At 30.0% G+C, this 63,258-nt stretch overlaps 8 protein-coding genes and 2 long non-coding RNA genes across 12 annotated transcripts; 5 read left to right on the top strand and 5 right to left on the bottom strand.

Moving 5' to 3' along the window:
* Window positions 1-12,712: 12,712 nt before the first annotated feature.
* On the bottom strand, window positions 12,713-13,459 carry LOC113366777. Its single transcript, XR_003366300.1, has 3 exons — window positions 13,351-13,459; window positions 13,186-13,290; window positions 12,713-13,117 (listed from the first exon to the last, which is right to left on the bottom strand). It is a non-coding gene; the product is annotated as an uncharacterized LOC113366777 (long non-coding RNA).
* Window positions 13,460-18,892: 5,433 nt separating this feature from the next.
* Window positions 18,893-20,852, bottom strand: LOC113366111. The gene is made up of 3 exons (XR_003366255.1): window positions 20,276-20,852; window positions 20,093-20,214; window positions 18,893-20,039 (listed from the first exon to the last, which is right to left on the bottom strand). It is a non-coding gene; the product is annotated as an uncharacterized LOC113366111 (long non-coding RNA).
* A 2,748-nt stretch (window positions 20,853-23,600) lies between these two features.
* Window positions 23,601-31,480, bottom strand: LOC113366773 (PR domain zinc finger protein 10-like). Of its 3 annotated transcripts, none has more exons than XM_026608428.1 (16): window positions 31,337-31,480; window positions 31,203-31,273; window positions 29,879-31,043; window positions 29,176-29,628; window positions 28,675-28,767; window positions 28,440-28,601; window positions 27,934-28,134; window positions 27,551-27,695; window positions 26,959-27,253; window positions 26,354-26,491; window positions 26,196-26,279; window positions 26,009-26,133; window positions 25,698-25,948; window positions 25,401-25,586; window positions 25,080-25,276; window positions 23,601-24,331 (listed from the first exon to the last, which is right to left on the bottom strand). In XM_026608428.1, the coding sequence occupies exons 1-16, from the start codon at window positions 31,374-31,376 to the stop codon at window positions 23,840-23,842; spliced, it is 4,098 nt and encodes a 1,365-aa protein (XP_026464213.1). In that variant the 5' UTR covers window positions 31,377-31,480; the 3' UTR covers window positions 23,601-23,839. The 3 variants fall into 3 exon arrangements, with proteins under 3 accessions (XP_026464213.1, XP_026464214.1, XP_026464215.1); XM_026608429.1 differs by having other exon boundaries at window positions 27,551-27,692; XM_026608430.1 differs by having other exon boundaries at window positions 31,203-31,270.
* Window positions 31,481-32,015: 535 nt separating this feature from the next.
* LOC113365879 lies at window positions 32,016-32,972 on the top strand. The gene is made up of 2 exons (XM_026607419.1): window positions 32,016-32,154; window positions 32,214-32,972. The coding sequence occupies exons 1-2, from the start codon at window positions 32,050-32,052 to the stop codon at window positions 32,970-32,972; spliced, it is 864 nt and encodes a 287-aa protein (XP_026463204.1). The 5' UTR covers window positions 32,016-32,049.
* Window positions 32,973-33,290: 318 nt separating this feature from the next.
* LOC113368240 (palmitoyltransferase ZDHHC3) lies at window positions 33,291-34,863 on the bottom strand. Its single transcript, XM_026609804.1, has 4 exons — window positions 34,593-34,863; window positions 34,250-34,492; window positions 34,004-34,186; window positions 33,291-33,727 (listed from the first exon to the last, which is right to left on the bottom strand). Exons 1-4 carry the CDS (start codon window positions 34,703-34,705, stop codon window positions 33,466-33,468), a joined length of 801 nt encoding a protein of 266 aa, XP_026465589.1. The 5' UTR covers window positions 34,706-34,863; the 3' UTR covers window positions 33,291-33,465.
* A 370-nt stretch (window positions 34,864-35,233) lies between these two features.
* LOC113368242 (ADP-ribosylation factor-like protein 8) lies at window positions 35,234-36,031 on the top strand. The gene has a single exon (XM_026609806.1). It carries the CDS (start codon window positions 35,395-35,397, stop codon window positions 35,923-35,925), a length of 531 nt encoding a protein of 176 aa, XP_026465591.1. The 5' UTR covers window positions 35,234-35,394; the 3' UTR covers window positions 35,926-36,031.
* Window positions 36,032-39,628: 3,597 nt separating this feature from the next.
* LOC113368244 (ATP synthase subunit g, mitochondrial) lies at window positions 39,629-40,168 on the top strand. The gene is made up of 2 exons (XM_026609807.1): window positions 39,629-39,788; window positions 39,861-40,168. Exons 1-2 carry the CDS (start codon window positions 39,749-39,751, stop codon window positions 40,118-40,120), a joined length of 300 nt encoding a protein of 99 aa, XP_026465592.1. The 5' UTR covers window positions 39,629-39,748; the 3' UTR covers window positions 40,121-40,168.
* Window positions 40,169-40,743: 575 nt separating this feature from the next.
* LOC113368239 (mitochondrial import receptor subunit TOM70) lies at window positions 40,744-43,008 on the bottom strand. The gene is given in 3 exon segments (XM_026609803.1): window positions 40,744-41,409; window positions 41,667-41,981; window positions 41,983-43,008. Coding segments are annotated over 3 exon segments (1,692 nt in total). The 5' UTR covers window positions 42,748-43,008; the 3' UTR covers window positions 40,744-40,797.
* A 431-nt stretch (window positions 43,009-43,439) lies between these two features.
* LOC113368238 (TBC1 domain family member 23) lies at window positions 43,440-45,736 on the top strand. The gene is made up of 2 exons (XM_026609802.1): window positions 43,440-43,641; window positions 43,712-45,736. The coding sequence occupies exons 1-2, from the start codon at window positions 43,613-43,615 to the stop codon at window positions 45,717-45,719; spliced, it is 2,037 nt and encodes a 678-aa protein (XP_026465587.1). The 5' UTR covers window positions 43,440-43,612; the 3' UTR covers window positions 45,720-45,736.
* A 3,447-nt stretch (window positions 45,737-49,183) lies between these two features.
* Window positions 49,184-50,419, top strand: LOC113368241 (dnaJ homolog subfamily C member 5-like). The gene is made up of 2 exons (XM_026609805.1): window positions 49,184-49,461; window positions 49,551-50,419. The coding sequence occupies exon 2, from the start codon at window positions 49,563-49,565 to the stop codon at window positions 50,217-50,219; it is 657 nt and encodes a 218-aa protein (XP_026465590.1). The 5' UTR covers window positions 49,184-49,461; window positions 49,551-49,562; the 3' UTR covers window positions 50,220-50,419.
* The last annotated feature ends 12,839 nt before the right edge of the window (window positions 50,420-63,258 follow it).

The following is a 63,258-nucleotide window of genomic DNA, read 5'->3' as shown; positions in this document are numbered from 1 at the left end:
TTGTTAATAAATAAATTTTTTAGTAAAAAAACCTTTGTTTTAAGGGGGTACTTTAGTGTAGAGTGATGAATTTTAGGTAATTTTTAAATCGTCGTAAAAGAAAGCAATGTTTTCACTATCCATTTTTTTTTACCATTTGTTTATTAATATTATTAAGATAGAAAACAATAATAAAAAAATGAAAAAGTATCGACAATGAATATATATTTTGTTTAAAATTTAATACACTTTGAATTTGAAATAAAGAAATTGTTTAATTGAATTTACGTCTTGTTTATTAAAATTGTAAAAACTGGCAACTGATGAAGTGTATGGTCTCAAAAAATTGGCATGTCAGTCTTGACATGATTTCAGCCTTCCTAGCCATCGAAAATGTAAAGAATGAAAAGATTATTAATTTACAATGATGTCGCAATTGGTTGAACTAACAATAAGTAAAAAAAAAATATGTTTTCACAAATTGGCGACTGTTTGAAAAAAAAAGTTGTTTTTTTGAGTTTCTCGAATGTTTTAAAAATATTAAAAATAGGAATTTCGGGATGATTCTAGCTCAGACTATAGATAGATCTATAAAGAAGACTATCTGAAAATTTCAAATAAATTGGTCGAGTAGAACTTCAGAAATCGTGACAAGAGTATTAAAAAAGTAAGTTCTGAGAAACTTATAGATAGTTAGTCTTAGAAGACTATCTGAAAAAATGTTAAAGTTTTGTGTGAAGCCAAACCAGTATAGAGACCGAGTCAGTAAAATGCCTATATCTCCAAAAATAATTCATATATTCAAAAACCGATTTTTTTGAATTTCTACACTAGAATACCCCCTTAAATTGATTTGAAATGACTTGTTTGAATTTAATAGACTTTGTTTAGAATTTAATAGTCGTAGTTTATAATAGATTATTTTTTTAATAATATCTGTTGTTATTAATTGAAATAAAAAAAAATATAAATATACTGTATTATAAATTCATAGTTAATGACTTTTAAATGCTTTTAAATGAGACGAAAACTTCTTCCAGACTTTGTTCCTAATGAGTTCCTTCCAGACTTTGCCGCTTTAAAGAATTTGGAGTTTACTTCAATCATTTTATAATAGAATGTACGTTGATAAAAATCAGGCGTTTATATTTATTTATTTATGTAATTCATTTGACTTATATTGTTGTTTCTTTATTTACAGACTTTGATGCCTTGCCAAACGAAGCTTTGCTTCCCCAAAAAAATTTTTCCATTTTTTTCCCCAATTTTTTTACCCAAAATTTTCTTCTACCCCAAAAAGTTTTTCCCCAATTTTTTTTTCAAAATTTTTGTCCCCAAAATTTTTTACAAAAAAATTTCTTTCTCAAAATTTTTTTTCTAAAATTTTCTACCATAAAATTTTTAATAAAAAAAAAAATAATTTCCCCTGTTTTTTTCCCCCAAAGTTTTTTCCACAAAATTTTCTACCCTAAATTTTTTTCCAAAAAAAATTTTTTTCCCAAAATTTTTTTCCAAGATAAGATTTGAATATATACAGTGAAAAGTATAGTGTATAGTATTTGGATATGCGATAAATAAATTTTTATAAAAAAATTGTAGATTTGAATATTTGCAGGGGCTGTCAGTTTTGTGTGTTGTGTTAATTAATTAGTTAAGTTTATTTCAAAATGTAATCCACATTGTATGTGGGTGTCACATGAAAATACATGTTATTAAATTAATTAATTTACGAATATATTTACTTGTTCGAACTGCACCTTATTTCCGAAAGTTTACTAAATATGCGACAGATGTCGCATCCCTAATTCGTATGCATTTTTCAATAGCACATCCTCTAAAATATAGAATGCATGTACCTAAGCAAACCGTCCTTCATACATTTCGGGTATTAAACTTCCCTTTTTTTTTTTCCCAATTTTTTTTCAAAAAAAATTTTTTCCCAATTTTTTTTCACAAAATTTTCTACCCCAAGAAGTTTTTTCCCAAAATTTTTTCCTAAAATTTTCTACCATAAAATTTTTTTTCAAAAAAAAAAATAATTTTCCCTGTTTTTTCCCCCAAAGTTTTTTCCACAAAATTTTCTACCCTAAATTTTTTTTTCAAAACAAAATATTTTTCCCTGTTTTTCCCTCAAAGTTTTTTCCACAAAATTTTCTACCCACCCCAAATTTTTTTTTCCAAAAAAGGCAACGAAAAACGCAAAATAATTCTACTGAAAATTTTATGCTAGAGGTTAACGGTTCCAAAATATTTTTGTCCAAATTGTTTTGTTCAAAATTTTTTGTCCGATTTTTTTTGACCAAATTTTTTGTCCAAATTTTTTTGACCAAAATTTTTTTCACCAATCGGTGAATTCTGCTAGTTATTATTAAACATAACTAGATGGCGCCACACAAATGCATACATTTTTTTTTTAAATTTTTTTTTTCCCAAAAATTTTTTCTCTCAAAATTTTTTTTTCCAAACATTTTTTCAAAAAATTTTTTTTCCAAAAATTTTTTTTCCTAAAAACTTTTTTCCGCAAAATTTTTTTTCTCCAAAATTTTTTGACCAAAAATTTTTGTCCCAATTTTTTTTCCCAACTTTTTTTCGCATTATCAGGACTTCGGTTTATCCGGACTTCGGAAAATCGACCAAAATTTTTTTGCCCAATTTTTTTTTCTCCAAAATTTTTTTGACCAAAAATTTTTTTCCCAAAATTTCTTTCCCCAAAAATTTTTTTCCCCATTTTTTTTTTACCAAAATTTTTTTTTTTTTTTTTTTTCCAATTTTTTTTTTGACCAAAATTCTTTTTTCCAAATTTTTTTGACCAAATATTTTTTTTCCCGAAATTTTTTTTTCAAAATTTTTTTTCCCGAAATTTTTTTTTCCAAAATTTTTTTGACCAAAAATTTTTTTCCCAAAAAGATTTTCCAACAGATATGGCCAAAAAAAGTTGAATTGGTATGGCCTGTTTTGGCGTAATTGGTAGAGTAATGGCTTCGTACCAACAGGGTAGCGAGTTCGAATCGTATCTCCAGCTAAAAAACGGAATTCAGCAGTGTACGATTAACAATGTGGTATTTATTTATTGTTGAATAACATAGTTAATATTTAGATATAATAACAAACTAACAAGTTATGAGGCCGAAAAAAAGCATAATCCATGCGGCCTGTGTTGGCGTAATTGGTAGAGTTATGGCTTCGTATCAACAAGGTACCGAGTTCGAATCTTATCTCCTGCTATTAAACAGAATATCACGTTGTGGTATTTATTTATTGTTGAATAACACAAAGTTAATATTTAGATATAACAAACTAACAAGTTATGAGGCCGAAAAAAGCATAATCCATGCGGCCTGTGTTGGCGTAATTGGTAGAGTTATGGCTTCGTATCAACAACGTACCGAGTTCGAATCTTACCTCCAGTTATTAAACAGAATATCACGTTGTGGTATTTATTTATTGTTGAATAACACAAAGTTAATATTTAGATATAACAAACTAACAAGTTATGAGGCCGAAAAAAGCATAATCCATGCGGTCTGTGTTGGCGTAATTGGTAGAGTTATGGCTTCGTGTCAACAAGGTACCGAGTTCGAATCTTACCTCCAGCTCTTAAACGAAATATCACGTTGTGGTATTTATTTATTGTTGAATAACATAAAGTTAATATTTAGATATAACAAACTAACAAGTTATGAGGCCGAAAAAAGCATAATCCATGCGGCCTGTGTTGGCGTAATTGGTAGAGTTATGGCTTCGTATCAACAAGGTACCGAGTTCGAATCTTACCTCCAGCTATTAAACGAAATATCACGTTGTGGTATTTATTTATTGTTGAATAAGACAAAGTTAATATTTAGATATAACAAACTAACAAGTTATGAGGCCGAAAAAAAGCATAGTCCATGCGGCCTGTGTTGGCGTAATTGGTAGAGTTATGGCTTCGTATCAACGAGGTACCGAGTTCGAATCTTACCTCCAGCTATTAAACGAAATATCACGTTGTGGTATTTATTTATTGTTGAATAAGACAAAGTTAATACAACAACAATAATTCAAAGTTAGATATAACAAACTAACAAGTTATGAGGCCGAAAAAAAGCATAATCCATGCGGCCTGTGTTGGCGTAATTGGTAGAGTTATGGCTTCGTATCAACGAGGTACCGAGTTCGAATCTTACCTCCAGCTATTAAACGAAATATCACGTTGTGGTATTTATTTATTGTTGAATAACACGAAGTTAATATTTAGATATAACAAACTAACAGGTTATGAGGCCGAAAAAAAGGATAATCCGTGCGGCCTGTGTTGGCGTAATTGGTAGAGTTATGGCTTCGTATGAACAAGGTACCGAGTTCGATTCATACCTCCGGACACAAAATTGTGACGAGGCATGCGCGGAATCACATCCGGTCGAATTTAGGATACCAGGTATGCTTCCGATAATCCGGACCTCCAATTATCCGGACTTCCGATTATCCGGACTTCTGATAATCTGGACCTCCGATTGTCCAGACTTTCGATAATCCGGACCTTTGATGTTCCGGACTACCGATTATCCGGACTTCCTATAAACTGGACTTTCTATAAACCTTTCATGTTGCGGACTTCCCATAATCAGGACCTCGGATAATCCGGACTTTCGATAATCCGGACTTCCGGTAATCCGGAATTCCAATAATCCAGACTACCGATAATCCGGACTTCTAACAATCCGGACCTCCGATGTGCCGGACTTCCGATTATCCGGTTACATAGCAACGGTATGGTATGGTTGGTCGAAAAATGGTAATGGTTGGTCGAAAAAATTAGCGGTTAACGGTTGCTAGGCAACTGTTTTTAAATTTTGTTGTTAACGGTTAACGGTTGCTAGGCAACGTTGCTAGGCAACGGTTTTTAAATTTTGTTGTCAACGGTTAACGGTTGCTAGGCAACGGTTTTTAAATTTTGTTGTTAACGGTTAACGGTTGCTAGGCAACGGTTTTTAAATTTTGTTGTCAACGGTTAACGGTTGCTAGGCAACGGTTTTTAAATTTTGTTATTAACGGTTAACGGTTGCTAGGCAACGGTTTTTAATTTTGTTGTTAACGGTTAACGGTTGCTAGGCAACGGTTTTTAAATTTTGCTGTTAACAAATTTAAAAACCGTTGCCTAGCAACCGTTAACAACAAAATTAAAAACCGTTGCCTAGCAACCGTTAACCGTTAACAACAAAATTTTAAAACCGTTGCCTAGCAACCGCTAACCGTTAACAACAAAATTTAAAAACCGTTGCCTAGCAACCGCTAACCGTTAACAACAAAATTTAAAAACCGTTGCCTAGCAACCGTTAACCGTTAACAACAAAATTTAAAAACCGTTGCCTAGCAACCGTTAACCGTTAACAACGAAATTTAAAACGGTTAACGGTTGCTAGGCAACGGTTTTTAAATTTTGTTGTTAACGGTTAGCGGTTGCTAGGCAACGGTTTTAAAATTTTGTTGTTAACGGTTAACGGTTGCTAGGCAACGGTTTTTAAATTTTGCTGTTAACAAAATTTAAAAACCGTTAACGGTTGCTAGGCAACGGTTTTTAAATTTTGTTGTTAACGGTTAACGGTTGCTAGGCAACGGTTTTAAATTTTGCTGTTAACAAAATTTAAAAACCGTTGCCTAGCAACCGTTAACCGTTAACAACAAAATTAAAAACCGTTGCCTAGCAACCGTTAACCGTTAACAACAAAATTAAAAACCGTTGCCTAGCAACCGTTAACCGTTAACAACAAAATTTAAAAACCGTTGCCTAGCAACCGTTAACCGTTGACAACAAAATTTAAAACCGTTGCCTAGCAACCGTTAACCGTTAACAACAAAATTAAAAACCGTTGCCTAGCAACCGTTAACCGTTAACAACAATTTAAAAACCGTTGCCTAGCAACCGTTAACCGTTGACAACAAAATTTAAAAACCGTTGCCTAGCAACCGTTAACAACAAAATTAAAAACCGTTGCCTAGCAACCGTTAACCGTTGACAACAAAATTTAAAAACCGTTGCCTAGCAACCGTTAACCGTTGCCTAGCAACCGTTAACCGCTAATTTTTTCGACCAACCATTACCATTTTTTCGACCAACCATACCATACCGTTGCTATGTAACCGGATAATCGGAAGTCCGGCACATCGGAGGTCCGGATTATTAGAAGTCCGTATTATCGATAGTCTGGATTATTGGAATTCCGGATTACCGGAAGTCCGGATTATCGAAAGTCCGGATTATCGGAGGTCCGGATTATGGGAAGTCCGCAACATGAAAGGTTTATAGAAAGTCCAGTTTATAGGAAGTCCGGATAATCGGTAGTCCGGAACATCAAAGGTCCGGATTATCGAAAGTCTGGACAATCGGAGGTCCAGATTATCAGAAGTCCGGATAATCGGAAGTCCGGATAATTGGAGGTCCGGATTATCGGAAGCATACCTGGTATCCTAAATTCGACCGGATGTGATTCCGTGCATGCCTCGTCCACAATTTTGTGTCCGGAGGTATGAATCGAACTCGGTACCTTGTTCATACGAAGCCATAACTCTACCAATTAGGCCAACACAGGCCGCACGGATTATCCTTTTTTTCGGCCTCATAACTTGTTAGTTGTTATATCTAAATATTAACTTCGTGTTATTCAACAATAAATAAATACCACAACGTGATATTTCGTTTAATAGCTGGAGGTAAGATTCGAACTCGGTACCTCGTTGATACGAAGCCATAACTCTACCAATTACGCCAACACAGGCCGCATGGATTATGCTTTTTTTCGGCCCCATAACTTGTTAGTTTGTTATATCTAACTTTGAATTATTGTTGTTGTATTAACTTTGTCTTATTCAACAATAAATAAATCCACAACGTGATATTTCGTTTAATAGCTGGAGGTAAGATTCGAACTCGGTACCTCGTTGATACGAAGCCATAACTCTACCAATTACGCCAACACAGGCCGCATGGATTATGCTTTTTTTCGGCCTCATAACTTGTTAGTTTGTTATATCTAAATATTAACTTGTGTTATTCAACAATAAATAAATACCACAACGTGATATTTGTTTAATAGCTGGAGGTAAGATTCGAACTCGGTACCTCGTTGATACGAAGCCATAACTCTACCAATTACGCCAACACAGACCGCATGGATTATGCTTTTTTCGGCCTCATAACTTGTTAGTTTGTTATATCTAAATATTAAACTTTGTGTTATTCAACAATAAATAAATACCACAACGTGATTCTGTTTAATAACTGGAGGTAAGATTCGAACTCGGTACGTTGTTGATACGAAGCCATAAAACTCTCAATTACGCCAACACAGACCGCATGGATTATGCTTTTTTTCGGACTCATAACTTGTTAGTTTGTTATATCTAAATATTAACTTTGTGTTATTCAACAATAAATAAATACCACAACGTGATATTCTGTTTAATAACTGGAGGTAAGATTCGAACTCGGTACGTTGTTGATACGAAGCCATAACTCTACCAATTACGCCAACACAGGCCGCATGGATTATGCTTTTTTTCGGCCTCATAACTTGTTAGTTTGTTATATCTAAATATTAACATTGTGTTATTCAACAATAAATAAATACCACAACGTGATATTCTGTTTAATAGCAGGAGATAAGATTCGAACTCGGTACCTTGTTGATACGAAGCCATAACTCTACCAATTACGCCAACACAGGCCGCATGGATTATGCTTTTTTCGGCCTCATAACTTGTTAGTTTGTTATATCTAAATATTAACTATGTTATTCAACAATAAATGAATACCACATTGTTAATCGTACACTGCTGAATTCCGTTTTTTAACTGGAGATACGATTCGAACTCGCTACCCTGTTGGTACGAAGCCATTACTCTACCAATTACGCCAAAACAGGCCATACCAATTCGGCCTAGCGGCCAAAGTCCGGATAATCGGAAGTCCGGAACATCGAAGGTCCGGATTATCGGAAGTCCGGATGGTCCGAAGTCCGAATAATTCGATATTCCGATAATCCGATATTCGATAATCCGAAGTCCGGATAAAGCGAAGTCCTGATAATGCAAAAAAATTGGGAAAAAAATTTTGGGAAAATAATTTTTGGAAAAAAAAATTTGGTCAAAAAAATTCTGGAAAAAAAAATTTTTGGAAAAAAAATTTTGGTCAAAAAAATTTTGAAAAAAAAAATTTTGGGAAAAAAAATTTTGGGAAAAAAAATTTTCGGGAAAAAAAAAAATTTTGGTCGAAAAAAATTTTTGGAAAAAAAAATTTTTGGAAAAAAAATTTTTTGGAAAAAAAATATGGCAAAAAAAATTTTTGGTCAAAAAAATTTTGGAGGAAAAATTTTTTTGGGAAAAAATTTTTAGGAAAAAAATTTAGAAAAAAAATATTGGTCAAAAAAAATTTAGGAAAAAAATTTTTGGTCAAAAAAATTTTGGAAATTTTTGGTCAAAAAAAAATTTTGGAAAAAAAAATTTTTGGTCAAAAAAAAATGTGAAAAAAAATTTTGGTCAAAAAAAATTTGGAAAAAAAAAATTTCGGGAAAAAAATTTTTGGTCAAAAAAATTTTGGAAAAAAAATTTTCGGGAAAAAAATTTTTTGGGAAAAAAATTTTGGGAAAAAAAATTTTGGTCAAAAAAAAATTTGGTCTAAAAAATTTTGGAAAAAAAAATTTTTGGTCAAAAAAAAATTGGGAAGAAAAATTTTGGTCAAAAATAATTTGGAAAAAAAAATTTTGGGAAAAAAATTTTTGGTCAAAAAAATTTTGGAAAAAAAATTTTTTGGGAAAAAAATTTTGGGAAAAAAATTTTTGGTCAAACAAATTTTGGAAAAAAAAAATTTGGGAAAAAAATTTTTTGGTCAAAAAGATTTTGGTCAAAAAAAAATTTGGAAAAAAAAATTTTTCGGAAAAAACTTTTGGAGAAAAAAAAAAATTTGGGAAAAAAATTTTTGGTCAAAAAAAAATTGGGGAAAAAAAATTTGGTCAAAAAAAATTTGGAAAAAAAAAATTGGGAAAAAACTATTGTAAGAAAATTCAGTAAAATTTTATAGATTTTCAAATCCATCACAAAACGTTTCTAATTATTTAATTTGTTTACATAGACTATGCACCTATATATTATATCCCATATATCAATGAAATAACTTAAATAACATGATCAAATAAAACTATTAGATGCTTATTTTCATATATTATTTACAAATAGCTCATAAACTTAGCTGCACAATGCATTTATGTTCTTAACATCGATTTTTTTTCATATATCTCTAATAAATATTTACAAAACTTTTATTTATTAAATTATACTATATATATATATATATATATATATATGCATAAAAATCTCTAATATAGTTAATAGTTGCAATTAATTTCATAACTTCATTCATAAATACTACAAACAGCTAGAAAAAATAATTGATATTAAAGAAACAATTACCAGAGATTAACTTATCATGTTTATAACTTCTTATTTGGGTAATGGTTGCATGAATTGAAGAAGGGCTATATTCTTCATCACAACTTTCTAAAAAAATATTTGGATTGACAGAAATGAAGAAATTAGCGATTTCATTTTATTGTTGGCAGTGAAGGTTATTTCGTAATTATAAAAAATGCAATATGCATGTTACTTTTTTATGCAAGGTTTTATTAATATCATAGATACCTTTATTAGTTACAAAAGTAACCATAATATTCATATAATTTGATCACACGGAACATACCAAAAGCAGTGGCGCATTAAGCTTTCTGCCGCCCTAGGCCCTATCCGTTCTGGCGCCCTTTTTAATAGACAAAATTTTACTTTTTTAAATAAACAATTTATTTTGAATTATTTAGATATAATTTTTAACTTTGCGTTGGGTAAGTTGTAGTAATTTTAAATAGTAATTTCGGAGTTACGGAGCAAAAAGTGCAGAAAATAGAAATCGAGTTTTTGAGAAAACGGAGCATCCAATTTGAATGATCTAAAAAACATTCAATTTGTAATGATGGGAAGAAGTGGTAATTAGCTTCTGGCAAAGGCAGGTCTAGCCGTTACGGAGACACCTAGCTAAATGTGCAAAAATGGCAGTTTTTGAGAGAACTAAGCGTCCGATTTGAATGATTCAAAAAACTTTCTACTTATTTCAACAAAATAAGTAATTTTGAAAAAAAAAATTTGCTTCAAATTTTTTTCAAAAAATTCTTTTTGTTTATATCGAAAATAATTCAAATTTTATTTTTAATTCTGACTAAAGTTTTAAATCTCACATATTCTGAAGAATTATTAGATGCTTTTAAAAAGAATAATAGTAATTGATTTTGAATTAGAGGTTGAAAAAATACTACAATGCAAAGAGATAAAATATATTTTATCAAAAACCATATACCTCTTCGCATTGTAGTATTTATAGTATTTATAGTATTTTTTCAACTAATTCAAAATTAATAATTATTGACAATATTCTTTCTGAAAGCATCTAATAATTCTTTATGAAGTTCTGAAAAAAAATTTAAAAATAACATTAACCATATATTAAAAAGCAAAGATTATTTTGCAAAAATTTTATTTTAAGATATTTTGACACATATATTGTCACATTTATGTTTATTAATTAACATAATTATTTAAATATTTTAATTTTGATAATTATATGTACTTAATTAGGATGCAACTCTTTTCCTCACCACCCATGGGGTAGAGTTGCCAGGCGCGTTTTTTTTAATGTGGTGTCGCCACAGAAATAGATACTTCTATTCATATTTACGTTTCTAACATTTCAGATGGAAATGGATATAGTGTAAATACTACTAAGTATCGATTTGTGCAGCCCTAATCCACTTAAACTAACTTACAAACTAATTATGCCTAACTGACCCGAATATATCGCGAATAGAAGAACCCCCGCGAAATGACCTAATGTACCCAAAAATTTCGGTTTTTAAAAATGAAAGAACCTCTCGTGGTAAAGAAAAAAATCAATATAAAATGTGTAACTTTAGTATTTTAGCGGTGATTGTAAATTTATAAAAAAAGAGCATTTACATGATGTACCCCCCAGATCCACCATGTAAACACTTGAAAAAAAACTTCATAGGTTCCCAGCCTATGAAGTTTAAGGACAAATGATAATTAATTAATTAATGTAAAGAAGAGCGCGAAAAATATAAGAGAGGTTCTTTCATGACGCCACCCTTTTGAGCTCTGAATAAAAGTACGCGAACAACCCCAAAAAAAGTACGGCCAAAGATTTTAATGTCGAAACGTCCCCTAACCTGATATTAACTAAATACTACTATGATAATAGTAAGTCTTATCTCACAGTTAATTTTCCTTTCGATTATGTCATATCATCCGATTCAGTTGTAGGCGGTAGTTCAGGTAGTAGTGGTGCTAGTTGGTTTCGAGTTGATGATATTTTCTGCCAAATCTCGTGCAAGACCTAAAAAGAGGTAAACATAGAATTTCATTACATTTATTCGTATGGGTTGCAGAAGTAATTGTTGGTACCCACTTGCACATATCCTTTAAATCGGTAGTGGTCTCTTGGTGGTTCGTGTATATCTTGGTAAAACATATAGACATACAATACAATGTGTTCTTTGAAAGACATCTGGAATGAAAGTTAGCAGTATGCCAATAATTTTAGTATCTTGATACATCAATTAGTCTGATCAATTTCTCCTATGGGTTGTGGAAGTAGTTCTTGGTACTCATTTGGTAAGCAATTTTCTTGGAAAGACATCTGAAATGACATAAAAAAAAACACAAGTGCCCCTAAAAATAGGGGCAAACATACAAACGGGGCCCCGGTAACAAAAATAAAAATATTATATACTTATATCTAACCAAGGTCTAATTACTTAATATTAACTTATGAATACGAGAAAACCTGTAGGTATCCATTTTGAGGTGAACTGAAAGGGTTAAGGGTACTCTTGTTAGAGTGTAAAGATTGCTATTTGGTATGTTTAGCATCTCACTCCCCAATATGAAGGGTTTACCTTAGCGCCGTAATTCGACTCAACAAAACCTGCAGTTACCAGTGGAGATTTTAACTAACTACACAATTAAAACAGAATCTACTTACCAACTTATTGATTGTTACCGAGTTATGTTTACAGATCCGAGAGCTTGACCGCACTTATGTATAGTGATGCATTAAGCCTAAATTCGAATGTACTAACGATGGGCTAATGATAAAGCTAGAAATGATTAAAAATGTATAGAACGGCGTAATTACGCAGGGGAATGCTTAAAATCGGAAAACTCGATCGGATTTTTCTAGATCGTGTTCTTTTTGCCGGGCACAACATCACAACCATCACTAATGCACTAACTTGTGTCCTCCGTATTGGATTGACCACCTGAGATGACTGATACTGAAAAACGATCGCGACTCCGGACCTCATACGATAGGAGCCTTATAGGCAGGTGGGGATTTAGTTTAGGAGTTTAGAAACTCCTTGGAAATGATGTGTGTAGTCTTTATCGCGACTCTGGACCACATACGACAGGAACCATATAGGCGGGCGGCGGCGGATGTAGTTTGCACTAAAGGTTGTGCAACACTTTGGAAACATTGCATGCTGTCGTTACAAAGACGCAATCACTTTTTAAGTATCAGTCCTCAGAGGTAGTCAATCGAGTCGTAAGTGCACAATTAGTGTATAGTGGTGCGTGTGTTGTTCCATGGGCGAAGAACACACAACCCAGAAAAAGTGAGGCTTCTCCGATTGTATGCGATCCCCTTTGTCATCACGCCGTATCATACACATCTATAATTTCAAGCTTTTTGATCAACCAAAACAATAGTATATCAGAATTTAGACTTAAGACATGACTACAAAATACGGTCATATCTTCGCACCTACGACGAACACAACTAGGTAACATTAAATAAGTTAATAAGTATAGATTCTGTTTCATTCGTGTAGTTAGTTACGCACTCTACAGATAATTACCGGTTTTTATTAAAAGTCAGATTGGGGCTCCAAGGTAAACCCTGTATATTGGTAAACGCAATGCTAAGATGTACCAAGTAGCAGTCATTGCACCCCAAAAAGGGTACCTTCAACCTTTTTAATCCACCACAATCTCCTAGCAGTCGTGGTGCTTGCCGTCGCGGTGAGAAATTAATTCTGCAACCCTGAAATAAAAAGTGACTTGAAAGAAATTAAATAGACAATGACTTATAAATACTACGTGGTAGCCTACTCGTATTTATTCCAGTGCTCTGGTACATCATATAGGTACACATGTTCTCCTGTTCGTTGTTGTAGTATTCAACCTCGTGGTATATTTAGTCGAGGCCCATTTACACTAAAATAAATGTCAATTTTGTTATTTTTTCACATAATTTAGGGTTTTGTATCATCTTACCTTTTTTTTTTAACTTCAAACAGTACGTCTTCAACATTTCTCCGTTTAGGAGACTTATTGTGCAATCACAAAAAATTTAAATTATTTAATTAAAACAGATTCATTGCATTGGAGCAGAAAAATCAGTCAAAATAAAAACAAGTAATTTATTTAACAAAGTTTTTAGATTTTTAAACTAGTTATTTACATCCATGCTACTAATAAAATAATTCTAAAAAATTAAGCATTGTACATATAATACTAATTAGAAATTAAAGTGTATGGGGTTGCGTTGCTTCTGGGAAAAACATCGCAAGGATCCACACACCGATTGAAAAAAATTAATTTATTAACGAAACGCGAATTACTAGAACCTGCCGTGGGGGGTAGGCGACAGGAACACATTTAAACGCGGATATCGTTTCAAACGATATTAAAATTACGAGTGACTTACTCGCACGAACAGAAAAAATTTAAATGTGGACGCAAATAACTCAAAATTATAAAAAATAATTAAAAATTGTAAATGTGATTGAATAAAAAAAAATTCATGCACAATAAATCCCTAAAGCAATCCGCCACTGCGCAAAACACTGTATGAAATCTGAAACAAAACAAATGTAGTCAATCGTAAATATCTGAAACATAACATTTATATTAAAATTTAATATTATTTAATTATAGTTAAATTTAATAATCTAAAGATTGCATTAAATTATTTATGTTAACTCAAAGGCTAAAATTAAATATTTTCACAACAATAAACACTAAGGCGACACTTCAGCACAAATATATTGAATTAGAAAATGTAACGCAAATGGTTTAATATTAAAGAAACGAATTTTTACTTCAATTTATTTACATTCTTATAATTATAATTCAACAGAAAATTAAGTCAAATCGAATGAACCAAAACACAAGTTCCATGACACATATTTGAAACTGAATACACGAAATGATTACATAATACATAAATATTTTTTAAAAGACTTACCACTGACCGTAGTGTCGACCGAGAGGTCCAAATACAGAATGATTTTAGTTGTTATTGCGAACCTCTTTTATTGGGGTCAGAAAGAGACAAAACTATGAATTGTTACCAGATGATACTAAAATTCAAAAATTGTTATCTAATTGAATAGTTTCGGGTTCGGAACCATAGAGGGTGCAATACGAAAAGTTTATTGTACCTCACAATCAGTAATAATTGAACCTTCGTGGCGAGATGGTCGAAATTATTACTGCTAATATTTGCATCTAGTTCTGTTTGATTCATATATTTGATTTGATTGTGAAGTATTATTTGTATTAAATACGTTTTTATTTGTATTTGCGTCTTATTAATTTGTGCGTTTTTATATATAATTGTAAAATAAAACTAGTGGTGTATGGCATCGTGCCTTAAGGCAAATTGCTGGAACTTTCCGTACCGTAATGGAATATTCGAGAAATTTTAAACGGTTTTCAAATATATTATTACAGATACTGTAACTTTCATTATTTTTGCTATCTTGTTATATCTGAGCAAATCAAATGTAAATCATAAATCAATTTATCTGCAGAACATTAACAATCGTCATTTCTTTTCGAATTCATTTTCAAAAAAATAGTTGCCTAAATTTGCACAAAATTGAAAAAGTGCTCCCGTATAGTCACAGTCTAAACGCATTTACTAATAATTCTGTGCTACATTTTCACTTATACTGTGCTTAGCTTTGGCAGCATTTTCACATTTTTCAAAAGTTTTTTCACAAAATTGGAAAAGTGCACTTGGGTAAACACTTTGGGTAAACATTTATATCAGATTGGCGCTTAGACTGTGCTTAGCCTGGGTAATTTTTTGATTTTTTAATCCAAAATTACAAAAATATTTTTGAAAAAAAAAGATAGAAATTTTTTTTTCAAAAGCAATTATTTTGTTGAAACAAGCAGAAAGTTCTTTGAATCATTTAAATCGCACGCTTAGTTCTCTTAAAAACTGCACTTTTTTTAACATTTAGCTCTGTATCTCCGAAACCGCTGGGCCTACCTTTGCGTCCAGCGTCCGATTTAAATGATTTAAAAAAACTTTCTGCTTCTTTTAACAAAATAATTGATTTTGGAAAAAAAATCTGTTTCAATTTTTTTTTTGTATATCGAAAATAATTCAGATTTTATTTTTGATTCTGACTAAAGTTTTAAAGCTCACTTATATACTTTATAAAATAGTTTCAACTTTGCAATTCAGTTTATATAATTCTTATAAATATTAGACAATGTTACAGTATTTATTTGTAATAATCTATTTGAAAACATTTAATATTCTTCGAACATTTCGTTACGGTACGAGAAGTTCCAGCAATTTGCCTTAAGGCACAATGCCATACACCCCACTAGTTTCATTTTATTTTATTTCTCACAAAAAGCTTATTAATTTGATAATTTTTATTTTAAACATGATACATCACTAAAAATATTAATGAGGCGCTCTTGAATAAGTTTGATTAGAAAACGAATAACATTCTATTTCATAGAGAATTATCTAGATCAAGATCAATCCTTAAAATAAATTGCCGTGACAAAAAAAAAAAAAAAAATCGGAAAAATTTGCCGCCCCCCAAATTGTGCCGCCCTAGGCCCGGGCCGATGGGGTAATCCAGCACTGTTTATAGATCATTTACTCTAAATACATATATGCAAACTTATTTATAGATTTGATACAATTCTACATTTATATCCACACAATATTATTCCACAAGTTCAATTGTTTGCTCGAAGCTTTTCGACAAACATCATATAGTAGTAAAATAAAAAATAATTGACTGTAAAAGAGCTAATATGTATGAAAAATCCATTAAGTTATGTAAGTGCAAGTTATAATTGTACTTGTTCTTTACATATTCATAAATAAAATAATTAACAGACTTTCATAATTATTTATTGTAGTACATATTAGAATAAATATGGAATAAATTTGTTATAATAATTTAAATTAAAAAAAATTTCATCAGGTAAATTAAACACTTATTAATTGCCAAATCAGGCATTTTCTCTCAAATTGCGTGCATGCTTACCATGATATTTGCATTTATAATTATTCATAAACTTAAAGGCACAGTTATCTGCAGTTAGTTTCTCATGTACCGAATATCGTTTATATAATTTTCCAGTTCTACGTTTACGAAAATTAGACAGCTTATCAATCGTAGGTGAATCTTTCCTTTCTGTTGCCTTTTTCAACTGAGCTACCATTATTGCTGATTGGCAATTCATTTGTTCTTGCAATCGTTTTAGGTAAATCATGAAAATGTTTCTTGTAGTTTCATCTGCCGCTTCGGCGCAAGTTATCATCTAAATTAAATTAAAATGGCATGTCTTAAAGGAAGTAGCAAAAACTTCTTGATATGTGTAAATGCTCAGGTTTGGCTCTATAATGTGAAAAACTATTGCAGATTATTCAATTTTGTACAAATATACCAAACATATAAAGTTATTTCAGCAAATTGTAGTTAATTACATTATTTGTCAACGTTAGCGAGCTCTTAACAATCACACTCGTTTTTCCTTAAATTATTTTTAATAATTCAAACGTTATAGATCATTCAATGTAAAACAAATTCTTTATGAAGTTCTGAAAAAAAACAACTAAAAATAACATTAACCACATATTGAAAAGCAAAGATTATTTTGCAAAAATTTTATTTTAAGATATTTCGATATTAGGTAATTTTCAGTGATGCACACACATATATTGACACATTTATGTTTATTAATTAACATAATTATTTAAATATTTTAATATTGATAATTATATGTACTTAATTAGGATGCAACTCTTTTCCTCACCACCCATGGGGTAGAGTTGCCAGGCGCGTTTTTTTTAATGTGGTGTCGCCACAGAAATAAATACTTGTATTCATATTTACGTTTCTAACATTTCAGATGGAAATGGATATAGTGTAAATACTACTAAGTATCGATTTGTGCAGCCCTAATCCACTTAAACTAACTTACAAACTAATTATACCTAACTGACCTGAATATATCGCGAAAAGAAGAACCTCCGCGAAATGACCTAATGTACCCAAAAATTTCGGTTTTTAAAAATGAAAGAACCTCTCGTGGTAAAGAAAAAAATCCAAATAAAATGTGTACTTTAGTATTTTAGCGGTGATTGTAAATTTATAAAAAAAAAAGAGCATTTACATGATTAGGATGCAACTCTTTTCCTCACCACCCATGGGGTAGAGTTGCCAGGCGCGTTTTTTTAATGTGGTGTCGCCACAGAAATAGATACTTGTATTCATATTTACGTTTCTAACATTTCAGATGGAAATGGATATAGTGTAAATACTACTAAGTATCGATTTGTGCAGCCCTAATCCACTTAAACTAACTTACAAACTAATTATACCTAACTGACCTGAATATATCGCGAAAAGAAGAACCTCCGCGAAATGACCTAATGTACCCAAAAATTTCGGTTTTTAAAAATGAAAGAACCTCTCGTGGTAAAGAAAAAAATCCAAATAAAATGTGTACTTTAGTATTTTAGCGGTGATTGTAAATTTATAAAAAAAAAAAGAGCATTTACATGATGTACCCCCCAGATCCACCATGTAAACACTTGGAAAAAACTTCATAGGTTCCCAGCCTATGAAGTTTAAGAACAAATCACTTTGTGATTTATAATTATTAATTAATGTAAAGAAAAGCGCGAAAAATGTAAGAAAGGTTCTTTCACAACGCCATCCCTTTGAGCTCTGAATAAAAGCACGCGAACAACCCCAAAAAAGGTAAGACCGAAGATTTTAATGTCAAAACGCCCCCTAATCTGATATTAACTAAATACTACTATAATACGATAATATAATACAACTAACTATACAATAAAAATAGAAAGTCTCATCTCACAGTTAATTTTCCTTTCGATTATGTCGTATCATCCAATTCAGTTGTATGTGGTAGTTCAGGTAGTAGTGGTGCTAGTTGGTTTTGAGTCGATATTTTCTGCCAAATCTTGTGCAAGACCTAAAAAGAGGTGAACAAGAATTTCATTGCATTTATTCGTATAGGTTGCAGAAGTAATTGTTGGTACCCACTTGTTCATATCCTTTAATTTGGTAGTGGTCTCTTGGTGGTTCGTGTATATCTTGGTAAATCTTCGTGTATATCTTGGTAAAGTCTTGGTACATCAATTACTTACAATTCTTGGTACATTAATTACAATTACAATTACGTCTGACCAATTTTCTCCTACGGGTTGTGGAAGTAGTTCTTGGTACTCACTTGGTAAGCAATTTTCTTGGAAAGACATCTGAAATGACATAAAAAAACACAAGTGCCCCTAAAAATAGGGGCAAACATACAAACGGGGCCCCGGTAACAAAAATAAAAATATTATATACTTATATCTAACCAAGGTCTAATTACTTAATATTAACTTATGAATACGAGAAAACCTGTAGGTATCCATATTGAGGTGAACTGAAAGGGTCAAGGGTACTCTTGTTAGAGTGTAAGGATTGCTATTTGGTATGTTTAGCATCTCACTTCCCAATATGAAGGGTTTACCTTAGCGCCCTAATTCGACTCAACAAAACTTGCAGTTACCAGTGGAGATTTTAACTAACTACACAATTAAAACAGAATCTACTTACCAACTTATTGATTGTTACCGAGTTATGTTTACAGATCCGAGAGCTTGACCGCACTTATGTATAGTGATGCATTAAGCCTAAATTCGAATGTACTAACGATGGGTAATGATAAAGCTAGAAATGATTAAAAATGTATAGAACGGCGTAATTACGCAGGGGAAAGCTTAAAATCGGAAAACTCGATCGGATTTTTCTAGATCGTGTTTTTTTTCCCTGGCACAACATCACAACCATCACTAATGCACTAACTTGTGTCCTCCGTATTGGATTGACCACCTGAGAGGACTGATACTAAAAAACGATCGCGACTTCGGACCTCATACGATAGGAGCCTTATAGGCAGGTGAGGATTTAGTTTAGGAGTTTAGAAACTCCTTGGAAATGATGTATGTAGTCTTTATCGCGAATCTGGACCACATACGACAGGAACCATATAGGCGGGCGGCGGATGTAGTTTGCACTAAAGGTTGTGCAACCCTTTGGAAACATTGCATGCTGTCGTTACAAAGACGCAATCACTTTTTAAGTATCAGTCTTCTGAGGTAGTCAATAGAGTCGGAAGTACACAAGCCCTTGAGGCAGTTAGTGTATAGTGGTGCGTGTGTTGTTCCATGGGCAAAGAACACACAATCCAGAAAAAGTGAGAGCTCTCCGATTGTATGCGATCCCCATTATCATCACGCCGTATCATACACATCTATAATTTCAAGCTTTTTCACCAACCAAAACAATAGTATATCAGAATTTAGACTTAAGACATGACTACAAAAATACAGTCATATCTTCGCACCTACGACGAACACAACTAGGTAACATTGAATAAGTTAATAAGTATAGATTCTGTTTCATTCGTGTAGTTAGTTACGCACTCTACAGATAATTACCGGGTTTTATTAAGTCAGATTGGGGCGCCAAGGTAAACCCTGTATATTGGTAAACGCAATGCCAAGATGTACCAAGTAGCAGTCATTGCGCCCCAAAAAGGGTACCTTCAACCTTTTTAATCCACCACAATCTCCTAGCAAGCAGTCCTGGTGCTTGTCGTCGTGGTGAGAAATTAATTCTGCAACCCTGAAATGAAAAGTGACTTGAAAGAAATGAAATAGACAATGACTTATAAATACTATGTGGTAGCCTGCTCGTATTTATCCGCTGCCAGTGCTCTGGTACATCATATCGGTACACATGTTCTCCTGTTCGTTGTAGTACTCAACCCCCTGGTATCTTTAGTCGAGGCCCATTTACACTAAAATAAATGTCAATTTTGTTATTTTTTTTACATAATTTAGGGTTTTGTATCATCTTACCTTTTTTTTTTTAACTTCAAACAGTACGTCTTCAGCATTTCTCCGTTTAGGAGACTTATTGTGCAAGCACAAAAAATTAAAATTATTTTATTAAAACATATTCATTGCATTGCAGCAGAAAAATCAGTCAAAATAAAAACAAATAATTTATTTAACAAAGTTTTTAGATTTTTAAACGAGTTATTTACATCCATGCTACTAATAAAATAATTCAAAAAAATTAAATATTGTACAAATAATACTAATTATAAATTAAAGTGTATGGGGTTGCGTTGCTTCTGGGAAAAACATCGCAAGGATCCACACACCAAATGAAAAAAATAATTATTAACGAAACGCGAATTACTAGAACCTGCCGTGGGGGGTAGGCGACAGGAACACATTTAAACGCGGAAATCGTTTCAAACGATATTAAAATTACGAATAAGTCCTCGCACGAACAAAAAAAAAAATTAAAATGTGGACGCAAATAACCCAAAATTATAATTTAACAAAATTATAAAAAATAATTAAAAATTGTCAATGTGATTGAATAAAAAAGAATTCATGCACAATAAATCCCTAAAGCAATCCGCCACTGCGCAAAACACTGTATGAAATCTGAAACAAAACAAATGTAGTCAATCGTAAATATTTGAAACATAAGATTTATATTAAAATTTATTATTATTTAATTATATTTAAATTTAATAATCTAAAGATTGCATTAAATTATTTATGTTAACTCAAATAGCTAAAATCAAATATTTTCACAACAATTAACACTAAGGCGACACTTCAGCACAAATATATTGGATTAGAAAATGTAACGCAAATCGTTTAATATTAAAGAGACAAATTTTTACTTCAATTTATTTGCATTCTTATAATAATAATTCAACAGAAAATCAAGTCAAATCGAATTAACCAAAACACAAGTTCCATGCGCGAAATGCACGAAATGATTACATAATACATAAATATTTTTTAAAAGACTTACCACTGACCGTAGTGTCGACCGAGAGGTCCAAATACAGAATGATTTTAGTTGTTATTGCGAACCTCTTTTATTGGGGTCAGAAAGAGACAAAACTATGAATTGTTACCAGATGATACTAAAATGCAAAAATTCAAAAATTGTTATCTAATTGAATAGTTTCGGGTTCGGAACCATAGAGGGTGCAATACGAAAAGTTTATTGTATTGTACCTCACAATCAGTAATAATTGAACCTTCGTGGCGAGATGGTCGAAATTATTACTGCTAATATTTGCATCTAGTTCTGTTTGATTCATATATTTGTTTTGATTGTGAAGTATTATTTGTATTAAGTACGTTTTTATTTATATTTGCGTCTTATTAATTTGTGCGTTTTTATATATAATTGTAAAATAAAACTAGTGGTGTATGGCATCGTGCCTTAAGGCAAATTGCTGGAACTTTCCGTACCGTAATGGAATATTCGAGAAATTTTAAACAGTTTTCAAATATATTATTACAGATACTGTAACTTTCATTATTTTTGCTATCTTTGTTATATCTGAGCAAATCAAATGTAAATCATAAATCAATTTATCTGCAGAACATTAACAAGTAGTGAGTGTAGTAGTTAGTAGTCTTACTCCTTTCAGGTGTTGTAAGTAAAATATATAGGAAGTAATAAAGTGTTTGTATGTATAAAGAAATAATAATAAAGTGTTTGTAATAAAATAAACATATAGTCTTTCAATTAATAGTGACTATAGTTAGTTAAGTTATTAAGTTATTATTTCTTTCAGATGTAGTAATAGGTAGAGTTAGTAGTTGTATTAAACTTACTTAGTTATTAAAGTATTTAATGGGTGATTAAAGGTGTACAGTAATGGGGTACTCTTACTGTAATATATAGAAGTAATAATAAAGTGTTTGTATAAAAGAGAGCATAGTCTTTCTCATTAATAAGTGTTGTAGTTTAGTTACTTATTATTATCTTAGTTAGTTTAGTTAGTTATTATTATACTGTAATATATAGAAGTAATAAGTACTTTGTATGTATAAAGGATAATACATTGTATAAAATTAACTCAGCTTTTTATTTAGTTAGAATAGTAGGTAGTAAGTACTTTTATTCCTTTCAGGTGTTGTAGTAAAAGTGGTACTTGATTTGGATTTGGAATAAAGTGTTTGTAATAAAATAAACATATAGTCTTTCAATTAATAGTGACTATAGTTAGTTAAGTTATTATTTTTTTCAGATGTAGTAATAGGTAGTTCGGAATGAATTGAACAAATTACGGTTTATAATCACTCGAGAGAGTAGATATTGTTTCGGCGCCTGTCGATTGATAATGCGAGAATGTATAAACGAAGACATTTGAATTTGTTAAACTTTAGGCAGGTAGCCTATTAAACAGCGGGCAAGCTCTCCTCTAGCGTAATTCATATTTCTTACATTTTCTCTTCATTTATATTTTATTATGTTACAATAACAGAGGTAAAAATAATAAAACTCAAAACTTAAATTTTGTTTGCTATAATTAATATGCTTTATATTTACGCTCAGAATGGATTCAATCAAAAACATATGAGACGGGTTTAGAAAATTAATTATTTCTTATAACTTGGTGTAAATCGTACTGCAGTTGATGCTTTCTGCACAACGAAGAACTTACATCAGTTTAAAATTTTATTTTGAACCTAGTAAAAATGTATGACATAATAAATTCCTAATATTTTCTGTTATTTTATTTTTTTTTTATTCATTTACTGTCAAGTTAAAACGCTATGACAGTATTGATTGTGAGTAAAATGCAATATATTTGTATATAATTGCTGTTGATTATTGAATTGATGCTTACATTGCTGTGCTGTTGATTATCGAATAAAAAATATTTGATACTTTTATTTTGATTTATTTTAAATGCATTACTCAATTATTTATGAGTAAATATATTCTAATATCAAGAATAGATCAAGTAGTTGATCGTAGTTCAACAAGTAATATCACATTTCCATATCAGGATAATATTAAAATTATTTTTTTAACACTTTTGCATACATGCAGAGTTGATATTTCAGGCTTTATTTGGTAATAGTCAATAGAATTAGATCAACAAAATATGTTTTAAGAATGATAATAATCATTCAACATTTTCTCTTACAGATTTTTTTTGGCAGACATTTTCAATTTGTAATATTGAGATTAAAAAAATCTAACTGCAAAATTATAATTAACTTTTATATATTATAGTATAATAAAATTTAAAACAATTAAGTTTATAACTAAAACCTGTTTGCTTAGAAAGTATGACTAGAAATATATAACTTATCTTACAATCGATTGGTATATCTTATATGACTTCCACCGTTAAAACGTTTGAGCAAATGTTTAAATAGATTCAAAATAATATAAATTAGTAATATAATGATTGCTCAACTATAAAATAATTAAAATTACTATTAAAATTATTTACAATTATTTTTAGATTAAATACCAAAAACAGTAAATAACATTTTACCATGACAATTTAACGTGTACATACCGTAATGAAAATCAATTAGAGCTTGAAAGCATCAATAAAATTCAACTATACCTTAAACCTTTGTTCAATGTGCAGGATGTGAAATTAAAGAGAAATTATTTGACCATTTTTTTGGAGGCCTATTCAAGCTATCAGCTAATACACAATTAGAAATCAAACTTCTTGCTTTTTCATCCTGTTGTTTTGCTCGTAAAGACTTTCTATATTCATCAAGTTGAGAAACATCTATTACAATAGGTGTTTTCTCCAGCTTCATTGCAATTGGAATAATAGTTTCTTCTACATGTTCAAGCTGTTCTTCATCAATCAACTGAAAGTTTTGGTAATTGTAATTATTAACAACATTCACACCAGTCACCTCATCGGTGTAACATGATGGATCATCCAAGTCCACAGTCTCAAAATGTAGATGAACGTTTGCCTTTTGATTCCCCGCTATATGTGACTCGTGCTCTTGCAATAAGGTTTTCGAATAAAGAACAGAATTCTTCTGAACTATATCATTAGCAGTCCCATCAGTAAACAGATTTTGAATTTGGTCATTGGGTTCACTTAGCTGAAATTACATTACAGTACTGTTACAAAGAGTTTCCGCTAACAGATCATAAAGAACAATTTTAAGTGCAAAATACCACTTACAACTAGTAGTAATTGCATAACTTTCCAATACATCAATAAGATGCTGATAATATTTTCAACCGGTTTATGTAATTGTATTAATTGTAGTGCATAAACACGTTCTTGCATGTCCTGAGCAAGTCCCATTATTCCAAACTTAAATAAACTTTTACAATTTAATCACTTTTCATAGAACTATAATATTTTATGAACTTTTATATCATAAACCCCATTGGCATGTTATCTTTCATTAAAAACGCCAAGATTTTTTTTTATTTTCAGCCGATCTTTCCTAAATACTAATTAGCACAATCGCCAACTGATATTTTTCGAAGGATTTTTAAATTTTCAAAATCGCTTCAGGATTTTTTACGAAAACGTGCACAATATTTTCTCCCTTTCTGAGCATCAACAAAACCCAAATTTCAAACATAGTTTGAAACATAAAAAAACATACAATTAACAAGATGGATTTTGTGTTAAACATTATTTTCAAAATAAAAATATTAACGTTTTATCTAAATAGCGTAATCTTAATTCTTGTTGATTAAATAAACTATTTATGCGCGGCGTGGGAAGATTGAAAACCACTGATTTATACATGTCAGGAACCGCTTACACTAAGTAAATTAACTAGTGGCGTATGGCCATTACTATATTTACCCTACGAGAAGTTAATAAATTACCTGAGTAGTTTTATCAATGTGCTTTTTACGATGATGCTGCAATAATTTTGCTTTGCTGGCATATTGTTTGTGGCACCATTGGCAAGGATGAGGGTGAGATGTCACACTTCCTACAGTTTGAGAATATGTCAGATTAGGCATACCAGGGATATCAGGCAAACTCCCTCGATACCGATTTGATAAAGGTAATGATAAACCTGTATAAAAAAAAATGAATTAAAAATTGAATATCAAACAAATGTAGAAAAATGTTTACTCGACATTTTATTTAGTTATGTATAAAGGTAAAATTAAATTCAAATCAAAAATATTATATTTCACCTGGATGTAACTTTAATATGTGAGCTTTCCTTTTTGAACTACTTTTATAAACTTTACAACAATACTGACAATAATAATTGCGAGTGGTCCTTAAAATCGGCAGATTTAATTCTGGAACAGTTTCCGGTTTAACATCAGGGTGTCTCTTTGCCAAATGATTTACTAGCATACCTCGTCTTTTAAAACCTAAAATATATTTGTTTGTTTAAATTGATTTTAGATATACATTTTATTATATCATAAAATATGCCTAAATTCAAGAGGTTACTATTTTTATAAATAAAATTTATTTAATACCTAGCAAACAGCTGTGACATTTATAAATAAACCGATGATAGTCATTTGGAGAAACTCTGGGCATAAACTTTTTAGGTTTATTATTATTACCAGCAAAAATAGCAAGATTCTCATCAACCGATCTTTCTTGCTTATCAATCTGTAGAGTATTTAGTTTTTCATGAATGCATTTCATATGTTCTGTTAGCTTATCTTTCCTTTTGAATTGTTTACCACAATGAGCACAAAGGAATTCTCGATGGTCAGAATGCCTTAATAAAAATTTAATATTAGTCTTTATAGAAATGTATAAAAAATAAGCAGATTAATACCTCAATAAGTGCATCTTCAATTTATCCTGAGCAGGAAACATTTTATTACAATGAGGACAGGAAAATTTTTTCTCAGAATGAAAGGCTCGGATGTGTTTTCGAATAAGGCGATATTGCGTAAAATTCTACAATAATAAAAGAATAAGTGAATTTTTATTTTTATGATATCATTTCTTAGTTAAAATACCTTATTACAGTGTTTGCATGTGAAAACTCCATTTATACAATGTACTTTGACATGCTCACGTAACTCTCCAACCACAGTAAAATTCTAAAATGGAATAAAAAATAAATGGAATCAGAATCTTTTAAATATCGGCTTTAAATGGTACCTTCAGAACATACCATTTCACACATTGGGCACTTCAACCATGGATGTGTTTTCAAATGGGCAGTTAGAGCTGGTAATGAATTAAATATTTTTGGGCATTGACTACAATTATATGATTGATTATCATTATTGATGTGCATTGCCATATGGTGCTGAAATTCAATTTCATAATTGTTTAACATAATGCAACAGGCAAACTACAAAACAAAAGGTGCAATAGTAATGAACTTAATCAATTGAGGTTCAACTTTAGGTAAAATTTTCAATTGTTATTTCAAAAATAAAATTTTCGATTTAACTAAAAATTAATCAATGCAATTTCCGATTTATGTTTTTCAAACATATTTATAATATATCTGCAATGGTGTAAATTAAAATAATCGGTTTATTATCCATGCGAGTTCTAAAAATTTATTTTATTTAGGTGTGGACATAAAATGTAATCAGTAGCTACAACACATATGCATATGCTTTGACATAGATGATCTGATTAGAATCGATTAAACACGCGGCAAAATTCTAAACTAATGAACTTTTAAAATTCAACTTCTTATCATATCATCTCAGGCAGAGATGGATTCTCATATTATACCAAAGTTTCATTCGTCAAATGATTTACCTCGAATTTATCTTTAAAAAGTGAGAAAACCTTTGGACATAATGCACATTTGATTGATTTTTCTTGGCCATCATATTTCTCAATATCATCACTGTACTTTTTATTCTCTTTATTCTGAGCAATTTCTAATACACCAATTCCTTCTTTAATGCTATCTATTCCACTTTTTGTAATTAAATTTGAACTTTCTTGAATATTATTTGATTGGTTTTGTTTCAATTGTTTATCATTCAAGCACACTTTTATTCCAGAGTCAACATCCTTTAATTGGTGTGTCAGCATATGTCGCCGTAAACTAAGAAAGATAAAAGGATTATACAATTTCTATAAAAATCTTAGAAAATATTAATATTTGAAATATTAATCTTTTAGTTTGTAATGAAAATGTTATTTGCTTATTATGTGATGTCCATAAAGCATATTATTATTCGGAAGGTTTGTCGGAAGGTAGTTGTAATAAAACACAAGAAACTGATCAATTATCGATTTGTAAAAAACAAAATTATTAAATCTTATTATTAAAACAATATTTAATATAAATTAATTGCAACAAAAGTATTTTTTAAATTGATTATATTACATAATACCAAACCTGTATCTTCTAGGGAATTTTTTAAAACAAATGTTGCATTCATTTTTATCTTGGCTTAGTATTTTTGAAGATGCTGTCGATCTACCAACTTTACTTTTCCTATCATCCTTGATTTTATGATTTTGAGCTATGTTTTCAGTATCTGCTAGAAAGTTGCAATTCAGAAATTGACCTTGTAATAACAGCTAGAGCATTTTTCCTTTCAAAAACTAATTTACAATTAATCAAATAATTTATAACTAATGGTTGTAAAAGAGCCACAATTTGGAGAATAGAACTATTAAAACCAATTGAAATAAACTATTCTAATTATTTTAGATCATTGTTATATATAATTTAAACTTATATTAAAGATATTGTGCATAAATACACAAACATTTTACCTTGAATTTGTTCTGTTGATTTCAACAAATCAAAGCCATAAATATTTGCATATTCTTCACTATACCAAACTCTGAGTTCAGATTTAGCATCGATTTGTTGTATCGTAGTAAAATATAGTTTTCCGCCATCTTCAGAAACAACTAAGTTTTGTGTAGATCTACTGCATGCTGGCCTTACAAATCGCATCCAGTTGGAAGTATCTATGACAGATATTATTAAATAGAATTATCTAAATCTTTTACATTTATTTTATTATGTAATTTATTGATTATTTGTCAAAATTTGCATGCATAAAATGAATTTAAAGAATTTAAGATCTTAAGTATTGATGTACAGTTATAACATCGTGTACTAATGAAAAAAAAAAAAATTATTTCACTCATGTTTCTACATAAACTGACTTAAATCCATTCAAACAAGTGTATTGTCCGAGAGAAGCACAACACATTTTATAGTCAGTAGCAAAATGTAAATTCTGAGTCATGAATGTATTATATAAACATACTTTCATCAGATAAATCCATAATAGCTATAGTACTATCATTAAGTTTAACACAGTACTGAATTTGTTTCGTATCATTTGATACATTTGAAATAATTTTAATGCCTTCTAATGGACCAAATTGAGTTCTTTCTGGAATTGACCTTCTGGCAAAAACTCCATATTCTAGAATTAGTTTTTAATAATCAGTTTTGTTTGGTTCATTAGTTTAATTGATTTATTTTCAAAATACCCAGACCATTGTCAGATGCATTGATCTTATTTATGTTTAAATATGTAGCTGGAAGGCTTGCTCGAGCTCGAGATAAAACAGTTTTATCCATTATTGCAACTGAAATTTTAAAATTATGTAAAATATAGTATTTTATTACTTATCACAAGTAGCTCTAAATCAAAATAAATTTTATTATATAAATATCATTAAAATTAAAATATTATATAAATAACATTAAAATAGTAAAACAAATTATTTGTGATTCTTCAAAATTGCTAGTTAAAACATATTTACAAGCCATAAACTTTCTGATACTATATTGAGAACTAATTCACATTCACTTAAATCAAGTTAACAGATATAATATAATTATTATTAAGGTAAATTTAAATACGATGCTACTACTGAACCAATGAACATTAGTTATATTATATCTGCTTTGATACTCAACAAAAAAGTTAAAGAAACTAATAAAAAAGACAATAATAGAATAAAATAGAATTAAAATTATCTAATAACACTTACAAACTTCATTAATTTGAGATGTATTGAGACATTTTGATCCTTTTTTAGACTTTTGTACTGCCTCCATTTCCATTTTCATATCTTTACAGTCTGCAATAAGTTTAGAGTCTATATTGACTCCTCCAATATCATTTATTATATTCATTTTCATATCAATGTCATCAATTACATCCTGATCCATATCTTCTTCTGGCATATTAAGACTATTGAAAACCACGTCAGTGGAGAGAATTGAATTTTTTTCTAAATCATCAGACATTTCAGTTTTTAATGAAATTTTTTCATTTTGATCAAGAACTATATGATCGTCATAATTAAGAGACAAATTTATATCCTGATTCACGTTTAGCATTTGATTTAGCTTGAAGTCAAGAAATGATTGATCAATGGCTAGCTGTCCGTCAAGCTGTTGACATACCATGAAATCCCCAGAAGATTGTTCTATTAGAAAGCCTTTACAAAATTTAAAAAGTTATAAAAATTGCAATAAGGCATAAAGATGACAATAAATTTGAAATATAATATCAAATAACATATAATATACTTAATATTCTAATTTACTTCATTAGAAATACAAATTAAACACACATTTATCATGATTAGTTAGAACTAAATGCTAATTTTTGCGCTTTAAATAATTTTTAAATATATTTGAAACTTACAAATGAACAATATACAATAATAAAAACACTCAATAATATACCTTGTGTTTTAAATCCATTTAAAGTATAGAGCCCTCCATCCACAACCAAAAAGTCTTCTCTTGGAGTCAGATCTCTATTCACATAGGTAATGCCGTTTTCACCTAATCTATCACCACATTGCTGGGGACCATAGTCGAAACTTGAAGAATTTTCATATAATTCAATTGGACTTACTGTCAAGTTATCTGAATTATTATCTGCAATGCTACCTTGCATTTGTTTATCTAATCTAGAATTTGTTTCATAATTCTTTAATTTTCTAATTGTATGTTTTTTATTAGCCATTTGAGAGCTAGGTTTCATATATTTTCGTTTGTTCTCAACAACAATTGGAGTCTGGGTAATTACATATTTTTTAAATGTTTTATTTAACGATGACACCTTGGGAAATGATTTGGCATTGACAAATTGTTGATTATTGTGCAAACATTTGTACATATTCCCATTTCCGTTTGATACATCATCACTCACTTGCAATTCTGGCAATAGATTTTCTGTAATTCTGCCCAATAAGGCACCATTTAAAGGACCAAATTCGCCTGAAACATTTGATTCAGGCATACGATTCAGACTTAAATTTGAAATATTATTCAAAGAATTCATCACTGGATGCAAATAACGTCCATTAACGTTTGATTTTGCAATTATTTGCCCATTGCTTAATTGTGTCATGTAATGGGAGTCAGAATCTGCATCAATGTTCATATATTCCAAAGTTTCATTGTGTGTTGGTATTTGCTGCGTACCATCTACTAAATTGGGATTAGAAATATTTGAAAAAGTCGTATTTGTTAAATTTATTGACAAATTGTTCTCTAATGTATTTAATGCAGACAGTTGAACATAACCATCAAAATGATTTTGTGATATGTTTTGTTCTTCATTTACTAAGCTTCTGCCATTCGTTTCATAATGTGTTGTATCTGAAGTATTCATTACTAAATTAGTATTTGTTAGTTCAGCTTTGTCTAGTTCTTTGTGTGAATTTCCTAGCAAGTGAGGAGGTGAAAAGTGTTGCGCAGCTTCTGTGTATCGAATTATATCAGTTTCATGAGTAACAGCAGAATCGTCATCGGTTGGCAAATACTGAACGGTGTTCAAATTAGGATCTAATGGAGATACACAAGATGATGAAAAAGAATAAGTATCTTCATTATGTTCAACCTAAAATGGATAAATCATAATATTTTTATATAAATAACATGACGATAAGATGCTTATATATATATATATATATATATATATATATTATTGATAAAACAAATAATATTTTGATTATTTAAATTTAAGCATAAAATCTATTAATAATTGTATGTCACATACCCCAACATACTGCATTTTTGATGACATTACAGATTCGTCCTGGGAAATAGTTTTATCATGTTTTTCAACTGCTGAAATATTTACTTGATTAATATGTTATTTAAATAAATTATATATTTTTTTATTGGATTTACCTCCTCTTTTACTTTTAGCTAAAAGTGGCAACGTATCCATTTCATATCAGCAATGGGTTAATGGCTAAATTCTATTTTATAGTTCTTTTTGGAAATGTTAAATGTATTTCCTTTTTTTAAAACAGTACTTTTACAGACATACTATTTGTAAAATACATTAGTAAAACTTTGAAAATAAAAAAGATTAGCTTTTGATGAGAAAAATTGATCAAACATGCAATTAAATCATGATGTTCAATAAAATATAAAATATTTACCAATTAATATTAACTCTTAAAATACAATTTGTCAAATTTTATTATAAATATACTGTAAGAGATAAAATAACACACGCTCTTTAAGAGAAATGTCAGATGTCAAAATAAATACAAACTCACAAAGCAGCCATGTTAAAATGTACAAAAACACTTTAAGGTGAGGTCTAAGTTACACCGTCTAACTCGTAAGAGTAAATAATTATTTGTAACATGAGCTAAATAAATCATTTTTAAAATCCTTTTTTTTATAAATTCCCTATTAATTAATTATTCGTTTTTTAACTACAAGACACAACACGAACCCAAAATCTGCTAATTTGACATACCCAAAACCCCATCCATGTATTATATTGTCTAGGACTCCATCTATGTACTAGGCTGACAGGTGACAGTAGTTACGTCAATTTTAGGTTACTTGAACTATGAGCGTTTATAATAATACACGAATTTAGAATCATGTTTGCTTTTAGATATATAAGTTTTCCACGTTTTCATTATAAAATCATTGCGTATACAACAGTCAGCAATCAGTTATCAACGAGATCGGTCGACATAGATTTTGTGAGACATAATGTTCAACAAGTATTATAAATTTTACATTAAATTTATTTCTATTTTAGGTCAATAATTTCCTACCTGCAACAAATGATTTTGAAACTGCAGAAATTTTGCGCAATGTCTTAGAAAATACACCTGATTTGCAAGATCATCCTCCTCGTTTATGGAAGAACACTTTTCAGATATTTCAGGATCAAGGTTTTGAAGTGAAAAAAATAATTTCTGCGATTGTTGCACATCCTAAATTATTATATTGTAAAGAAACACAAATCAATAATGCATTAACATTATGGAGAAAGTGTGATTTTGGAGAATCTCAACTCCATACAATGATAGAAAATGCTCCACAATTAATAGAAGCTTCTGAATACAATATACTTAATGGTATCCCAAGACTAGAATCAATAATAGGAAATAAAAAAAGAGTTTCTATGTTATTAATGAGATCTCCTAATGCAATACTTGAGAACTGGGATAATATAGAACAAAAACTAAATTATCTATTAAATGAAATGAAAATTGGCATTTCTGAAATAGTAAAATCATCAGCATTACGTCGTACTTTGTTTGAAATAAAATGTCGTCATTTATTTCTGGAGCGATTAGGAATTTTTGAAGTTCGGAAATTAAAAAATAACAAGGCAGAAATTTCCAGAAGCAATCCACATTTAAGTTTGATTAGTGATACAACAGATCATATATTTGCAAAAGAAATTGCAAAAACTAGCTATGAAGAATTTATAGTCTTCAAAAATATGTGCGACAAAGAATTTGAAGAATTTGATAAAGAAGAAGAAGAGTTTAATGTTGATAGTAATTAATCACAAATTTGTATTTAACTTTTGTAGCAAAATAAATTTTTATAAGTTCAAAACTATTGGTTCTGAAGCATAATCAAATAACGTCCAGTATCAGTTTGACTAGCATATATTTTTAAACCTTAGTATCACATATTAATACAAAATATATAAATGCTCTTTATATTGTAATGTACAAGCTGGATATATTCAAAACACGTTAAACTTTACATGCAATTTAATAATAAAATGATTATAGAAAATTTCAGTGCGATTTTCACATTATTAATGTCTCAATTCTCATTTCTTAAAACCTATTAATTCAAAATATGGTATAAATATTGTAATCTTTCGAAATTTGGGTATATGAATTAAAATGTACCAAGTTATAATGAATAGAATTATATAGTCCTTAGAATAAAAAAGTACTGATACTTAATATTTTACTGTGATTGATGTAAGAATTAACCTCAAAAAGTAATATATAAACCAAATCAAAAAAAAAAAAAAAAAAAATTCAAACATCATGGGTTAATAGAGGTTCCCCTTGCTTCCGATGAATACTTTGGCATGGAAGAAGCCACAGTATTGGATGTCCACGACCACAAACATCTCTTAATAAAGTTAATTTCGGCTTATGAGATCTCCAAACACCTGTTTGCTGTTTAGCATCAATAGCAGTTTCATCAGTGAATATAGCTTGCAGTTGATCCACAAGAATTGCACAAACAAAGAGTCCAAATAAAACAGATTCCAACAAGAGAAGTATGCTGTGCATCCTGTAAATAAATAACTATGAAGGAATATACTGTTTATTAAAATTAGTCACAAAAATTTAGTTCGTCAATATCTTATTATGATTTCCATTTTTAATGAATTTTATAAGCTGTTTATGAACTTTAAAATATCCTAAATTTTCTCATTCTTTATCTTTAGTTTATAATTTGCACACTATGAAATGTAATTTTATTTTATTTAAAAAAAATAATATATCCTTATTATTGTTATTTTGTATGTATTACGTTTATATGTTAAATATATTTTTATTAGCTTACATTCTAGCCTGCTTAAATGTTATTTCAGAAGAACATTCGGTACACTCATTTAACCAAGATCCTATTATTAGAATTATTGAATATACAGATAATAATCCTACGTAAACTAAAAACTGCATAAAATATTTTTGATTTCGTTCACCAACACAATTATTGATCCAAGGGCAATGATGATCCATACGCCTAAAAAAATCAATATTGAATTACATATTAAAGGTAATTTTATTGTTGAAAAAATTATTATACCTTATGCATCTTTTACATATTCTACAATGATGTGCTCTTGGTGGCCTATAAGTTTCACACCTCATACAAACTGTCCAATCATCAGATGATTTGTTGTGAGCACCAGATTGCATGTCAGAAAAATCAACTCGATTTTGAGTTAGCGGGACTGTTCCAGGATCTAAAAGAACTGCTTTCCAGTGTGCCATACCAAGGAGAAATATCACAGTATTAAATCCTACTACATGTATTGGTCCCCATAAACTAAAATAAACAATTTAGTGGATTTTTAGGATTATTGGCAAAAATATAAACAAAAGTAAATGTAGTATTTGAAAATAGTGAAAGTTGGTAGATATCTTGCCTGTTTGGCATAGATTGTAAAACTATCCAACGCGTTACCACATAATCAGCATAAAAGATAGCTAAATAAGTCACTATAATGCAAACTATACCACATGGATCATTCACAACCATATTTATTCAATATTATTTTAAACAAACATAAATTTTATTGTTTAGATTTTACAAAGAATATTTTTTTTAGATTGACCTAGTTTTAGATATAAGCAAAAATCAAATATATATGTCCAAACTTATATCCCATGATTTTTCTTATGTGATTCATGATCCAAAAACACTACTATTACAAAAAAATGCAAAAAGCATATGCCTTATTCAATTAACAAATGTTTATGGTTTTGACGTTTTCTTTATTGACAAGTGAAAAGAGCACGCACTTTCTTTACACTTTAGTACCAACTTAATAATACCACCAAATGAAGTAAGCTGAACCGCAAAAATTCAAAAAATTTCACACGAACATTTCCATTTGATATTCTGAGATAATTGATGATTTGCTGTAGCCTTATGGAAAATCACTAATTAATATTATATAAATATTATTTTAGCTGATGATTTTATGTTTTTCAACTATACTGCTGTAGTATCCGATGCGCATTCTCAGAAATGCATAGAGAGGCATACAGCTAAAAGAACATATCAGCGCTGTCATATTACATACGTCATTCTTTGATTTTTCACTTTTGGTAAGACATTTTAGTCATTTTATAGTGCATTGTAATAAGTTGCCTATTAGATAAGAAAGAAATAATAAAATAGGTAAAACAAATTTAATTTAGCTAGTCCGTAACAATTTAGTAAAAATGTTAGCAGTGATAAATCGAATTTTGGACTGGATAAAAAGTTTGTTTTGGAAAGAAGAGATGGAACTCACACTTGTAGGTTTACAGTTCTCAGGTAAAACTACATTTGTGAATGTAATAGCATCCGGACAATTTAGTGAAGATATGATTCCCACTGTGGGTTTCAACATGCGAAAAGTGACCAAGGGTAATGTCACAATTAAAGTGTGGGATATAGGAGGCCAGCCCAGATTTCGATCTATGTGGGAACGATATTGCCGCGGTGTAAATGCAATTGTTTATATGGTTGATGCCGCAGATCCAGATAAACTGGAAGCCAGCCGCAATGAACTCCACAGTCTCCTAGAAAAACCACAGCTTATTGGAATTCCAGTCCTTGTGCTTGGAAACAAACGAGATTTGCCAGGAGCATTAGATGAAACTGGTCTCATTGACCGAATGAATTTAAGTGCTGTGCAAGATCGTGAAATTGCTGTTATTCTATTTCATGTAAAGAAAAAGATAATATCGATATTACTTTGCAATGGTTAATTGCACACTCTAAAAGCCAGTCAGGGCATTAGAGTTTTTAACTAGATGTTTCATATATCATGAGATTAATTTACTTTTAAATAAGGAAGACATATTAATTTAGTTGTGAGCAATCATATATATATATATATATATATATATATATATATATATATATATATATAAACAATTTTAATTCATTTTATATAATAATTTATACATACATGAGCCAATACATTACTTGGTTAAATTAACCATATACTATAAGTTTTTATATAAAATTTATAGTAATGTATTAGTACATGTACATGTGTGCATGCATATTTGAACCAGATAAGATTTTATTTCAAATTTTCATTAATCGAAGCTCAATTGCAATAGTTAAATATTTATCTAAATTGTTGATATAACTTCCGAAAAAAAATTATTTATAGCTAACTAGGCGTTAATAAAATGCTATATTAAGTTAATTATGTAATTATTTTGTACATTATGTTATATATTAAATAAGATTATAAAGTTATTTTACCACTGCAAATTTGATGTATAACTTATTAAAGAGAATTTTGCAGTGATCAATAAATTATTCTAATAATGATAAATTTTATTTATAAATGATTATTACTTTGTTATTGCACTTGTAATATTATATTTAAGATCAATAGTTTGTAATTGCAAGTTTTACATACTTTTGCTTTGAAATTTGCTTTGTTATTAAAATTTATTTATATTTTAGGAAATAAATTCATTTTATATGCTATAATATCAGAAATCAAATATCAAAATAAAATTAAGAAAAAGAATTTTTGTATTATATTTTGAACCTATATTGGATATAAATATTATCATTACCATAGGTAAATCTATGGGTAAATGTTATATTTTTTAATTTACTCACTTAGAGAACTTCAGCTATTTTAAAACTATCTATGATATTTGCTTTTGAATATCTACTGTATATTTGATATAGCCATATTCAAAAACAACTAGTACATAGAACATGATTTTTTTAATGCAACGGACAAATTAGCAAACTTTATAAGATTAACGAAATAATAATTCTTTCAGATAAAATATTTATAGGATAGATATTAAAATCATATAAGTTTTTTTGAGATTACTTACTGAGATATCTCAGATTTAGGGAAAATTTTAACAAAATTTTAGGAGTTTGCACAAAGTTGTGGTAATTGCTACAAATTTAAAAATTGTAAACAATCCTGCCGATGTCTTTTTAAAATAAGAGATTAAAAAAAACAGATTCAAAGGTTTTTATCGGAAATTCGTTGAGCGTGAGTAAAATGTCATTAGGGAGATTATAATCTTGCAAATATATATGTATTCATATATTTCTTTAATTATTGGCCTCGCTTATTATTACATTTAACCACTTACAAAATTTTTATTTTCACAATATATTGATTTTTACATATTTCATTACCCATCACTAACATTCGTTTATTTTTCAGATCAAGGGCATTTTTTTTATTTCACTTTATTTCAGCAATCAGAAATACAAAATTAATTTCTACTATACTATATTATATTATACTACTTACTATATTATATTTACAAACACTGTTATATACTCTCGTACTATTATATACACAAATACTATTACTCATTCACGTACTATTATATTTACAAACACTGTTATATACTCTCGTACTATTATATACACAAATACATTACTCATTCACGTACTATTATATTTACAAACACTGTATATTCTCTCGTACTTTATATATACACAAATACTATTACTCATTCACGGTACTATTATATTACAAACACTGTTATATACTCTCGTACATTATATACACAAATACTATTACTATTCACGGTACTATTATATTTACAAACACTGTTATATACTCTCGTACTATTATATACACAAATACTATTACTCATCACGTACTATTATATTTACAAACAACTGTAATAACTCTCGTGACTATTATATACACAAATACTATTACTCATTCACGTACTGTTATATTTACAAACACTGTTATATACTCTCGTACTATTATATACACAAATACTATTACTCATTCAGTACGTATATTATATTTACAAACACTGTTAATACTCTCGTACTATTATATACACAAATACTATTACTCATTCACGTACTATTATATTTACAAACACTGTATATACTCGTGTACTATTATATTACACAAATACTATTACTCATTCACGTACTGTTATATTTACAAACCAGGGTATATATCTCGTACTATATATACACAAATACTATACTCATTCACGTACTATTATATTTACAAACACTGTTATATACTCTCGTACTATTATATACACAAATACTATTACTCATTCACGTACTATTATATTTACAAACACGGAGTATACTCTCGTACTATTATATACACAAATACTATTACTCATTCACGTACTATTATATTTACAAACACTGTTATATACTCTCGTACTATTATATACACAAATACTATTACTCATTCACGTACTGTTATATTTACAAACACTGTTATATACTCTCGTACTATTATATACACAAATACTATTACTCATTCACGTACTATTATATTTACAAACACTGTTATATACTCTCGTACTATTATATACACAAATACTATTACTCATTCACGTACTATTATATTTACAAACACTGTTATATACTCTCGTACTATTATATACACAAATACTATTACTCATTCACGTACTATTATATTTACAAACACTGTTATATACTCTCGTACTATTATATACACAAATACTATTACTCATTCACGTACTGTTATATTTACAAACACTGTTATATACTCTCGTACTATTATATACACAAATACTATTACTCATTCACGTACTATTATATTTACAAACACTGTTATATACTCTCGTACTATTATATACACAAATACTATTACTCATCACGTACTATTATATTTACAAACACGTTATATACTATCGTACTACTATATATACACAAATACTATTACTCATTCACGTACTGTTATATTTACAAACACTGTTATATACTCTCGTACTATTATATACACAAATACTATTACTCATTCACGTACTATTATATTTACAAACACTGTTATATACTCTCGTACTATTATATACACAAATACTATTACTCATTCACGTACTATTATATTTACAAACACTGTTATATACTCTCGTACTATTATGTACACAAATACTATTACTCATTCACGTACTATTATATTTACAATCGCTGTTATATTACTCTCGTACTATTATGTACGCAAACACTATTACTCATTGACGTACTATATTATATTTACAGAAATACAAAAATAATTTCTGATTGCTGAAATAAAGTGAAATAAAAAAAATGCCCTTGATTTGAAAAATAAACGAAAGTTAGTGATAGGTAATGAAATATGTAAATAATTATTTTTATTTTTATCACTGAAATTTATAACTAACTTCGTGCAGTTTAACTATATTTTTACTCATTCTATAATATTTTACCATCATTATCTTGTTTATTTCAATTTTTTTCTTCGTATTTTTTTTTTATTTAAATTTCCATTTGATTATTACTGATGCTACAGCCATTTTATTTTTATGTTTACTTATCTATGGCTACAGCATACAAATGATAACGGATGAAATATGCAGTCATAGATAAAAGAAGAGTATGCAGCATTCAAATTTTGAACCATTTTCACGTAACGGCTGACGCCATCTGCCGTTCTTGTACTTGAAACTTGGCAGCACTGTCTGTCTATGGGATCGTGTTTCTGACGATTGTAATTCTGTTGTCAATTCAGGAAGGGTTTTCTAGTCGATATTTATTGTTGCAGGAACTCCAAAGTGAAACACAATGGCAAAATTAGTGACTCAAGGAGCAGGACTAATATCCAGTAAATATATCTTATTAATTAATTTAGTGTTTGTGAAATTTGTTGTTACATAATAAAATTTCCCATTTACAGCTGCAATTGCTACCGCTCGTCCAAAAGTTTTTCTGTTTTTGAAATACGCTAAAGTGGAACTAACTCCACCTACTCCAGGAGATATTCCTCAAATAACCGCTGGACTGAAACGCCTTGTTCAATCTGCTAAAACTGGGGGCTACAAAAATCTAACTGTTCGACAGGCATGGTTGAATACTCTGGTTGGAGCTGAAGTTCTTTTCTGGTTTTATATCGGGGAGTGCATAGGAAAACGTCACCTTGTTGGTTACAATGTTTAAATTTTGTGAAAAATATTATATAACAGTAAATATATACTAGATACCATAGTTTCGAGAAGTTTTAATCCATCATCGATGATTAATTTAGTTTCAGATTTATAAACAAGGAAATTATTATAACATAAGTTCATTAGTAAAAGCAGTCATTTAGATAACGTTTTATTGGTCAATAAAATATGAAAAAATTCAACACAAATTCTTAATAAATGATGATAACTAATGACAATATAGTACTATGCTCAATTGAACTGAATATGGTGATTTAACAGAACAAAATTCTATAAGATTATTTTTCTTGATCATGATAATATTTTCATGACTTCATTTCAACTATTTCGGAAGACTTAAAAATGTATTTTATAAATTTATATGCTTATAATATGTTGTAACACATTATAAGTAAAGAGTAAAGATATAATTAATATAATATAATTGGTCAAGAAATGAATAATATGTATAATTAGTTAAAAAATGAAAAAGATCTATATATATATTTACCTTGAAAGTATGAAGAAAAATAATCTATTTCGAATAAATGCAAGCTCAATACAAATTATTTTATGAATAAAAACAGTGTTGACATGAGATTTAAATAGCTCATGAGATAATATTAATGCAGTCATTGTAATTAAACTACAGAAGAAACAAGCAAATTATTTTGTAATATAAATTGTATTCTACATTAATCCTGTAACACTTTGTATTGTACCCCCATATTTCTTTGCTACGTTTAGTTGTGCAACAGCAGCATCTTTTAAAGAATACAAATGGGTCATTTCCATTTCAGTTTTTGCTAGGCATAATGCTTTTTCAAACATTTCAATTGCACGTTCAAGATTCCCTCGTTGAACCTCAATAGTTCCTAAAGTTTCATAGCCAAATTCACATTTGGGATCAAGTGAAATAGCTTCATTAATCAATTGAACTGCAGTATCAACATCACCTGTCCATTGCAACCTTAGTAATCCTTTATGAACATAAACAATAGCATTATTAGGCTCAATTTCAATGGCTTTAGAGAAATATGAATCTGCTTTGGAGTATTGTCTTTGATCACAAAGCACTTGTGCATATAAAGTATAGCACTCTATACAGAGAGGGAATTTTTTAATGGCATTGTCAAAGGCACCAATTATTTCTTTTGCCTTATTCATGTCCTTAACAGCAAAAGCATATCGATGGTCTGTATATATTTTTTGGACATAAGCAATAGGAAAATTTGGATTCAGGTTTACTGCCTTTTCAAAATCTGACTTAGCTTCTTCAATTGCACTCATTAAGAGATGTACCTTAAATAATTAAATAAAATAGTCATTGAAAATATAATTGAAACTCTTAAGTAAAATTCCATAAATTTATTATTGTGAAATCAAAGTATCATTATCCTTACTTTTGTGAAAATACTATATTCAAATCAGTAAAAATAATTTTCTCAATTCAAAGTCATTTCTTAAAAATTGCAATAAATATGATATCTCATATTGTAGGGTTATTAGATAGATTAACAACTTTATTAATGCTATTATGTTATAATATTCAGACTTACTTGCCCTCGATGATGGTAAACATCCGGGTTTTGATCATCTACTTCAGCGGCAGTTTTAAAATCTTGCAAACATTGGTCAACCTTTTCTTGTTGCATATATAAGGTAGCCCTTTTAATTAATGCATTTACCTTAACTTTCTTAGGAGCATCTTGATTGTTTATAATAGTGTCAAAATCTGTCAGTGCCTCATTATGCTGCCCAACTAATAAATAAAATGTTGCACGTAGTACTAGAGCTTCCATTTTATATTGTGCCTCAGCTTCGCTATATTCAATTTCTTCTGTACATGCAGGAATAATAGAATCATAATCTTCTTTCTTCAAAGCAGTTTTGAGCACGAATAAAGCCTTTGAGAGGTTCTTCACTACTAGGATTTGTAATAGTAATTTTACATGGATCCTCAGAAAATGAAGAAAAATAAGACTTTATAAAATTAGTAGAAGGCATTACAGGTTTTCTATTTTTTATACTCTCTTGAGCATGCGTGCGACCTAATTGTTTCAGAATACGATCAGCAGTTATTAGAGATGTTTGATTTTCAAAACCTTCAAGTATGCAAACGGCTGTTATATCTTCTAAGCACTCTTCTAACTCATTTGTGTTTTCATATGCTCTAGCTCTGCGAGATAGCGCTTTTATGTACTTAGGATTCAATTCTAGGGCCATAGTACATTCTTGTTTTACTTTACTCCACCTCTTAAGTTGCTCATATGCAGCTGCACAATTTTGATAATATGTTGCTATATCTGATTTTTTATCTGTTGGGCATTCTTCGATTGCTTTGCGATACATTAAAATAGCTTCATCATATTTACCATCTTTAAAAAGCATGTTTCCCTTATTTTTATAACTCTTTGCCTTTTCAAAAGGATCTTGAGATGTTGTGCTTTGTTCTTCAGCTGCAGATTCATCCAGAGATATTGATTTTTTATCTAAGCTCAATTTTTGTGCTGCATCGGGTTTATTTTTATTAGAACTATTTCTCAAATAGAGATAACCTAAACCGATAGCTACCGGCGCGCCCATTAATATTGCTAATTGCCATGATGGAAAAGTAGAACCGGTGCTTCCACTTGTCATAGTAATTTTAATCCCTTTGGAACACTCTAGATTTTTACCTCAAATTTTTCGCGTAAAAACGAACCGTTTTAAACTTGTCACAGAATCACCGCCTATCCATTGACGTTTCTATTTAAAATACGCTAAGTGACTGAAGGCGTTTCTAATTAGTATATAAAATAAAAAAGCGATAATTTAATAACAAGTTAAAATGACAAGCATGATTGTCATGACCCACTATAGATTGCTCGAAATTATTTAAGCAGTTGATATTAATGATGAAAATGTATGAATTTATGTAATAACTTACAGAACAGTATTGAACCAAATAGAATAAAGTTATTGAAGTATTAAGTCGTACGATATGAGTTTCATTAGAGTGAAATTATATTTGGAATGATTTATGAACATTTGCAGGTTAATTTTATATACGAATTTTAATCGTTAATATTTAATTAACTGAGCGCACATTAACTAATACACCAATTGTCTGTATCTTATAATACATACATTATCGTATAATAACAAAAATTATGTTACCTAACATTATAGATTTTTACACGCTCTGTTATCTGAGAAAACGTTGATATACATTTTCAAAATTTGCTAGTGACATCTAATGTTATTTCCTGAAAATAACATAACACAATTGACATTAATATTTTTTATTTAAGAACAACACCTTGACAGCTTGACACTGTCTTCATGTTTTGACACATCACAAAACCTTATCAGGGCATTGAATTTTGGAAATAAATATAAAATGCAATTTGATTTATCATAACGTTGTGCTATTAATAATATTAATTATTTTATTTTGCTTATCAAATTTAATTGAATAACATATCAGGTTTTTGTTTTTGAGAAAGGCAATGCTAATTTCACTATGGATTCAAATAATGGAAATGATTCATGGTCTGCATAAAATATTTCATGTGATACATTTTTATTAAGCACATTTAAATAAATTGTTTATTTACTTTAGGTTGGCAGATTTGGAAACTGCTTTGGCCGATGATTGCACTTGCAATGATATATACACCATTTGCCGAGGTAAATTGATTCCTGAATATTTTCGACCTGCTGTATGGAAAGCTTGTTTGGATATAAAACGAAAAGGAAACCAAATATCACAATTCAATGAAATATTTGATTTGCCAAATCAGAACAGTTTACGAGAGCATTGTCAGCAGTTTGTTGATAAGCTAGGAAATGAGGAATATGATAAAGTATCTGTGGTTTCTGATTTAGAATCTGTTTTGACATTTTATTGTAAAAATAGACATCTAGAATATGAATCAAATAATGGGTGGATAGAAATTTTATTACCCATACTTGCATTAAAATTTTCACTTTCCGACACCTATAACTTGTTTGAAAATATAAGAGATAGTTACATTCCAAGAGGGTGTGAGAATAATGGGAATACATTTCACGTATTTCGATTATTACTTCAATATCATGATCCTGAGTTGTGCTCCTTTTTAGATACAAAGCGCATTAAACCAGATTCATATACATCTCAATGGTTTTTGACATTATTTGCATCTACTTGCAGATTGCCAGTTCTCATGTCTATGTGGGATTTGTATTTTCAAAGGGCAGATCCTTTTTTTGTTTTTTTCCTAGCATTGATCATGATAGTAAATCAAAAGGATCAAATTTTACTTTTAAAAAACAAATCTAAAGAATATATTACTGAAACTTTAGCAAATATGCCTTGTGAGTTAGAATTAGAAGATATTGTAGACTTTTGTAGTTTAGCTAGTTATTATGAGAATAAAACTCCAAAATCATTCAAAACAAAATTACTAGCAGTATTATATGGAACACATGTGAAAGATGATGATTTTGTAATTTCTCAGGCGCTATGTCTCCCTGTTTCAGTTGAAGAATTAGTTGACAATTCATCCCCAAATACCCAAAATTCATTAGAAATTGTCCGTTTCTTCCTTGTTGATTGTCGACCTGCAGAACAATATAATGCTGGGCATTTTCCTACAGCTTTTCATTTAGATTGTAATCTTATGCTACAAGAGCCTGCAGCATTTTCTGTTGCTGTTCAAGGTTTGTTATCTGCACAAAGACAAGCACTTGCTGTGAATTCACAAGCTGGCGGAGAACATTTATGTTTCCTTGGATCTGGGAATTTAGAGGAAGATCAGTATGCACACATGGTTGTAGCATCATTTCTGCAGAAACAAACACAATTTGTGTCATTACTTACAGGAGGCTTTGCTGCTATACATAAATATTTTGGAAATCAAGTTGATGATTATTTAAGAGACCATGATATTGCTTTGTGCAATATTTGTGCGAAGGAAGGAAGGTCACAGTTTAATATGAGCAAGTCAGATAAAAACTATTTAGCACCTTCTGGAGATTTACTTGGAAAACTATCTGCTGCTATGAAGAGCAAATCAGCCGAAGTTAAAGGAAAACTGTTTGACTATATAGTGAATCCTAATGTAGGACAAAATACTGTAATTACAGATAGACATGTTTTGAGCAGTGAAAGAAATGGTAAAAGGTATAGAAACGTAGCACCTGTTTTTAGTATCGACGATGAAAATGATGATAGCACTGTATCCGAACCGCCTTCGCACAAAGAAGAGAAAGAAATTATTAATGTACAAGAATGGTTGAAAAAGCCAGAAGTAATAAAATCCTTTAAATGTCAAGAAGTGCAATTAAATGGATATATGTATGATAGTCATTTATTAGTGACTAACACCCACATGATTGTTTTAAGAGATTTGCAAGATGCAAAAGGAAAAGCTCAAGTTATAGTTAGCCGACCGTTATCAAATATTGTCAAAATAACTGCAAAGAAACGTCATAGAGACTTAATTACATTTAAATATGGCATTCCAAGTGGTGACACATTACTTATATCAGATATGGATAAGTTTTTAATTCCAAATGCTAGTGATGCAACAACTATTATATCTAAGCAAATTGTTATGCAACTTAATAGAGATAGTATAGAATGATTTATATCTATATTTTTGACCTGATTTACAAAAAAATATTACAAGTTAGTCATCTGTAAATTATTTTTGCAATAAATTGAATATATGTGTTATATTATAATTAGTTATTATTAATATATGAATAACAATAAATTAAATGAACAAAGATAAATTCGATGAATAATTATTTTATTGATTACATAATTACTTCACTGCATTTTTCTGTATAATGTATCTGTTTCTTTATGAGAGAGTAAATAATATAGATACTTGGTTTTTCAATTCTTTTCTGAAAACATTAAAGCATAAAATTGTGATGATACTGAATGTTTTATATAAGTAAATAATAATAAGTTTGCAAATCATTATGGCAAATAATACATTTTGCTAAAAAGTTCTGAACTATTTGAAATTTGTATTCTATAAATCTTCTGCGGTTTTTATTGATATCATTTTCTAGTCTGGGGAATTTGATGAAGTTGTATAATAATATTATTTCCATGACTTATTTTTTGAAACACTTGGCAAAAATATAAAACTGTCTGGTCCATTTGGTCGAACCATACCGACTTTGTTTGAGAGCTGGAATAACGTTAATTGGAATTTAAGATTGATAGGAGAATGCTTCTGCCGCTCGAAATTAATACCCCATGTTAAAATTCGTTCTGAGTGGAATAGCAACCCTTTCTAGTAAGAAAATATAAACCTTTCATTTAAATGAAAAGTTTATATTTTCTTACCTGAACAACAAAAATTAACAATATCATTTAATTAAATTTTGCCTTATATTTGGAATAAAAAATATATTCCTTAATAATAACAAACTAATCAATTTTACAATTGATTTCAAAAAATTACTGCAAAATCTTAAACATGTTGAAACTGCAACTATGCGTGTATGGTATCAACTACATCAGTATAATGGCATGCATAAGGAATATTTCTTTGAAGTACATATTTGCTTAAGTTTTTGTAAGCTATAACATATCTAATTGTCATTTAAAAGTTCTAATTACATAAAACAAAGTTTATATATACTATATAATTGATAACATGATATTCAAAAATTACTGCAAATCCTGTAACAGTTAAACTTTTAAACTATTGTTAAAACCCGAGTGAGAAGTTTTCTCGACGTTTCCAAGAATTCTTAATCCAAGAAACTTTTCTTAGTTGGAGCAAAATGCTGTTTTGTTTTTTTGCTTTATTTTTGGAACCCACAATTATATATTCAGCACCTAAAAAGGTTTGCAATTCCTGTCCGCTGAGTGATCTGTATTTGACAAATTTGCGGTCGGTGCAAATATGTGAAAACTGGGTGTATCTTTCGCATATTATAATCTATTGCGATTGTTCATTCTTGTAGTTCATTAATCTTTTGTAATTAACGAGTAGAGAATACTATAATTTTACTCATTGTTTCAGTACATTATATACAAAGAGAACTGCATTATTGAAACACAGAATCCGTTTATCATGACTCGTTATTATAACGTAGTAACAGTGGTGTGCTAATATTTCTTTTGTCGGAACGCTAAAATTAAAAAACCGGTTTATAAACCGGTTCAAAAACCGGTTTTCATGTTTGTTCCGGTTCCGTTCAAAAAGGAAAGAAACAAAAATCATTACAAAACTTATTTTATGCACATATATGTATGTTTATTACAATAATAGGTACATTTAATAAAAGTTAGTTGAATTATAATTTATAAAATTTACTTATTAAATCATTTTCTGAATGTTAGCGATTTAAATTAACGACGTTCCGGCGCGTTCTGGCCCGACAACACCACTGCGTAGTAACACTATCAGGAAAAAGTCTGATGCAGCAATGCCCAAAAATTATAATTTATTAATAGCCAAAATATGTAATAAATATTTATATGTAATAAAAGTTTTTATTGTTCATAGACCATGGATTTTGAAATTGGTTCGTTTTATTGTATAAACGATTACTGGCACAAAAAATGCATAAAAAACATCCCTTGGACCCATTCATTGTCCTTGAAAATCTCTGCAGTGCACGAGCATTTAGTATAAATATTCCAACACATTGCCCTATTTTGAAATATTTACAATTTTATCTAACCTATCGTGGAATGCAGATTAATGTTAATTGGCACTAAATAGCAACAGCAAACTAAAGTGTGTACAGACTTTGAGTAATTAGTGATAAGTACGTAAATTTACGTTTTAGAAGTAAAATTCAAGAGCAGAAGTTTCTTTCTCTTTCGAATTGGCTGCTGTATCGATCGCGTTATAGCACAGGTTCATTTTAATTCGGTGCGTTCATACGCCAGGAAATAATTCAGTCAAAATTTTAAGCTAGAATTTTGTTAGCTTTTAATTGGCAATCAATAAAGCTAAATTAAAAAAATGTCATTTTGCGGTCAAAAATGTTTATTGGGCATATGTATATCAAATGACCAGATATTTTATAGAGATTTTAATAATGTGTACACATTTTGTGTGAATTTTTCTGGGTTCCGTACTAAGATTTTTAATTACGGTACGGAAAGTTCCAGGAATTTGCCTTAAGGCACGATGCCATGCACCCACTAGTTAACTTCCCGTAGGGTAAGTTATAGTAATTTCAAAGGGTTCTGAATATTTTGGCATACCTTAGAAAAAATGGATGTATGTGTGTGTGTGTATGTGCGTGTGTGTGCGGATACAAATTTTCGTCGACGATTCCGAGAACACCGATCAACCGATTTAAATAATTTAAAAAACATTTGATTCGTACTGATAAGAAGACGTGCTGATTAGTTTTTGGTAGAGGCAGGTCTAGCCGTTCCGAAGATACGGGGCAAAAAGTGCCAAAAACGGTAACACGGTTTTTAAGAGAACGGAGCGTCCGATTTTAAAAATTCAAAAAACATTTTACTTGTATTGACAAGATAAAGAATTGATTGAATTTTCATGAAGGCAGGTCTAGCGGTTTCGGAGATCTAATGAAAAAAGTAAAACAAAAAGCCATTTGGCGGTCAGAAATGATCATTAGACATATGCACATCAAATTATCAGATATTTTATAGAGATTTTTACAATAAGTATGAATTTTGTTTACATTCCTATGGTTTCCGTACCAATGTTTATCTGTAAGACGGCGACGCGGCTTTGACATTTCGTCTCTATGCAGTTAAAGCAGTACGATTGCTTTGAAAAAAAGTTCAGAATATCCAAACTATGCCAAAATAAAGAAAACTTTTTTTTCAAACAATTTTTTTTTGTTTCTCAAAAATCTAATTTCTTCGAAGTAAATTTTTTTCAAAAATGTTAATCGCTTTTAAAAAAATAACAATTTTTGGTACAGGAAGTTCCAGCAATTTGCCTTAAGGCACGATGCCTTAATTGCCTTAAGACAGAATTCCACTTACAGCTAGTTTTATTTTAGATTAGGGAACGATGAACGCAAACGTTTTTCTATGAACGTATCGTATCGTATCGAATGCTCGTAGCCCGTAGTACGATTTTCGGTCGCGTTTGCGCTGCTTGATAGACGGCGACGGCAAAGCGAGGAAGCGAAGTCACACCTATCTTCACGCGAGACCAATGTCACCGGCTTAACAATCTATCAAATTTGCCGGGCCGTCGACTGGACAATTGTTTCACAAATGATGTTATTTTGTCCAACAATAAATAATAGTCCCAGTGTTTTAAAACGTCAGCGATACGCTGCAAAGTGTACAAGTGTCATATATGTTCTGTAGTCGTGTCTGCATATCGATCCGTTTTGCCATTGCCTTGAAAACGCCATATTGTATGTACTTTACGTAGTTATATCCAACTTTTGAATTAAATGTGTTTTAAGTGTTTAATGTTATTTTCCTAAATCTTGTATTTGATTAGTAACCCTTAATCATGGATAGAAGGAAGCTTTCCACTTCTGGTGATACTTTATACCAAATATTAGCCATTCCAAAAACTGCCACTCAAGATGAAGTTAAGAAAAGTTATAGGAAATTGGCGTTGAAGTACCATCCTGATAAGAACCCAAATAATCCAGAGGCGTCTGAAAAATTTAAAGAAGTAAACCGAGCCCATATGATACTTAGCGATGTCAGCAAAAGAAACATATATGACAATTATGGATCTTTAGGAATGTATATAGCTGAGCAATTTGGCGAAGAAAATGTTAATGCATACTTTATGGTAACATCCACTCGATGTAAATTACTATTTTTGTTCTGTGGTCTTATTACTGGATGCTATTGTTGTTGCTGTTTGTGTTGCTGCTTTAACTTCTGTTGCGGCAAGTGTAAACCTAGACCTCCAGAAGACTCTGGTGATTACCATACATTAAATCCAGATGTAGCTGAGTTACAAAGAGGTGACCCAGTTACACAACAACCAGGTCCGCAAGGCGCTGCTGCCTCACCCGGAGCAACATTTGCAATGCCCGCTCCTGGAGCAACAGAAAATACTAATTTAAATCCTAGCGATTGGCCAATTTATACTCCTGATATGTCAGGGGGTGCAGCTACAGTTACCAACGATCCCCTGAACCCACAGTGGTAGATGACTTATGATTGAAAAGCAAATATATTAAGTATTTCAAACACATCTATATTTATGGCATGTTACGATTCTTTCCAACTATGTAATTTTAATCAACTCTTCCCATGATGTTACTTGTAATTTATTTGCTAAAATAGTGTTTCATTTTGGCAAGTAATACAATGTGGATCTTACTACTAAATAATGACGACAGGTTTTATTGGCACAATTCTAAAATATATTTATATACTTTAGACAAAAGAAAAATACATAAATAATCCTGGTTCTGAATTAGGTCAAGGTGTTAAAATAATTGTCAAAATATGTTCTAGTTAACTTTCTGATTTCTGAAAGTGAGTCAAATGATATTTGTATTATTTCATATTACATGGAATGTTTTGTATTGTATTTTTAACTTAGTCATTTATTGTTAAGCTTATAAGTAAAGTAATTTTAATGTTTATAATATGACTATTTAATTACAGTTTATTGCATTCTATTGTTAATTTTCTTATTTGGTTTGTGCAATAATTATTGCATTTTAAACGGAATCGAATACTATGAAATAACTTGTGAAAAAAAACATGTTTTGTTCATAATAATGACCATCAATAAGTAAAACGTGTTATATATAATAAGAAGAGCATACTATTAACCTGAAGACAATAATTTTTTCTTGCAAATATTTGCATCATGTTCATTAATATTTGTAGATATGCAACTTTTTATCTAGTCACGGTTAAAATGATAAAATTGCACATTCCAAATTTATTTTTGGAACTACATTGATGAATTTTATATTATAACCTACATTTGGTTAATTACATAACACAAAGTATTTGAGTATTAACATAAAAATGTAAATGTAAAAAACCACATTGAAATTAATGTTGTTTATTTGCAGAATAATCAAAATTTTTGTGATACTTTTCCACATTTAATGTTTAATCATTAGTATATATTATATATACTAACATACACCGAAATTGTTTATTTTGATATATTGTTTATTTTTAGAAATTTCTATATAAACAAATTTGAAGCTATACAAACTTTGTAGAGTTTAATCAGTTATTATCAGTTATTTTTTTCAGTTTAATAATTGATTTCATATTTAAGTTAGACTTTTTTATTCTAAAAGATAAAAGTAATTTTCAAACAGTACATAAAAAATTATTGTATAAACTAACTTATTGTTAGTTAAAGTTGGCAAGTTTGTGAAAGAATGTTTTTTGTAGTTTTATTTAGTGTATTTGCTTTGAATTGGATTTCATTTGAAAAACTTATTTATCTTCAATATTGAAGAAAATATTTAGACTTGATTTTTAAGTATTAAAAGGTACGTCTGAGTAAAATTTATGAAAAATCTGTATACTGAAGGCACTCGTGCATTTAACAATTGTAAAATAAATATCAAGTGAAAGTGATGTAATTTTTAGAATTTATTTGAGATTGTTATCTGAGAATAAATGTATACTCAGAAAATTTTGTTCGTGATATATTTCATTTAATATTAAGAACTACGTTTCCATAGTTTTTTCATTCATAAGTGGTGTAAAAATAAACGTCTTTTATTGATATATTTTTTCAAAATATACATAGGAAGTTTATTTTAATAAATATTTAGTAGATTTCAACCATATCACTGGCGGAAAATTATGAACTAATTGCCATTTTTCATTATAGTTTATCATAGCTGATAATATTTCATAAGTATTTATTAAAACACAATACAGAATGTTTATGAAATAATGATATTTGCTTGATTTGCGTTTAGATTCACGATTTCTTAAATCTTTGGCCTAGTTACATGGTAAGGCATTACAGGTCAATATGATTCACATTGAACTTTTCGATTAAATATGTTCAATATTCATTAAGTACATATGTTAATGTAGGAATACCAAGTTTAATGTAATAAATGTAATTGGTAAAAATTATCTATTTGACAGATATTATTAACAATCGTTACTGTATCATAAATATGGTAAGAATTAGATGTATATCATCTACTGTATAATATTAGAACATGAATTACAAAATAGTACCAAGTTATATACATATATGGAATATATAAATGATTCAAAATCTATAATGCAAGTTCTGTATCATTGGGCAAATATATTACTTCAAAAATATGTTGACTATTTTATTATTTATTTATTAAGTTTACTTCATTCGATTGGTTCATAAAGCAGTTGTTTCATTTTTAATTAGAATATATTTGATATAATACAGGCTAATATTTAATTATTGGTTGAATCAAATGAGTATATATATATATATATATATATATATATATTTTTTTTTTGAAAGTTTGTGCGCTATTTTTATGAAATATTTTCAACAAACTTTTTGTTAGACAAAATGTAGAGGTCTACAACATAGTTTTTTTTTTAGTTTTGTTAAAAATTGACACTTACAGCTTACAAAATTTAAAAAATCTATTTTATATATGTTCAAATATCTGCCTTTGCCAAAAATTAATCAGTACGTCTTCTCATCCAAGGAAATCGAATGCGATTTGAATAATTCAAATGGGTTGATTTACGCTCTTGGAATTTTTGATCAAAATTTGTATCCGAATGTACATACATACATACTGCGCACACATACATATACATCCATTTTTTCTAAGGTATGCCAAATGTTCAGAAAACCTTAAACCGTAAAGATATGCCAAAATGTTAATTTACGATTTTTTTTAAATATAAGAATGTCCAGAAAAATATTTTATGAAAACTTCCATTGTTTAAATTTCATAACAAATTTATTTTCACTAGCAATTTACTGGATATTTTTATTTTCTAGTATAAATTTGTTTCTAAAAATTTCATTTATCAGATCCGATGTTTATATCGAACGGAAGTTTTACCATATTTTTACCTTGCGTAGCCGTTGGAAATGGGAAAAAGTCGAACTCTTGGGAAAACAAAGGGGTTTCTCGGAGATGGGAGCTTTTGAATTATGGGACATTTATGCACCATTTTATTGAATAAATAACTACTTCGTACATGTTGAGGCTGCGGTGATATAATCCCAAATGGAGTCAGCGCATGTTCAACTTTTAAAATAAAAATATCAATTTTTATTTGAAATACTAACGACTAACTGAAAATAATGATCAATAAACTTTTATAATAATTTGTAATAATGAGACCTCATTACTGACCTCAGTAGTGAGCAAATTACTGAGTAAAAAGAAAACAAAAAAATAACTTTCAAGAGTGTTTGAAACTAGGTCTTTGACTACAGTTTGAAATTATGAATCAATACGTTGAAAATGTTCCAAAATTTAGTAGGAGCTCAATGCCAAAACAGGATATAAGAGATGCCTTTTACTTACTTAAGAAATGTAAAAGATGCAGAATAGATAAATAAAATTCTACTTAGAAAGAAAAACATTAAAGGGTCGCATGGAACCCTAGATTTACGTTGTCCCTCAGCCGATTGAAAAAGGTTAAACATAATGAATATACAAATTTTCCATCTATCTTCTACGCGATGTTTTTATATATATTATTATAGAAAAACTTTTAATGCAGATTTATACAAAATATATCGGTAAATAATTAAAATATAGCAAGTTTCTTCAAGAGCTTATCGCATTTACATGCTGATGAAATAATGATCGTTGAAGCGAATTTAATATTTTCGTACTTTCCAGTTCGCGACCGCGAAGAAGTTATTCGTAAACTTTCATGCAAAGTTAGGAATCCTTTGAATATTCTTCACCTCGGTGACATTTTATAAATTGACGGGCGATATGGGGCCTTACATGTATGTATTTGTAATAGGGGCGCTGGTAAAAATTCTATTCCTGCCGTTTTAAAATTTTAAGTTTTAATTTATATATAATTATAAATATAATTTATTGCATATTGCATAAAGTACAACTAATATCATAAGCTTCTTACAATATTCATTCTATTTAATTTTGTGCAAATTTAAAGTATAATTTATATTTAATATATTTTGTGTTGAAATTTAATATCACACAGTTTCATCAAAATTCCAGAAGAGTTAATCTGAGGTTTTCCTTGTAAGCTACACTAATACGTTGAATTGTACACAATACCACTCCGGCGGCGGCCTAGTCCGAAAAGTGAAAGTGTCTTTCCGCTTACTTTTCTTTCCAAAACTCGGATTGAGTTTGGTAATGGAAAGAGGGTAAGCACCAATTTGGAGGAAACAGCGAAATTTTCTCATTTTTGGACACAATTCGTACAGCGTACACTTGCGACTTTAAGTACAGGTGTGCAAATTGCCTCAATACTACCACCTGAGGCACCGAACTGTGTCAATTGTGGGAGTCAACACGCTGCCTACTATTCCAAATGCGCTTTACACTCCTTAGCTTTCTGGCCTAGTCTAAGGTGAAAGTGCCTTTCCGCTTACTTTTCTTTCCAAACTCGGATTGGGTTTGGTAATGGGAAGAAGGTAAGCACCAATTTGGAGCAAACAGCGAAGTTTCCTCATTTTTGGACACACATCGTACACTTGCGACTTGAAGTACAGATTTATGAAGTGCCTCAATACTACCAACTTAGGCGTGTGTCAATTGTGAGGCCAAATACTCTGCCAATTACTCCAACTGGGCCGGCCGTGGTCCCGTGGTAAGAACACGGGCTGGCAAATCCTATTCCCGGGTTCAGTTCCAACGTCGGCTGGCTCAGTATCAATGCAGCTTGATACCAAATTTTCACTTGAAATTATAGATTTCAAATATGATCCAAAGTAAAAAATAGCCTTCCGTGATAATAATACGGGATATAATACTTATATCCGAGTATAAAAATGCAAATTCGGAGAGCCAAATATAAAAATTATTCTTCGGCTCTCATATTACTACCTTGAGAATGTTTATCTCCAGTGAGCAGCCGTTCAGCTCCGAGGTGGCGGTATGTGTAAACTTATACCTTTTCTCCTACATTTTTACCTACACACATATTGCACCTTGTGAGCCTATGGGGAACATGAGTCCCATAAATAATGTGCTAATAATAAATATTACAAAATAATGCAGTCAAATGATGCGAGGCATTCGCTTTCTGACGACCCAGTTGGAGATAAGAGACCAGCAAATATTGCCGAGAGAACGAAAAGTTGAATGGAAAATTGTTTAAGTTTAGTTTGCGAGCAGATAAATATATTTTTTTATTTTCCTAGGCAATTTGTAAGTTATCATGGATAAGGATCTTTACCGATTTTTTTGGCATATTCATTTTGTAGCAAATTTATTAAATTTCTGCGACTAATATAATATCTTAAACTTAAATTTTTCGTCAGCTTTTCAGAAATTATCAGTTATGAATTGCATAGTATCAATTAGGTAGTATATACACAAATCAGAAAGTTGACTTCAGACAAAATGTCACTATTATTCTTTAACTGCCTAGTCATCTTCAATATTTAAGTACAATTTCCCCAATAATTTATATCATGCCATTCAATCAAAATACGGTATCGTTTCATTTATTAGTTGCCTTCAAACGCTATTGGAGAAGTTGCAATTCTTTTGGATGATTAGATATCATGTTTATGATATTATTACTTCAGAACGAATGTTCCTGACAGCTTTATATATTGTTTCCTATTTTATTGGTCATTTATTCCGATATAGAAAAACCAACAGCATCGTATTGCAAAAGACTGGCATTAAAATTAATCATGAAATTTGTTATTGTTCTTATTGTGGACAGAAAAATACATTGAAACCATTCTTAGTTGGCTGATACAGGGTATAAAAATTTACAAAAAACGCTGTTGAATTTTTTTTATCTCGAACAGGCGGTCGAAACGAATTATTTCAAACTAGTATAAGTAAACTATTTTTTTCGAATTTATTATTTATTACAAACCCATATGACAGCTTTTAGACTAATCTATTTTTTTCCAACTCTCATCCGTGATTATAGAGCGACTTTTCGTATTAGCGATACAAACAGCCTACCCTCGTTTCAAGTACTAAAAGAGTCGAGGTTTAGTTGCATCTGGCTAATTGAAGATTTGGACAAAATCCAAATCGTGTTTGTTTTTTTAGAAGTATTGTAGTAGAGCAAAAATATCCCCTAAAGTTCAGCAATACATCAGTAGGGGAGAAATTTAAGATACAAAAGCCATTATGGATTACGAAAATATACGAGTTGTTAGTTTGAAGTCGTAGTTTTAAATGTATATTACAAAAAATAAATGTGTTGAAAATTATTTGGAGAGGAATTATAAATTCAAGCATCTACTTCCCCTATAGAGAGAAAATTCTTGCTAATATATTTTGGAGGGCAATGTAACAAAGTGTGCCATAACCGTGTTTTCAGTCATGTAAATACATTTATAAAAGTCATTTGATTATTTACAATAATTTTTTTCTAAAATATATTTTGTTCATTGATATAAGTTTAAACAAATATATTAATCAACAGTATTGAACTGTTGATTGATCCATCAGATTCAAATTTCAACCCGGTGGATTTGTGTAAAAGCCGCAGCAAAGCGTGGCCGAGTATGCTAATATATATATACAAGAATTAATGATTATATAAGATTAAATTGCAAATATATTGTTCTCTTTAATTTTTTCCACCAGCGTAATTTCACTCGGATGCTGCCGCTTTGGCGGAATCTCGCAATTTGCGAGTGGAAAGGGTTCATCGTTATATTTATTGGTTCCATCAGATTGGTTCCAAAAGCACATAAACAAGGCAGTGAATATTCTAATAATTTTGCAAGGAAGTTATCAGACCAAATTCATTCCGAAGAATTCAATATGATCTATTTTAAGTCTTCTAATAAGTAAAAAGTCATTCTATATTTTGGCACCATTATCACCGTAAACTGTGTTATATTTTATTTTTTAGTCTCATGTAGAAGATCAAAAATAAAGAATAAAAGTATATTTGCAGGAGAGCACACAACAAAATAATTTTTTCCTGAGCTCCAAAGAATTTTATTGCCTTTCCTGGTTAACGAAGGGTTTATCCAGGGCGCGTCACATATGGATAGGCAAAGATTGTTTCCAAATCGAAATAGAAACCACAATAAACGTCTGATATGATTGATAGCCCATTACTGTGGTATTATTGCTGAATGCATGCATTGAACAGAAGCTCAAATGCACACCCCGTGAGGATTTGACGCCAGTTACATAGAACCAATTATAATCTCCAATGCGAAAGAAAATAAAGTGTCGGGGTAAAAGTAATATTGGGTTCAAGAATATGTTGACAGCACATGTACCCAAATTTGTATATATATATAATATATAATAAAATGATATTACCAAAGGCTAGTTGGTAAGCTAACAATAGGTTAACAAATCTGATCCGAAATATGAACAAAGGTTAGTATGAGAGTTTTTTCAAAAGCGCTTTACGAATAGGCTATATATTTTCAATCAATTTTATTTCAAAACATATTTTTGATGTATTTGTGCAAATAATCTTGTTACTGCATGATACCAGGCTGTCAGAATTCAAAGTTCATAATTATAATAATTATATAATTACGTTAATCAACCTGTTTACAAATTTTAATTTAACAAACTGTCGTGTATCATATGTTACTCATTGAAAACGCGAGTTTCATATTTCTTCAAGATATATAAGAACAATACGTATAAAATTGGTAAGTATAATTATAACGCTCAAGTAGTATAATTTTTCATAAACATTTCTGTTGAAATATGAATTCGATATCAAAGAACATGATAAGGAAATAATTTAAATATGATGCAGAATTAAAACATTGATAAAAGAGTAGCTGGCATACATATATAATTATTAAACAATTGAACTGAAAGTAAACATATGTGCACCACATAGTGAATTTGTAAGTGTTATTTGATTACGCACTTATTGAATATAATTTTAATTTAAAAATTTATACAGATTATTTTAATTATAAAAATGGATTACCAAATATTCTTGCAATTTTTCTTTGTATATATTACTAACAGCTTAGTTTTGGTATTCTACATAAATTCTGGTAACCTGAGAATTGTAATATGGTAATATAGTAAGCTTATATATATATATATATATATATATATTTATAAGAAGCCCTAGATTCGATGACGCATATGCTATTCGATATATTGTAACACATAATCCTGTCTGAGAAAATGATAGACTATTAAAAGGCGTCAAGAAGGGTCTTATTTTTACACTTGCTTAAACTAGAATTCAACAACCAAAAAAATTTATAGGTATTTTGCCCTAAGGCAAGTTGCATAAACTTCCCAACATGTGTAATAATAATAATTGATTTAAACAACCGAAGTTGGAATTTAGCTGTTTTTGAAAATTTTTGACTGTGTTCTTCGCCAATAAAGTTTTGCTTTATGTATTTGACAAAAAGCTAATCAATGCCTTTTACAAAATCTGTAATTATATTAATTATAGTGCAAAAACACGTGCTTGTATGTCCTAAAAGAGCATCCTATTATTTCAAATATTAATGGATTTATGTAATGAGCACTAGCACTAAATCCTACGTAAGTAAGATTTTAGTAATATTTGAGCGAAATTGTCGAATGAAGTTATAATCAGTGACAATTTAATTAGAATTCACCCAAAATTAGAAGATTTTAGTTTTATGTAATATTGCAGGTTTCAGGTATAATCAAGTTAGAATCTAATTAGAATATAGTCGGGCTCAGTAAGAACCCCACATAAAACTAGTAAAAATTTAGTAAGAACTATGTAAGAAAAGTGAGGATCTGATGAGAATCTAATAATAATCTTGTAAAAGTTTAGTTACAATCTGGTTGCAAACTGGTAAGTTTTAACTTGAAACCTGGTTCAAATCTGTTTAGATATTTAGTTAAAATCGGCTTGGAATTTGGCGAGTAAAATTGAAATAAATCGAAATTCTAAGGGGGTGTCCATTAATTAATTACGTGAGCGAGTTTTTAAGGATTTTTGGACCCTCCCTCCCCCTTGGTAATCCATGATGATATTCAAAATTACCCCCTTTTCCTCACCAAACATCACGTGTATTTTTAGTTACGTGAAAAAACTGTACAATTTTTGAATTTTTTTGGAAATGTTTGAACTTTTAAAAAAAACATTTAAAAAATTAATACATGTAATATCTTACTATACTCTTACCTTCCCCACGTGATATTTTGTGATTTTTTGTCAACCCCCCCCTCCTCCTAAAAACCTCACGTGATTAATGGACACCCCCTAATCACAATCACTAAAAAATGATATAAAGTATGTTTAATAACAAAAACAAATAAAAGTCTAAATAAAAATCGATTTATTTTAACTCGTATCTATTAATTACTTCCCCAGATTTAAATAACCATCATCTACCAATAAACGTTTGGATTTTCTTACTTAACTGGTTTTAGTACGTTTAGCGCTAATTAAAATTCACAAAATATTTAAATTTAGACCTCGGCTCTCTCGTTAAATCCACTTGGAAAACTTTTGTGTATAATATGCCAATTTTATTCCGTTAAGTAAATAAAGTTGATGTATGTGTATTTGAGTACATATGAGTCACTTCGGTCGCATGGAGTGTTCATATGGTGTCCTCTAGTTCAGTACCGAGAGCAATGGCTTGTGTATTTTCGGAGGTACACGATCGTAAATTAGATTACAGTTTCGTCGATGTTTTCCCCATTCGTTGACATGTTTGAAAATGATGGATACGATATAGGTAATACACCCGCGAAAATAAGACGAAAGCCGGCAGTCAATTTGTTGTGACGAGTAGAAATAAATTGTGGGGTAGGGATTGTCGGTTTTCAAAAACCGGTTCCTAAATCTGGTTTTTATAAGGAAATAAGGAATTTGAAAACCGTTTTTTCAATATGTGAATATTTGGGCCCAGCGGCGATAAAATTTATTCAAACGTGGGCTAGCCCAAACTAGTACCGGGTTCGCTGCTTCAATCCCATATTGTATTGGAATATTATGTTTCAGGGGCTTCACTACCGTGGACCTCTCTTTTCATTTTGTGGACTCCAATTTTTTTTTCGCTGATGTGGACCCCATATAAGTTGTTATGGAACCACTAGGATTGGTTGGATCCCACACGTGGTTGTGGTTGGATCCTAGTCTAAGAGATTCCCAAGGTAGTCCACAAAGACCACCAAGACTCCATGACAACTTTAAACAAATCAACAAAATAAACAATAAAAAAAACAGGCTCCACAAAATGAATTGAAGATTTTGTTAAAAAAATATCTTTAAAAACCGCGAAAGATCGAAAACGTGTAGAACAGGTGATAGGTGTTTATATATTAGGTATATATATCATTGTGTGTGCATATGTATCTGTATATATCCTTTATATAATACAGTGCATAAAGCTTATAATAATCGCGACGTTCATTGCAAATGCATTTTCGCATCGTCTGCATATTTCATAACTGGTAAGTATAAATTGCGGCCATACAACCCATTCGCAGAAACCCTTTCATGGCGCAATAACTCATTAATCTTCATGCGGGAATCTCTAAAGCGCTCATTTGGACATCTTAATCCACAAAACAAAATATCCATCAGTGCGGTATCTAACAATAAGAACGGGTTCCGCGATATCCAATACACCGACACCGTAATAATTAGTAATATTAAGCTACAAAAACGTTTCTCAACTGTGAGAATTAAAATTAGTAATAAATTCTTGTGAAAACCTTCCGATTTTTTCTTGACACTCTAAGAGCGTTCTATGCTATTCTGCCTGCCAATTCTACAAAATTGGTTATAATAATTAAAGGAATAGGTGCAGATAATTAAAAAACAAACTACATGATCTATATAAAACTGCCGAGCAAATATTATTTAGTTGTACTAATTCTTTTAAAATTAGGATATTAGGTTATAAATTCCACAATGTCATCAAATTTCTGAACGATATATGATAATTATGAATATGCAAATTTTCATGTTAGCATCGATAATAAATATCTAGTATTTTGTCATTGTAGTATCGACATTTTTATTAAAAATATCTTAGATTCATTCATCGACATCTTTGGCTGGCTTATCGTATTACCATTTGAACTCATTATTAGTCTCTGCATTATTTTTTTTGTGCCTCAATGAAAAAAAATTAGCAAATATTAAAAATGTGATGATAGAATTATGAACTTCTATGATTTTTATAAATAAACCATGTCATTCACTATACCGTGGACATCCATTTTAATTTTGTGGACCCGAATTTTTTTCGCTGTCTTGGACCCCATAAAAATTGTTATGATCCGTGGTTGTGGTTGGATCACTGGTCTAAGTGATTCCCAAGATTAACTTTAAAGGGATCCACAAAATGAGCAACGAAAATTTAAACGGGCTCCACAAAATGAAAACGAAGGTCAAATGTAATAGATCACAATATATTATGTTAATAAATATCTATAATAAAAAGTATTATATAAAATTTTAAAATAAAAACATTAAATAAAAATATTGATATCCTTTATAAAAATGAGCAAATTACACTACATAGTATTGTTGAGTTGGTAAAGACCCAACTTGAAAGTTGGGTCTTTATGTTTATTGAAAGGCTTGGCAATATTCTTTGGATATTTTGAGACTGTTATGGTTTTCTTGGAAAACTAAAGATAAAAGACGATTGAATAGTTGAAATATATACAGTAGAACCGAGCTGTAGCGTAACTTAACAAAAAAAGATGTAGACTGGACATCATAAGCCGGGATATTTAATTTATGTCTTATCAATAAGGTTAAGCTTTACAAAAATGTTGGCAAATGTTGATAATGAAACATTTTCACTTAATTTTTTTGTTATTATTTATAATTCAATTAATAAGGTATAAGTTTAACTTGTATTTTCTTTAATTACTTTAATTTTTAAATATTGATATCGGTCAATGATATCAGAGCATCCATGGCAAAGTCTAAGGGGTCCGCGACACAAAATAGTTAGGAAACCTATGGTTTAGACCAGTGATTCTCAAAGTGGTCCCCAGGGGTCCATGTAACATTCAAGGGGTCCACGGCAGCGAAAATAAAATTGGGGTCCACGAAATGAAACTGGGGGTCCACTGCATATTCAGCAATTTAATGATTTAATATTTGAGAGCGGAGCCAGCCGCCCATCAACCTCGCATATCTCAGAAACTGTTGAGCGTTTCAACTTCAATTTCTGTCAAATATTTAGTAAAGTATTGTAACAATGTATATCAAGTTTTATCAAAATCGAATTATGTATTTTTGAAAACGTACATCCGTTTCAATACTAGCATTGAGATCAGAACCAGCCACACATCAACCTCGCATATATCAAAAACTGTTGAGTGTTCCAACTTTAAATTCTGTCAAATATTTAGTAAAGTGTACTAACAATGTATGTCAAGTTTCATTAAAATCGAATTATGCATTTTTAAAAACGTACAATCTGTTTCAACACTAGTATTGCTTGAAATGCAGTTATCGAGTTATAAGTAGTTCCCAACAACAGTAGTAAAATTCTTGAAAGAATCCTATAAAGATTGCAAAGATTAACAATCTCAGCCTTGTTGTATGAGATTGTGGTTAATCCTAGCTTCTATGACAGTGAAATATTCACTAAAAACCTTTTGCTATTTATAACCCAAAAAAGCTGTCAAAGAATAAAAGCGCGAAGACCAATCACCGCTCTTCCATTTCAGCTCAACAAAAGCCCATTCTCGCGCTCTGGCGCGTATCTGTCAAAATAATTAAATTGTTTTAAGGCGCTCGTTATTAATATTAATCGTGTCCTGCCATACACCGGAGCAGTATTTTCTTTAATATATCGACATTATTAAATTTCATAATTTCCCGTTTATTGCGAACTGCGCGAGCCGATTTAGCAGCGCCTATTAATTTAATTTAGACCCTTAATGTAATGGGATGATGATATTAAGGTTCTTTAAATCTGGTTTTATTACATTTTTGGTTAAAACGCGGATTTCGTCAGTAATCCGTAATTTATAAATATTTAGAGCAATTTCTGAATGATTGAAATGAAATTTTCAAATAAATCAGCAATGCCAAGTTGATTCTGAGGGGATCCATTTAATGTTTCCTTCTGAATATGTAAAATTCTATTTCGCAAAGAC

The sequence above is a fragment of the Ctenocephalides felis genome, unplaced genomic scaffold (genome assembly GCF_003426905.1).
Source record: "Ctenocephalides felis isolate EL2017-DRISC unplaced genomic scaffold, ASM342690v1 CF-g0.4_SCAFFOLD_01170, whole genome shotgun sequence".
NCBI lineage: Eukaryota > Metazoa > Arthropoda > Insecta > Siphonaptera > Pulicidae > Ctenocephalides > Ctenocephalides felis.
Note: the sequence above shows the minus strand (reverse complement) of the source record. Positions and strands in the feature narration are given on the sequence as shown.

What these genes read in the sequence shown, in the direction of transcription:
- LOC113366773 (XM_026608428.1), bottom strand. Translation starts at nt 31,376, where the DNA reads ATGGATACGTTGCCACTTTTAGCTAAAAGTAAAAGAGGAG. An exon ending in AGCTAAAAGTAAAAGAGGAG is followed by an intron (nt 31,274 to 31,336) that starts GTAAATCCAATA and finishes TAAATATTTCAG; the next exon opens with CAGTTGAAAAACATGATAAA. An exon ending in AAATTCCCTAGAAGATACAG is followed by an intron (nt 27,254 to 27,550) that starts GTTTGGTATTAT and finishes TATCTTTCTTAG; the next exon opens with TTTACGGCGACATATGCTGA.
- LOC113365879 (XM_026607419.1), top strand. Translation starts at nt 32,050, where the DNA reads ATGTTTGCTTTTAGATATATAAGTTTTCCACGTTTTCATTATAAAATC. An exon ending in GATCGGTCGACATAGATTTT is followed by an intron (nt 32,155 to 32,213) that starts GTGAGACATAAT and finishes TTTCTATTTTAG; the next exon opens with GTCAATAATTTCCTACCTGC.
- LOC113368240 (XM_026609804.1), bottom strand. Translation starts at nt 34,705, where the DNA reads ATGGTTGTGAATGATCCATGTGGTATAGTTTGCATTATAGTGACTTAT. An exon ending in TTACAATCTATGCCAAACAG is followed by an intron (nt 34,493 to 34,592) that starts GCAAGATATCTA and finishes TGTTTATTTTAG; the next exon opens with TTTATGGGGACCAATACATG. An exon ending in ACATTTAAGCAGGCTAGAAT is followed by an intron (nt 33,728 to 34,003) that starts GTAAGCTAATAA and finishes ATTTATTTACAG; the next exon opens with GATGCACAGCATACTTCTCT.
- LOC113368242 (XM_026609806.1), top strand. Translation starts at nt 35,395, where the DNA reads ATGTTAGCAGTGATAAATCGAATTTTGGACTGGATAAAAAGTTTGTTT.
- LOC113368244 (XM_026609807.1), top strand. Translation starts at nt 39,749, where the DNA reads ATGGCAAAATTAGTGACTCAAGGAGCAGGACTAATATCCA. An exon ending in AGGAGCAGGACTAATATCCA is followed by an intron (nt 39,789 to 39,860) that starts GTAAATATATCT and finishes TCCCATTTACAG; the next exon opens with CTGCAATTGCTACCGCTCGT.
- LOC113368238 (XM_026609802.1), top strand. Translation starts at nt 43,613, where the DNA reads ATGGATTCAAATAATGGAAATGATTCATG. An exon ending in AATAATGGAAATGATTCATG is followed by an intron (nt 43,642 to 43,711) that starts GTCTGCATAAAA and finishes TATTTACTTTAG; the next exon opens with GTTGGCAGATTTGGAAACTG.
- LOC113368241 (XM_026609805.1), top strand. Translation starts at nt 49,563, where the DNA reads ATGGATAGAAGGAAGCTTTCCACTTCTGGTGATACTTTATACCAAATA.